Source organism: Geotrypetes seraphini, chromosome 3 (assembly GCF_902459505.1).
Source record: "Geotrypetes seraphini chromosome 3, aGeoSer1.1, whole genome shotgun sequence".
Lineage (NCBI taxonomy): Eukaryota > Metazoa > Chordata > Amphibia > Gymnophiona > Dermophiidae > Geotrypetes > Geotrypetes seraphini.
The window spans coordinates 318,092,149-318,164,237 of NC_047086.1; positions in this window are offsets into that span (position 1 = coordinate 318,092,149).

Consider the following 72,089-nt stretch of genomic DNA (forward strand, 5'->3'; position numbering starts at 1 on the left):
CCTCCTGTCTCTACTTTGTGAGAAAATTACGAGACTGATACTGTGCACAGCCTGAGGCTACTTCCCACTGCATCAATGTTGTGAACTATATAACACACTTGAGTCACATCCTGCACCTCCTTCATTATCTGTAAATGTTGTCCCTGGCTTTTATTTTGGTTTCATATGTACTTTATAACTTATGTTTGCATCATTAGTTTTGTTTAGGATAGTGTAACTTTGGAAGGCAATAATAAAGCACTATCAGAATCGAGTTGCCCAATATTTATTGTAGATTTAAGATTTTCTACCCCTAAGTCATTCTCTTCACCAGCATATGCAAAGTCTACAGATTATACATAGTAATATAGTAGATGATGGCAGATAAAAACCCGAATGAGCCATCTAGTCTGCCCAACCTGATTCAATCTAAAAATTTGTTGGGGGAGTGGGGTTCGTCTTCTTAGCTATTTCTGGGCAAGAATCCAAAGCTCTGCCCGGTACTGCAGTCAAACTTCTCTTTAATGCCAAAAAATATGATCTCGTCACTCCCCTACTGTACAAGGTACACTGGTTGCCCATCAAACACAGAGTGACTTTTAAAATTCTACTTTTCACATTTTAAAGTTAGACAAAATTATTCCTCAGGATTTATAGATCGACTACTTATCCCATACATTCCGATGAGGACACTTTGTTCCAGTCAACAAAATCTATTAACTGTTCCATCTTCAAGGCATATAATTTATGACACTACACATAGGACCATCTTTCCGGTCACTGCTCCCACCCTTTAGAATGTTCTTCCATCATAACTCTGTCACGAATCCTCCTTAATTAAATTTAAATCTAATCTTAATTTCTTTTTTTTAATTTAATGATGACGCCTATAAAATGGCATACTAAGGTGTATCATACTTAAACGAAGATATACTTATAAAATAAATCAAAGCAGTATTTATAAAAATCTTTTACCCTTTTTCCTATAACTTCCCATCACTTTCTTTCCTATTAAGATATTGCAGTTCCTCCCTGACCCTTTTACCCTTTTATCCTACTGTATCTTTGTTTTTGTTTTGTTAACCCTTAAATTTATGTAATTTTTATGTAATGTAAATTTTTCTTCTTTTATTTGGTTTTTCTCCCTACTTTTTGTTTTATAAACCGCTTAGTTTTATAATATGCGGTATATCAAAACCTTAATAAACTTGAAACTTCTTGTGAAATTCTTATAGCTATTTAACATTTGCATCAGACATGTCCACTTGCTCTGAACCACAGCCATTGTGAGTAGAGATTCTCTTCTTATTTTCTTAGCCTTTTGGGAAAGAGGTTTAGTATGCTATATATATTTTATTTGCTCTGCTTGAGTAATGCATTATTAAACATCTTATTCTATTATTATCAAAGACGAGTCCTCTTTACCCCCCAAAATAGAAGGTTTAGTATTCAATATATTATATATATATATTTTTCTCATGTGCTTTGCTTAAGTAATGCATTATTAAACATCTTTTGACCTTAATATCAAATTGGAGTTCTTTATACCCCAAAAAACAGAAGCCCCATTCACCTATATGCGGACACCTCCAGCACGCCTAAGTGACACCCAAGTCGCGTCCACTTAACTCGCACCTACCAAGCACCCAACTCATACTCAAAAGTAGACCTGTTTTTGCAACGCCTACATTTTAGGCATTAAGTAGACACATTAGGATGCTGAGCAGCATGCAATTCTGTAAATGGATGTCTATATCAAAGCCACGCCCATGCCACACCTATTCGTATCCCATTAGGTGCAACTTTTTCCAATGGGTATCCATGAAATTGAGGATGCCTATTTTGCAAATCGCATCCAGCCTTTGAATGTCTAATTTTCAATTATTGCTTGTTAAAGTCATTAATTGGACTTATTATCCACTTTATTTGGATGCCTAAGTCAATGGACATCCACATTGTGGACACCTAAAGTTAGACATCCTTTACAGAATCTGCCCCTCTGTGTCCAGTATATGGAAAGACAAATTGGGACATGCTGGAGTTAGCTTTGACCGTGACTCCAGCAGAGGGATAGGATCAGTATTTAAACTGAAGCCCCAACAGTGAAGCTGATGCTGGCCAGACTTATGCAGTCTGCATCCAGTATATGGCAAGATGGATCGGGACAAACTGGAGTTAGCTTTGATGGCCACTCCAGCAGTGGGATAGTGTAGCTTATTTACAATTACTATGTACGATACAAGCAGAATATCTTCAAAATTAATAGCCACACCAAATGATATTCATATACTAATGCTATCAGAAACCAAGTGCTACAAACTATTTAATTCGTGAAAACGGTAAAGACCTCAGTGTTTCCCAGGGTAAAACCTGTGAAACTAACTATGCCGATAATAATATTGACATAGAGAAATACATCCTTGGTCTTATATTCTACCGTTACACTTTTCTCTTATTTTCAACTTTTTAACTTTTATACTTTTTACTAGCTTTTATATTTTTATAGAGAAGTAAGCACTTATCTTGTTTCCTTCTGATAGCTCTTTTATCAATCCTTATGATAAGAGGGAATATCTATTGACTTCAATGACATCCTGTGATACTAGTGGGATTGTTTATACCATTAGTTGCCCTTGTAACCTATTATATATAGGTCAAACCTCTAGACAGTTTAGAACCAGAATTATTGAGCACAGGTCTTGTTTGACCTGTTGCAAAACAGAGGCACCGATCATGCAGCACTGCTTAGAGACCAATCATAAATTTTCTGAAATGTGTTGCTGGGTTATAGAAAAGCTGTATCCCTCAAATAAAGGGGGTGATTTCAAATTATACCTGAGACAAAAAGAACAAAAATGGGTATTTAGATTAAAGACTTATACTCCATATGGCTTAAATGTCAGGATTGAATGGCGCGCGTTTTTTTAAGAGAAACCCGGAAGTCATGGTGATTGGCTGTGATTCCGTGTTTCTCAGTTGCTGATTGGTGCGGTGCTGTCCCTCCTTTTTCTTTATAAACCCGGTAGTACGCCGAGCCACCATTTCGCTGGGAGAAAATCATTGAAGCAGTAGCTCATAATGAAAAGTAGGTAGTCTTGAAATTAAGGCAGTTTTTATGAGAAATATATATGTTTGTAAACTAACAGTACATTTTGTTTTATAGATAATCCCCTGATGCAGCCATAGGGCGAAACAGGGCCTGTTGGGATATTTTTGAATTGATCAAATTTGAAACTGTTCAAGAGCGGCATATTGATACCGCTAAAACTGCAGCTGCGGTGATTTTGAGCTATCAGAAGGAAACAAGATAAGTGCTTACTTCTCTATAAAAATATAAAAGCTAGTAAAAAGTATAAAAGTTAAAAAGTTGAAAATAAGAGAAAAGTGTAACGGTAGAATATAAGACCAAGGATGTATTTCTCTATGTCAATATTATTATCGGCATAGTTAGTTTCACAGGTTTTACCCTGGGAAACACTGAGGTCTTTACCGTTTTCACGAATTAAATAGTTTGTAGCACTTGGTTTCTGATAGCATTAGTATATGAATATCATTTGGTGTGGCTATTAGTAGTGTAGCTTATGCCAGATGAGCTTCTATGGTCTGTATCTATATGCGGCACGACAGATCAGGAGCAAGTATGTGTATCTTATACCACATTCATATCAGCTGAGTACAGGGCTTGCCTATCTCAGAGGGCGGGGAAGTCATCTTATAGGGGAACTTAGCAAGTACAATGAATAATTGAAAGTTGGTTCAAATGAACGTGACTGTTGGACAGACTGGATGGACCATGCATATCTTTATCTGCCATCATTTACTATGTTCCTATATTTAGAGGTGATTGTTCCAGTGTTTCTTGTTCCGCACAAAAATCAAAGATGTCTGACTTTGTAACAGCATCAGAAAACAAAGATTTGCATGTTTCTAAAATGGCTAACGTATGTGTTAGCACATAAATGCGTGTTTTTAGCATACTAGCACATACGTGTTTATGTTGTATTGTGCTCATTGGTATTTTCGATTAGAATCTAAAATGGATTCTCTTCGCCCACATAACTGGATCCTAACCACCTATTTCATCATATATTTTGGAACAGATTCTATGTCGGTACACCCTGTGCTAAAATACTAATGGATCTTGAGACATCACAACCTGATCATTAAGGGGCCCTTTTACCAAATCTTAGCATATGCTAACAGAATAAGAGCACACTAACCCTCTCTTTTACAAAGGTGTGCTATGCTTTTTAGCACGCGGTAAATATCGCACGCTAAACACGCACGCGTGCATGTTATCCTATGGATGCATTGGTGGTTAGCGGACACATTGATTCAGCGTGCACTAAATCCACGCTAAAACGCTTAGCGCGCCTTTGTAAAAGAGGCCCTGAATGCTAAGAAGCTCATAGATATAAAAATAGGCTTTTTAGCATTTAGTGTGCTAAGCTTCAGTTAAAGGGCCCCTAAAATGAGGGGCGCTAGTGAGCACCACTGTGAATGGCAGCGTAGCGTTTCAGCTCCGTAGCCCAGCGCACTAAAAAGCATTTTTTGATATAGCCATAGGGCTTTAAAATTTCGGCGAACCAGCGGATCGTACAGATAAATATGTCTGCTACAAAAACCGGCAAAAGGAAAAATGTAGAGCCCATCTCGCCGCAGAAATCAGCGGCTACGAAGGATGAGGAAGACACGTTGCAAAGTGTCATGGCGGAACTTCGAGCCATGCGGGAAATTCTGGCCTCTACCAACAAAAACACTGAGGATATAAAAACTGATCTTGCCTCTCTCACGGTCGAGATGGCGGTGTGCAGATCACGATTGGACGTGGCTGAACAGAAGATCGAGGTAACTGAGACTAATGTAAAAACTTTACAACGTCAATTTAAAAAAATTAATATACTTGAGCAGGAGCTCGAAGACGCCCAGAACCGCTCACGAAGGAACAATCTGCGTGTTCTGGGCATCCCGGAGTCGAGAGAAGGAAAGGATGTTATTGAATTTGTGCAGTTGCTCATACCTAAACTCCTTGGAATCGAGTTTAAACATGATTTGGAAATTGACCGCGCTCACAGAGTGCCGACGCACAAGATAGATGTGGGGGCCAAATATCCACGGCCTATAGTGATTCGACTGCTGCGTTACGCCCAAGTGATGGAAATCATGAGACAGGCGAAGTTACAACGGCCATTGAAGTTTGAGGGAAATAATGTTCTTATAGTTCCTGATCTTGCTAAACAAACAGCCAAAAGAAGAAAACAACTTTTGGAATACAGGCCCAAGTTGAAGATTATTGGAGCCAAATTTGGCATGTTCTACCCTGCCACCCTCAGAGTCACATTCAACAATAACACCAGAAATTTTACTCACCCTCACGAGTTGGCAGACTATTTGGAGACTCTAGCTCCAAGTTCTATAGATTCCACTTAATCCTACCGGTGCACTGTTCATCACAGTACATGCTTTGGTATGCTGGATTTGCCACTTCCTATGGGCCTATATGACTGCCCTAGTATGTCTATATCACTGCTGTTTGAACTATTACTTACTGGCCTGTAACTAGCACTGTTGATATTGTTCTACTGCTTTCTTTGCTAATCAGGCATTTATACAAAGGTTAATTTGTCTTTATATAGTTCTTATGCTTACATTACAGATTGTTGGGATACGTTGAGTGACTCGCTATCTGCCTCTGTGATCTCACTATCCCTTTTTCTCTGCTCTGATTCTGACTCTGCTGATTCTTTTCTTTCCTCTTATGACAGATCTTTCTGTTCTTTTGCTTTTGATCAATATTATAGATTCATTTGTGTTTCTTTTTGTGCTCAAGCGTAACTGTAAGTGTGCACACTTGGTGTATTACCTGGTCATTCTAGTCTCTAACTTAATATATATTGGAATATTAAGCACAACTTTATTAGGTCCCCAGGAGATCTTATTATATGGCTATTATAATGCAATACTTATAACACATGTCTTTTATGTTTCTGAAATGCTTTCAAAGGTTATAACTGAGTACATGTTCTCAATATATTCACCATGATTGCTCCTATAGTATCACTACAGATTATATCTTTAACTCGATATGACACTTACATTTTGCTCTCTTAATGTGAAGGGACTCAATAATCCCGTTAAACAACAAAAAATATGTGATTATGTCTCACGACTACAACCAGACATTACGTTACTCCAAGAAACTCATCTCTCTGATAGGGATTCTGCCAAATTCTGTTTACCCTGGGCTCTCCCGTCTCTATACTCTCCTGCCATAGATAAAAAAAATGGTGTCATGGTTATTATTAAACGTAGGAAGGATATTAGATTAGTTACCCACTCCACTGATCTAATGGGGAGATGGATCAAATTTCATATAGACATTAATGGTACACCTATTACATGTTTTAATGTATACGCCCCAAATGCTGATAACCCTGACTTTTTTGAGGAATTGTTCATGCAGATCTCTGCTTCTCCTGACAATAAATATATTCTAGGAGGGGATTTTAATCTTATTATAGATCCTGATCTGGATCGCAAATCACATGCTTCATATAAAAAATCCCGTTCTTGGTATAAATTGCAGGAGATTATAGAACATTTTAATTTAACAGATCCTTGGAGACTCACCCACCCTACAGATTCTGCTTTTACATTTTACTCTCCACCGCATAATACCTACTCCCGCATTGATTATTTTTTAATTAGTGCAAATCTTTCCACATACCTCTCATCAACCACAATTAAAGAAATTGCTATCTCAGATCATGCGACTATCATCCTAAGCTTTAATGGGATTGTTAACAATATTCCCTATAAACAGTGGAGATTTAATAACTCTTTACTTTTGGAAACCGAGTTTAAGGAACATATCTCTGCTGCTATAACTGAATTTTTTGAAATTAATAGCCCTACTTCCACAAACTGGATCAACCTATGGGATTCTTTTAAGGCAGTCATTAGGGGTGAAATTATATCTAGAGCGGCACATTTAAAACATGAACGTCTGCGTGCCACTACAGAGTTAGAGACTAAAATTAGAGCAGCTGAAAAATTTCATATAGACCATCCTGCTGATTTTGATGCCCTGATGCACCTTAGGTCACTTCGAGTAGAATATAATATACTTTTGAGCAAATCTGCTTCACATACCTTATTGCTCAAGAATGCTTCCTATTATATGGAGAATAATCGCTGTGGACATCAGTTGGCTCAATATCTTAAGGGACGGACGACTAAGACTCACATAGCCGCTATACATTGCGATAATAATAGTGTACTTACTGACTCTGCGGATATAGTCACTCAATTTCATACCTACTATTCACAACTATATTCCTCCGAAATTAGTGATTCTGCTTCCACGGATCAATTTTTACATTCCCTTCCTCATGTAACAATATCTAATTCACAACAACGAGATCTATCCAATGTTTTAAGTTGTGATGAAATAGATAAAGCTATTAGACACTTAGCTAATAATAAAACTCCTGGACCAGATGGTCTAACAGCAGAATTTTATCGAGCATTCCTACCCCAGATTTTACCTCATATATACAACTTCTTTATATATATCATCAACTCGGGTAAAATATCAGGGTCCTTTACAGAGGCGACTATAATTGTCTTACCTAAACCGGATAAATCACCCCTTTTGGTTTCTAACTACAGGCCTCTTTCTTTAATTAATACAGATGCTAAGATTTTTGCAAAGGTTATAGCGAATAGATTAATTCCTAGTATGCATAGTATTATTTCCTCAGATCAAACAGGATTCATCCCGGGACGCATGTCCAGTGATAATACTAGACTACTGGCAGACGTAATCCATTTAACTGATGTTAATTCGGAACCCTTGCTAATTATGGGATTGGATGCTGAAAAAGCTTTCGATCGTGTTGAGTGGGGGTACATTTTCCAAGTATTACGGTGGTATGGATATCCAACACCTTTTATATCAATGATTAAAATCCTATACACTGCACCTACAACTAAATTGTATATTAATGATTTCTTTTCTGCACCATTTCAGCCAAGCAGAGGTACCCGACAGGGTTGCCCGCTTTCTCCACTATTATTTGACATTGCCCTTGAGCCCTTGCTAACAGCGATTCGTAATTGCCCTACTATAACGGGATTTCACACACCTTCAGCTCATGTTAAACTATCAGTCACAACAGGGTTTGGATGGGGGACGCTCAGGAAAAGCTACTACTAGCCTAAAACAGCTCCACTCAAGAGGTAAAGGGTGCTCTCAGTGTGAACCATCAGCAATGGGAGCAGAAGCTCCGATGCTTCACTTCCGGGCTGAGGCGGGAAGCCTCCTCCACCACACCATCATTGAGCCCCCTATGTGTGAATAGTAATGAAAACCTACAATAAGGCCCTAAATAAATAATGCAATCAAACAACCCGTGAGCAATTAAAACTCAAACGGTGAAACTACAACCTGAGCGACCCCCACACAAACCCTGCCAGCCGAAACCCGCCAAGATAGCAACAAAGCAAAATCAAAATCAAAACATACTTAAATATAATCAAAAGAATATACTTATCTAAACCAAACTGCCACAATGAAAACGCCAGGAGCCGAAGTTCAACCAAGCTGGTTTCGGGGAGGAGCCCTTCTTCAGGAACCAGCCCCCGACCGCAAGCCAAAAACAAAAAAATGAAAAAATGCAAAATGCCGAAAAACGAGGCGGGACGGCCTCCCTCCAGCCGTCCCGCCTCGTTTTTCGGCATTTTGCATTTTTTCATTTTTTTGTTTTTGGCTTGCGGTCGGGGGCTGGTTCCTGAAGAAGGGCTCCTCCCCGAAACCAGCTTGGTTGAACTTCGGCTCCTGGCGTTTTCATTGTGGCAGTTTGGTTTAGATAAGTATATTCTTTTGATTATATTTAAGTATGTTTTGATTTTGATTTTGCTTTGTTGCTATCTTGGCGGGTTTCGGCTGGCAGGGTTTGTGTGGGGGTCGCTCAGGTTGTAGTTTCACCGTTTGAGTTTTAATTGCTCACGGGTTGTTTGATTGCATTATTTATTTAGGGCCTTATTGTAGGTTTTCATTACTATTCACACATAGGGGGCTCAATGATGGTGTGGTGGAGGAGGCTTCCCGCCTCAGCCCGGAAGTGAAGCATCGGAGCTTCTGCTCCCATTGCTGATGGTTCACACTGAGAGCACCCTTTACCTCTTGAGTGGAGCTGTTTTAGGCTAGTAGTAGCTTTTCCTGAGCGTCCCCCATCCAAACCCTGTTGTGACTGGTTGTGCCTCTTTGTTGTTACTATATTAGGATTTTTGGCATATTATTTGAGTGTAGTGTTGGTCATGTTAAACTATCAGCATATGCTGATGATGTCTTATTATATGCATCTCCCTCTTCTGTGCCCTCCATTTTAAATTTGATATCTACATACTCTTCTATATCCGGATACAAGCTTAATCTATCTAAAACCGAAATAATGCCCCTCCACTGTCCTGAGGTTAAAGTGGAGCTTGCTAAATACGGCTTCACATGGTCATCAACTAAAATAAAATACTTGGGAATTTATTTTGGGCCGTCAATAGAAGATACAATATCTTATAATCTGGACTTTCTGATTAATAAACTTAAAAGGCTTACATCCTGTTGGTCACCACTCAAGCTTACTTGGTGGGGCCGTCTAGACACTATAAAAATGATGTTAGTCCCGGTAATTAATTACACTCTCTCCATGCTGCCATGCCTGCTCCCATTGCCGGAATATAAGAAAATTGAGTGCATCTTAACTTCCTTTCTTTGGAATGCTAAAACTCCTCGAATTAGTTTACAAAAACTTAAGTGTAGTAAACGGAATGGAGGGGTTAACTTTCCTAGTGTATATGAGTATCATTTGGCATTTTTATTACGTCAAAGCATGATATGGAATGACCCATTACAACTCACATACACTCCACTATGGGCCACCTTAGAATCATTAGGCGACCCCCTATATCTGAAACATGCCGCTCTTATGGAGGGACTTGAAGAGCTAGACTCCCACCCAATAGTGAAATCCACTGTTACCGCTATTAGATCAATAGATTGCTTGATGGAGATCCCTTGGTCTTCCTCGATATTTGCCCCAATATGGAATAATCCTGCATTCAAAATACAGCACAAATTGATTTCCTGGAGATTGTGGCAGACACATGGTATTTGGAATATATCCAATCTCTTTGATGGTTATACTTGGTTTACGTATGAAGACATATGTAGGAAACATAAATTGCCTCCATCACAATTTTTTAGGTGGCTTCAGTTGACTCACTGTATTAAAAAGGCCCTGAAAATTAGTACTTACAAGGTGGACATACCTTCATATGTCACAGCGTGTATCACTATCTCTGCCTCTGGAAAGACTGCTTCTAAATGGTACAAACTCCTTCAAGGATATAAATATGCCTCTGTGAGATCCATTAGGGAAGTATGGCATAAGGAACTCTCCTTAGACTTAGATGAACATGATTGGAATCAATTATGGATCTCTGCTGGTAAAGCTCTCCATTCTTCCTCAATACTCCAAACAGCATTCTTTTTATTGCATAGAGCATACTGGACACCTTGTAGGCTAGGAAAGATAGACGCCTCTGCATCAAAACTATGTTGGTCTTGTAAAATGTATGATGGATCGTTGAGACACATGATATATGATTGTCCAATGCTGGCGTATTTCTGGAAATCAGTATGGTCAGACATATGTGATATACTCTGTATACATAGTACTTTTTCCTATGCTATTGTCATCACTGGCATGCATGCATTGTCAACACCTATTACGGGTGATGAAGGTATTCTACTTAGAGGCCTACTTCTCTTAGCATTACGTTGCATTACCTCCAACTGGAAATCTCTCGATAGGGTTGCACCTTCAATGTGGTGGTCGAATATTAACATTGTTGTTAAATATGAACTGTTGTATGCTCGTAAATCGGGATCTCTGCGACGATTCCATAACATATGGGATCCTGTACTGAATTACTGTTCCAATATATGTAACATAGCTGATGTATAAGGTTTTCTATTTGTCAATTGGCTTATATGCCTCTATATCATTCACGAGAAACATTATATACACATGGTTATGGATGCACACTCATGTAATGAATCTTATATATATGGATCTGTCCTCTCATTTTCATTTTCCTTTTTATCACAGATGAAGATTGTTATGATAGATATGCTTCTTGACTGATGTTCTTTTTATTTCGATTTGTTGTATCTTATATATAAAATCAATAAAAATGATTGAACTTTAAAGGGCCCCTAAAAGCTCTATAAAGTTAATTTGTTAACAAGGAATATGAACTGTAGCATGAAACAATGTTTTTCATGAGACGTGTGTGGCAAATCAGACTCCCGAACCTTTTTTTTATTTCTTTAGTCATGACACCAGGATTAACATCCTGACCTTACTAAAACTGTCTGCAATGTACCCAAAGTACGCAGGTCTCCATTTAACATCTTATCTGGCAAACGAAGCTCTTAGAAGTACAGTGCACTTAACAACATGTATTGGTTCAGCTCTAGTTTGACAGGAAGGATATCTTGTACCGAGCCACTCACACTACATCCTGCAGCACTCTGCATTCCTCAGAGGTTTCCCATCCAAGTACAGATCAGGCTAAATCCTGATTATCTTTCGAGCTGTCACACTGCAGAGCACAAGGAACTGTAGCTTTAGAAGAGGGTTTCCCAGACTGGTCCTGTGCTGATCTCACAGCCAGTTTTGGTTTCAGGATATCTGAGACAAAGGTCCTTCTTCTGTGGTTAATGCAGTTGCTTGAGAACCAGGGGAATAACCCCCCCCCCCAAAAAAAAAAGATGAAACTGATTTACTCATAAATTTCAAACACAGTCCCAAAATTGTAAATCAACTACTGAACACTTAATACCATGATCTTGAAAATATATAGAATTTATTCTTAAGTGGGAGGAAAAGGCTTCAGAAAGGTATCTGCTAATAAGCTACAGGAATCCAGCTAAAGTAGACCAAATATCATGACGTCAGAAAAAACCTCTACACAAAAATATTTCTTATTTTATTAAATTGTGTACTATCAGATATATATGAGTGTAGTTACAAAATATATTTCTGTATATACTATGGGACTCATTAAAAAAAAAAAAAAGAATGGAATCCAAAAAACAGCATAAATAAGCACTTGGACTGTCCTAGTGCCTATTTTCAAAACTGACTTCCTAGACGTCCTGCTAGGCTTTTTGTTCACACTGCATCCAGATTTCAAGGGGGAGTGTTAGAGGCATGTTATGGGTGGGATTTGGGTATGCTTAGCGCTTGGATGTCTTGCGGCAATAATCAAAAATTTCCCAAGATGTCCAGGATGCTATTTGGACGTCCCAAGCTAGACCAGTTTTAAAACATAAGAACTGCCATATTGGAACAGACCAAAGGTCCATCAAGCCCAGCATCCCGCCCCCAACAGCGGCCAAACCAGGTCCCAAGTGCCTAGCCAGATCCCAAGCAGCAAAACCGATTCCTTGCTGCCTAGGGTTACCAGAGGTCTGGATTTATCTGGACATGTCTTCTTTTTTAAGGACATGTCTGGGCGTCCGGATGGCTTTTCAAAACCCAGCACTTTGTCTGGGTTTTGAAAAGCTTCCTCTTCAGATCATATCGGGGGGGGGGGAGGCATCTGTGCATGTGCGGATGCTCGACCGACCGACAAGAACAGGCTGAGGGGGGCGGGGCTGGGGCGTAACAGGGTGGAACTGGGCAGGCCTGCATGCGGGTCTATGGGTCTGGATTTTATGCAAGTAAAATCTGGTAACCCTAACCCTGCCTATCTCAGGAACAAGCAGTGGATTTCTACAAGCCATGGAAACTTATACAAACATAACTCCAGCACGTTGGTCAGACATTTCTAAAACTTAGCTAGCCAATAGGTTGCAGGGACAAACAGAACTGAAGGTTACTAAGCAAAGGATGATGGTGTATCGTATTTCTATGTTTCTATAACCTATTGCTCTTGTCTCTACAGCTTCTTGGCTGCTTAAGGAAGAAAACTTACAGTATTAGCTAAGGGGTTCTGAAGGAAACAGAAGCTGAGGGAAGAGCTGTGAAAGGGAGAACTCAGCTGAAGCTAATACAGGCTGGGTGAAGCACGAAAACTGATACAAAGATAACTGCAACACATTGGTCAGACGTTCCTAAGGAAGCTCAGCCAGCCAATAGGCTACAGGAAAAAAAAAAAAACAAACAAGACAGAATTGCTAAGTGTGGAAAGTGAGCCCACCAAAAACCTACTATACTATAGGTGACACCAGCAGCCATATAGGCTATTGGGGTGGTAGACAGGTTGATATAGTAGGTTTTGGAGGAGTAATGGAGGTCTCACCATATATTTTAAGAGGGTTCTGGTGAAATGTACACCTGAAACCCTTTATGGGAAGTTCACAGCAGTGCCCTGTAAAGTGCCCCACAGCTCCGTTGGCTTGTGTAGTATAAATGGCTTGGTTTTGGACATTTTGAACTTGAACTTTTTTCTTTTCAAAAATGGCTGAAAAAGCTGAATGTCCTAAGAACATAAGAATTGCCGCTGCTTGGTCAGACCAGTGGTTCATCGTGCCAAGCAGTCCGCTCACGCGGCGGCCCCTAGGTCAGAGACCAGTGCCCTAACTGAGACCAGCCCTACCTGCGTATGTTGTGGTTCAGCAGGAACTTTTCTAACTTTGTCTTGAATCCCTGGAGGGTGTTTTCCCCTACAAGAGACTCCGGAAGAGCGTTCCAGCTCTCCACCACTCTCTGGGTGAAGAAGAACTTCCTTACGTTTGTACAGAATCTATCCTCTTTCAACTTTAGAGAGTGCCCTCTCGTTCTCCCTACCTTGGAGAGGGTGAACAATCTGTCTTTATCTGCTAAGTCTGTTCCCTTCAGTATCTTGAATGTTTCGATCATGTCCCCTCTCAGTCTCCTCTTTTCAAGGGAGAAGAGGCCCAGTTTCTCTAATCTCTCACTGTTTGGCAATTCCTCCAGTCCCTTAACCATTTCAGCCGCTCTTCTCTGGACCCTCTCGAGTAATGCCGTGTCCGTCTTCATGTACGGTGACCAGTGCTGGACGCAGTATTCCAGGTGAGGGCGTACCATGGCCCAGTAAAGTGGCATGATAACCTTCTCTGATCTGTTCATGATCCCCTTCTTTATCATTCCTAGCATTCTGTTCGCCCTTTTTGCCGCTGCATCGCATTGTACAGACAGCTTCATCGACTTGTCAATCAGAATTCCCGTCTCTTTCCTGGGACGTCTCTCCAAGTACCGCCCCAGACATCCTGTATTCGTGCATGAGATTTTTGTTACCAACATGCATCACTTTGCACGTATCCACGTTGAACCTCATTTGCCATGTCACTGCCCATTTCTCGAGCTTGATTATGTCACTTTGTAGATCTTCGCAATCCCCCTGTGTCTTCACTACTCTGAATAACTTCGTATCGCCGGCAAACTTAATCACCTCACTTGTCGTACCAATGTCCAGATCGTTTATAAAGATGTTGAAGAGCACGGGTCCATGCACCGAGCCCTACGGCACCCCGCTGGTGACACTCTTCCAGTCTGAGTATTGTCCATTTACCTCCACTCTCTATTTCCTATGCTCCAGCCAGTTTTTAATCCACGTGAGTATTTCAGCCAAGACATCTATGAGGAGGTCCTGAAACGTTCTCAGCCCAACCAACCAACTTCCTAAATTCTGAGCATTATTTTGCCACTGTAGCTGAAAAAAGTGTTACTCTATTTTGTTAACTACTAATTTGCAGAAACAAAATTTTATGTTTTTGACATTGTTTCAGATCATTGATAGAGTCATATCCACTTCATTCTCCTCTTGGTTGGGCTGAGAACTTTTCAGCACCCCCTTGTAGATGGGCGGTTAAAAAAAAAAAAAAAAGATGTCTAGGGGTTTCGAAAATGGACATTTTCACTTCCTGCATTTTGGACACATTTCTTAAGGCAGGGGTGTCCAATGTCGGTCCTCGAGGGCCGCAGTCCAGTCGGGTTTTCAGGATTTCCCCAATGAATATGCATTGAAAGCAGTGCATGCAAATAGATCTCATGCATATTCATTGGGGAAATCCTGAAAACCCAACTGGACTGCGGCCCTCGAGGACCGACATTGGACACCCCTGTCTTAAGACATCCAAATTGGACTTAGCTGCACTATTGAAAATGGCTCTCTAAGGCACAGTAAAAACAATTTAGTAACTTATAAGGGCAAAAGCCAGTGGCACTTAACTGAATCAGCAAAGGTGCTCAATGAAGCCCTCTGTTTCACTCCTCTCTTCATCAGCAGTTTCCATTCAAGTATCACTGTTAGTGTGGTATAAAGTTGATGTAACCTAGCAAAATTAGCAAAAACCAATGTGGTGGCATATTACTAAATGATATAAAAATCAGCTATACAAAAAAAGAGGTTTTAATATCACTATGATTTACAAAGCAATCGAAAGAGCCACTAAAAAATTTTTTAAGATGGCACCTGGATTTTAAACAGAAAGCTGGAGATCAACTACTAGTTTTACTAGACTAACTTAAAGGGAAAACATACTCCTCAAAGCATCACACAGAAAATATTAATCAAAACAAATAATTTATAAAGGTTGAGCCATGGAGGGGCATAATCAAAACATATGTCTAAGTCAGATTTGGATGTAGGGCGCTAGTCACCCAAAGGCAGCACCGGGAAAATGTCCATTTTCGAAAAGTACGTCTAAAATATTTTTTTTCCTAAAAATTGTTTATCTGGACGCCCAGGCTTTTGAATGTCCAGACCGCCACTACGTGTATGTTTATAGCACATTCTCAACCAAAAATTTGTCCAAGTCCCAAATGCCTAGAACAAGACCTTTTGAATGTGGAGGGGCCAGCATTGTGATGGACTGGCCCACCCAGACATGTGGGCCAGATATGTGATATGTGAAAACTCAATGATATTCCAAAATATAAAAAAATACAAGAAAAATACAAAAAATGTTATGTACAACGTAGATAGTGCTGCTTTGGTTTAAATGGGGTGTGTTTCAAAAAAAATGGAGGAAAAGCCTCAGACTGAAGCTCTCCCACCACCACAATGGTGGTCCAAGGTGGTTGGGTGATAACCTCACAGGCAAAAAACCTCCATTGCACTCCCAAAGTGTAAAAACCTTAAGCAGGGCTGTCTATGCAAATTGATAGAAGATAAGTTGAAAGTTTCTTTCTTCTATCAATTTGCATAGACAGCCCTGCTTAAGGTTTTTACACTTTGGGAGTGCAATGGAGGTTTTTTGCCAGTGAGGTTATCACCCAACCACCTTGGACCACCATTGTGGTGGTGGGAGGGCTTCAGTCTGAGGCTTTTCCTCCACCCAGACAGAGAAGCGGGGCACCTTACAAGGCACTGCTGTGAACTTCTCAAAAAGGGTGCCACATAAACATCTTACCTGAAATCCCATTCCTTTTCTCTTTCCCTTACTAATGCTCCCTTCCCAACCCTGCCTGCTTCACCACTTCAGTAAGAGGAGGAAGCAAGCTGGGAGCACAGCCCCTTGGTATGTCATTGAGGGTCTATGCAGTAAAGTATGGCATGCATAAAAAGCAGATCCCCTAATCCATTTCCAAGTAAATGCTAGAATTAGCACACACCCCTTCTTTAAATGAGGGAATACTATACATAAAATAGCCTTTATTGGCACCTACAATATAGAGAGGCATTGCTCTCTCTCACTGAACATCACTGATACCCAAATAACTTCAGGGACCATCTAGACTAGTGTATCGCAAACTGTGTGCCTCCTGAGATTTCAGGTGTGCTGCGGTATACTGGGGAAGAGGAGAGATGCCGGCGCCAGCTGACTGTCTACAAGACGTGCCTCTCGCGAAGAGAGGCACGTCCTGCAAGCAAACTCCCGACACTGGCACCTCTTCTCTCTGCTGGCCCTTCTCTCCAGCGCAGGTCCTTCTCTTGGCGCAAGGCCCGTTTGAAGGGCCTTTGCGCATTTGCTGACATTGGTGCGCTGATGTCATGCATGCGTGTGACGTCATCACGCCGACGCCAGTGCACTTCCAGGTTTCTCGAGCCGGGGACACTAGGTTTAGTGTGCCCCGGCTCAAAAAAGTTTGCGAGACACTGATCTCAACTGTCCCCAGACTGCCCTCGCATTAACTGTATAATGCCTTGGTGGTGTGTGTTGATATTCAGCAGCAGAGCGGCTCAGAAGGATTTAAACAGATAAATGAAAAGAAGAGAAAATTTGATATACTACCTTTCTGTGGTAACAATCAAAGCGGTACCTGGGCAATGGAGAGTTAATTGACTTATGCAGAGTCACAATGAGCTGCGATGGGATTCAAACCCAGTTCCTCTGGTTTTCAGGCCACTACTCTTCCACAGGTGTCATGGTTAAGAAAGGCTAAAGAGGTTAGAGGCCTTCAGCTTGGAAAAAAGAAAGCTAAAAAGGGATATTACAGAGGTCCATAAAATCATGCATGGGAAGAACAGATAAATAAGAATTGTGGTTTACCTTTCCCAAGTATGCCATGAAAGTAATGGAGGGCAGATTTTATAAAAATTTGTGAAAGTATTTTTATTGCTCATTAGATCAAATCTCGGACCTCCTTCTTCTGTTTCTCCTTCTCATATTCCCAATGATTCCTCTCATCTATCATTCAGCTCTTGTTCAACTTTTAAAATGCCTTCGCTAGCTAATTTACTTCCCATCTTGCAATCTCTTAATACCTCCAACACTCCTTTGGAGAGTATTCCTCCTTCTCTCCTTAAAAAATTCTTCTCCTTCTTCGGTCCATATCTTTGGGAAATGATATCTAAATCTCTTTCCGACTGCTTAGTTCCTTCTGCTTGGAAAACAGCCCTTGTCTTTCCAAAACTCAAACAATACAACTTAGATCCCTCCCTGCCAGCAAGTTACCGCCCCATTGCTAATCTTCCTTTAATATCTAAACTAACGGAAAAAATCATTCACACCCAACTCACAGAATTTATCGAAAAAACCTTTGCTTTACATCCTTGCCAAACTGGCTTTCGTTCTTCGCATTCAACAGAATTGTCACTGCTAGGCCTCATCTCAACCATACACTATTATCATGATCACCAAAAATCTGTCCTTCTTATCTCCCTCGACCTTTCCGCAGCCTTTGATACCATTGACCATTCTCTTCTCATAAACAGACTCAAAGATTGCGGTATCACAGGATCTGCACTTTCATGGTTCACGTCTTATTTTAAAGAATGTAGCTTTAAAGTCCATGTAAGGAATGAAACCTCTTCTTCTATATCACAAACCTATGACGTCCCGCAAGGTTCCATTCTATCCCCATTACTTTTTAATATCTTTCTATCTCCCCTCCTAACTTTAGCACAATCTATTGTATTTACAATCTTTGCCTATGCAGATGACATACAACTTCTTCATCCAATCAACACTTCAAATATTTCAGATATAAAAGATATAAACAATAAACTGGACACCATAAGTGATTGGCTTTATTCTAATAAACTTTCCCTCAATATAGACAAATCCCGTGGTCTCTTACTTTCAATTAAAAATACCGAATTCCTACCAGAAAAAATTTCTATTAAATCTGTTCCAAATCAAATGGAAACAAAAATAAAACTTCTAGGAGTCATCATTGATAAAGATCTATCATTCCACGACCATATTAGTTCAGTTGTAAAAACTTGTTTCTACAAACTTCGCATTATCCGCTCATTAACTTCAATTTTGGAGACCGAATCAATCAAAATTCTGGTTCATTCTTTAATTATTTCCCACTTAGATTACTGTAATTCCCTTCTCCTCCCTCTTATTCCATTCACAATATTTTCTTATTATTCTTTTTTTTATTTTATTTTATTTTATTTCTCTCTTAAAGAACCTACCCCACCCAATATGTTTTATTCCCAACTCCCCTTTCTTCCTTTTCTCTCAAAAATGTAACTCTACCCTCCCATTCCCTTTTATCCTCACTTTCAAGTTTGTCTGTTAATGTCTTTTATGTCCACTCTATGCACTTTTAAATATTTACCATTTCAATTTCTTTTTCTTTACTTTTTTTAAAATTTAATGTAAACCGGCCAGATATTTGTTTGATGGTCGGTATATTAAAATCTAATAAACTTGAAACTTGAAACTTCATTCAAGCTGTGTAATTTCTTACCAGAGGATATCATCAAGAAAACTTGCATAGCAAGATTCAAAGCAATTTAGATAAGTTCTGTTACAGATGTTGATTTACACTGATGCCACCTAGTGGCTCATAGTTATATCTCACGTCTTCATTGTTGCATATCACTTCCTAATTCTTTGTAGTCACCTTTTTCCTTTAATTGTAACACAGCTTTGTTCTTATGCACCAACTGCATTTAGTATGTCTGCATTCCTAACTTTGAAACATGGGTCTCCTTTTACTAAGCTGAGATAGCGGTTTTAGCATGCGCTTAGCGTGCACTAAATTGCCGTGTGCGCTAGACGCTAATGCCATCATTGAGCTGGCGTTAGTTCTAGCCGCATAGCGTGGGTTTAGCGCACGCTAAAATTCTGCGCTCGCTAAAAACGCTATCGCAGCTTAGTAAAAGGAGCCTTAGGTGTCAAAAGTTTCTGAACCTGTGCTGTTTTCCTGCCTATGACGGAGAACGTTTCCACAATGTGGTGAGTTGCAGAACTGTGAGTGTAAAGCAGGACTTACAGTGAGGCTGATCAGCCTAAGACTGCATATGCCTTTCCTTTATGCAGAAGCAAAAAAAAAAAAATATGACAGCATCATAGCAGCTGCTAATAGCATGAAGGTTAATGGTGACTTAAGTAGCAACCAGGAAAATTTCAGAGCAGAATTTGAGAAGACTGTTCTCTAGCAACAGGCTTATATTGTATTTACATCTCAGTGATCAATGCTAATTGGTAATTGCCTTTTAAGTTTCCTTTCAAAAGCTTTATATTCATTTTTTTTTTTAAACAAATCAACTGGCAAAACAGTACAAATAAAATTAGAAAACAAGTATGTGCTAGTGATCAGTAGTTTAAAAGGTGAGAACTGAAAAGATAATACATATTTCTTAATCTAAATCATTGACAGCAAGTCAATTAAATCCCACCTGCTGGATTTTACAGGGTTTTATTCTGATACAGAGCTATTCAGTCACGAGCTGCCCTTTTGGCTTTCTTCAAGTGACTGCCCATGGCATTTGACATGCACAAAAGGATAAGTGGATACAGCTATTAGCAAGGTCTTGAAAAAGATACTTGTCACCAAAGGTCAGCTATCTCTTAACTTTACCCTGTAAAATGTCACAGAGGTCTGCAGGCTTCTCTATTTCTAATCAATCTCTATTAGACACAGGGAGTTGTTTTAAAGTGCCAGTCTTGGCCCCTTCAGTGTTATCTAGTGGATAGCAAAGGTGAGAGAAGAGAAACACTAGCCATTAATTGCTTTTGTTGGAATCCAGAGATTTCATTAAATTAACATGTTGTTTTAAGTGCTTTACATCGAAATCTGAAAATGTATCTTTTTATAAATAATGTGGTCAATATTCAGCAATCCAGTGTCCAATTGAAATTAACTGGATGCTCAGTCAGGATATCAGATTAAGGGGGAAAGTTATCAACACGGGCTACCGTTAAGATTTAATCTAATCTAAGATTTATGAGTCGTTCTAGGCCTAATTAGGTTCAAGGCAACGTACAATTCAAGAGATATGCAATAGATGGGTTAGTTTACCATTAACAGGTTATTTTAGAGCAGGGGTGGGCAATTCCGGTCCTCGAGGGCCGGAATCCAGTCGGGTTTTCAGGATTTCCTCAATGAATAGGCATGAGATCTGGTATTTGCATGCACTGCTTTCAATGCATATTCATTGAGAAAATGCTGAAAACCCAACTGGATTCCGACCCTCAAGTACCGGAGTTGCCCACCCCTGTTTTAGAGCATGTCCCATTTTATGCAATGAGACCTAGTTACTAATGAACCGGGTTAGCAGTAAAATAACCTGTCTTAACAGTAGGACAAATTGATAACTTTCCCCCCGAGTCAAGACAATGAACATACTCAGTTAAAGTTAATGGGATAACCTATCTAATTAACTTTAGGACAAGTATTTCAACAGTCCCGACTTAGGGCTAGATTCACCAAGAGCACAGATCGGATCCGTGAGGGATCCAATCCGATTCATGTCCGGGGGTTGATTCACGAATTGCCCTCATGCAAATGAAGGCGATTGGAATCACGCCTCCAACCGAGTGCCCGGATCGCTCTGTAGCGATCCCGACAAATGCGCAGAGCATCTGTAGATGGTCTGCACATGCATCGAAGAGCAGCGACTTTTTTAAAAACTTTAGTCCAGCGAGCCCATGGTTTAAACCCGCTTTAAACCTGCGGGTTAAAACCATGGGCTCGCACTGCAGGGCAAGGCCAGGGCAGCGCTTGGGGCAGAGAGCAGGAGAGTCGGGGGCAGAGAGCGCGCAGGAGATTTGGGGCAGAGTAGGCTGGCAGGAGCAAATTGGAAGAGAGTCGGGGCAGGGAGCAGGGGAGGAGATTCGGGGGGCAGAGCAGGGAGGCAGGAGAAAATCGCGGTAGAGAGCTGGAAAGTCGGGGTAGACAGCAGGCAGAGAGCAGGAGATGGCAGTCGGAAAGCAGTGAACGACTGGTCCCCAGCAGTCGCTTTGTTTGTGATCGGCCAGCCCAGTCGATATTGCAGGGTTTTTGTTAGTGAATCGCTGCCTGCCTACATTTCAATGCCGTTCCCCCTCATTTGCATGCACGGATTGGAGGATGATCGGGAGAGAGGTTAGTGAATTGGGTCAGAGGGAAATCGGGTCGCAAAGGGGTCGCAAACTGATCAGTTTGCTTAATTTAGCTAGATAACACTGAATACTAGCACTAATCAGATTAAAGTACAGCCATCCTCTACATACCTTTTATTCCACAAATTGAGAGGAATTGGGGTAAAGCTATGCAGGTGCAGAGAAAGCATTCAACCATTAAATAGCTATGTTGATCTTGAGGCCCTGAAGTAGTGGTGCTGTTTGCCATGAAGCGATTGTCGGCTGTACAAAGTATACCTAGTGAGATTGACTTGCACATAGAATATCATATGATAATATCCTTGCTATATATATTTTTTTATTGCTGAATGTTTTTTCTGTCTGTGATGGGTTGGTAGAGGGTGGTTTCACCTCACCAATAATCTGAGGCATTTTCTTTTGCCCGTAGGTGCCTAGCTAGCTTTTGTTCTTCAATTAATGGGGTGATTCTGTAGTTGCATACCTTTAATTCCAGCTTAGTTAACCAGCCCCAATAGCACACAAATGCCATCTCAGAACGTTACTTCTGCCCTGAAGCTTGTGTAAATGAGTGTGCAATCTCTACTTGGACCTGCTTATTTACACACATCACAACGCTAACCTCCACTCTACCCAAATCATGCTCTTGGGAGCATCATGTATAATTTTCTAGACAAGCATACAAATATGCACATAAATGGTCAGGCCTCTTCCTATGTAAAACCTGCATTGCGTGCATTTTAAATGAACAAATAATCAACACAGAGGTGCCAGTACTCCCAGCACACACCCCTTCCCTAAACCCTGCCACTTAAATTTTAATAATCCTCTCTCTGCCAGAGCCCTCTCCAACCCTGATCCTCTCCCAGGACTTACATGAGGGATCAGCACAGGTAGTTGAGTGGTCGCAGGCAGCAGGGACACTTCTCTGCTGCCACATAGGTTGGAATTAAATCCAAAATGGCTTTGATGACCCCTAGTGGTAGTCTCACAGTACTATCTCAAGGGGCTCATCCTTTTATGTATGGAAAAAAATCTACATATTTGTAAGGATGACAAATAATAGTAGTACCCAAGACTACCACTAGAGTTCAGCAGCATCATTTTGGATTTGGGCATTGACCTGGGCAGCAATCGAGGAAGATCCCTGCCACTGCCAATGCTGACTCCCAAGTAAGTTCCAAGGCAGGGTCAAGGGTGAGGGAAGGTAGGGCTCTGGCAAGGGGTGGGTTGTTAAAGTCCAAAGAGAAGGGTTTGTGGAAGGGGACAGGCTGGGTGTGTTCCAGCACCCCAGTGTTAATTGGGGTGGGGTAGGGGCTGTCTTTGGGGGGTTCAGAAATTGTCATGACCTGTGTTGAGGGTCTGGATGTGCCACTGGGGGACTGGGATTGTAATGGGGGCTAGAATCGTACTTAGCACTGATATTTTTCTGGCGTCCATTTTAAATTTAGGCATAGTTTCAGCAAAATGTGTGCTTTATAACATAGACTCTAAAATATGCACCATCCTGCCCAATTAACCTAGGCACCTTGCTATAAATTTACCCTCAAAAAGGGAGTATATTGAAAGAGGAGTAAATAAGCTGAAGCATTACAAAATTAATAAAGAGTGGCTACCATTTTCCTACATTTTGCAATATATTGTACCTATTTTCTTTGGCTTTTTAAATGCACTTTTGCCCATACTGTATACACAGCACCTTAAGATAGGCACCGGTAGGCACCCTATTGGTGCCTAACACATTGAAAACACCAATTAAAAAAGAAAAAAGTATTTTAAAAGAAAAAAATGTAGGTGCCTGCATTGCGCCTATGGAGGCACTTTACAAAGCCTAACGCCAGAAGCAATGTTAAGCATCATAAAGCATCTCCGTCAGTGTGATTCATGTAAAAAGTAGGTGCCAGAAATGTAGAAACCCCGGCCTACATTTCTGGCGCCTACCTTTTCTGAAGCTACGATTCTATAAAATGGCGCTGTCACGTGATTAGCACATGATCAGCAGCCATTTTTAAGGCAACCGCCAAGGATGCCATTTATATAATCTGGGCCTTTGTGGCTTTGTTACAGTCTCTAGGGTTTTAATTCCTATTATCTCAATGATGTTGTTATATTTTGTAAATGTATTTTGTTTCTATCAGATATTGTTGTATTTATTGCGTATGTACTCCACCTAGAACCAAAGGATAGAGTGGATTTTAAATAATTTAAATAAAATATAAGACTATTAATTTACCACAGTGTGGGGGGAGGGGAAACCCCAAATGCCTTCAAATTAAAAGAAATTGAGCTACTTCTAGCATAGTTGTGGTATCCTTAGTAAAGAGACTTAAATGATCACAGGCTCGCCACAGGTTGACTTTCTTGGAAGGCACCAAGCAATTCATCACAGCACATTATGATACAGTTAAATCCTGGATCATTGTATAGCCACAAACTGATTTTTCTATTTGGCAGTATGAGGCATTTTTTTTGCCACTCATGATAGACAACTCACTGGGATCTTGCTTCCTACAGATTGCATGCCAGTATGAACGAACTCATCAGATGGGAGGGGGGGGAGTTTTCTGCTACTCAAATGTGGAGGTGGCAGATAAAAGACAAGACATTCAAGTAGCTGACAGAGTAACCTGTAAGAGCCCGTCCCCAGTAATCTGCTTGTCAGCTTTTCAAGCTTAGAGAGGACACATGCACCACAGGCTGTCAGCTTCGCGGCATCTTTCCCCTTTGCTTTTCATCATCTTTAGGCCCATGAAAGGAGGTTTTGTTTGATTTTCTACAAGAGCCTGAGGAAGAACATAATTTTTTTTTTTGTCTAACAAAGTATATCACATGTAAAAATAAAAGGCTTGCATAGATAATGTACATCTTAAATTTCTTGTAAAATGCTTCTGAAATATATAATTGCAATGCACAGAAGTACTTCAAAGGATGGCTTATGGGGCAATTCTAGAACTTGGGGCTAAGCTATAGGCGTCATCATGGTGCAAGTGTAGTGGCAATTCTATAACAGCTGCAGGGCATGCCTAAGCCATTATAGAATACTAGTGCAAAGCCACATTGGCATGCCAAAATATAGGTGCACCTAATTATGACAGGTCAATGGCTGCTGAAAATTGGCTTCAACAGTTTCTTAAATTGACACAAATCTTTCTGCTGTCGAAGATACACAGGAAGCTTATTCCACCCCATTGGCCCAGCACAAGAGAAAACACTTTCTTAATGTTCCATGCTGTAAAATTTTATACGATGGAATAGCCAGGTCAAAATGACCTGCAGAACGCAGTAACCTAGATGGAACATATGACACAATACAATCCTGCAGATATATAGGCAATAATTGATTCAAACTCAAATATACTATCAGTAACAGTTTGTATCTTACCCGATACTCAGTGGCGTAGTAAGGAATGGCAGGGGTGGTCTGCTCCGGGCGCTGTCTTGATGGGGTTGCTGGCACCTGTCCTCCTCTCTACCCCTTGCTTCTTCCCCACCCGCCCCCACTATTGCACGTGCACACCCTTCGCTTCCCATGTACCTCTTTAACGTTCCCGGGGCAAACAGCAACCGCAACCTGCTGCTTGCGCCAGTGTCGGCTCTTTCTCTGACATCACTTCCTGGACCCACGCCTAGGAAGTGGCATCAGAGGAAGAGCCGGTCACTCTTCTTTGAACCTTTTCTAATTCCGCTATATAAGAACTTATGAATAGCCTTACTGGGTCAGACCAATGGTCCATCACAGTGGCGTACCTAGCATATGTGACACCCGGGGCCCATCATTTTTTGACACCCCCTCCCCAACTGTATGAAAACATGATTTTTAGTAACAATCCACACGTCACACATGAGTACCTAGGAAAAGGCAGCATATTACATACTGCAATGAGCAGTACAACATCAATACACCCATTGTAAAACTAATCAAGCCAGACTAGTACAGATCAATCCTGCAGTCAATCCTAAAAAAAAACCATGTCTTTCGAACACACCTTCGCCTAGTATGGAATATGTAATCACAAACTAACCCCTCCCTCTTTTACAAAACTGTAGTGTGGATTTTAGCTACGGAGGTAACAGCTCTGATGCTCATAGAATTCTGAGCATCAGAGCTGCTACCACCATGGCTGGTGCTAAAAAACGCTTCATCGTTTTGTAAAAGGGGGGATAAAATAGAAATACATAGACAAAGGTTAAATTGAACCAGCAAGAAGCTGGACTCTGCATAAAATGCTTCACAGAAACAGTGGCACATGTCTCCTAAAGCAATAAATAAATAGAAAATTTTTTTTCTACCTTTGTCTTCTGTGGTTTCTGCTTTCTTCATCTTCTTGTAACTCTCTTCCTTCCATCCACTGTCTGCTGTCTCTCTTCCCCTATAAGGCATCTTCTCTCCTTCTATGCCCCTTCCAGAAACTGTATGCCTCCCCCTTCCATCTCTCCTTTCACCCCCATTGGTCTGGCATCTCTCTCCTCTCCTTCCCTCTCCCACTACTCTCCTCTGCAATCCCTTTCCCTTTTTTCCCTCATTTCCCTTTTCAATTTATTTTCTATATCTGTCTAGATTATGTTCTTACTACCCTCTCATCAATGTCCTTTTTTACTGTCTACCTAAAGCTTGCCACTTCTTTCCCTCACCCCTCCAGTGTTTCCCTAACTCAATCTTTTTCTCCCCATCATGTGTCCTCCTTTTATTTATCCCCTCCTTCCATCATGTACCCTCTTTCTCCAACCCTTCCATCTAGTACCTTCTTCTCTCTCTGTCCACTTCCATCCAGGATCTGCTCCCCTCTTTCTCTCCTCCCATTTCCTTCTGGCATTTGCTCCCTTATCTCTCCCATCTGCACTTCCATCCAGCATAGGCTCCCCACTACCATCCAATGTCTGCCCTTTCTCCCTCCATCCACCCCTCTTCAAACAGCATCTTCCCCCTTTCTTTCCCTCCAATATCCTTCCCCCTTATGTCTCTCCCCTTTCTCTGTACATCAGTTCCATCAGCACCACCCTTCCATACCACCCTGCCCCCTTTCTTTCCCTCCACCACTCTTCCATTCCAGCAGTCCTACTCCTTTCTCTCCCTTCATGCAGCAAGGTCCTGCGATGACTAGCTGCCTGCTGCCAGTCTACCCCACTCCGACGTACTTGCTCTAGAGCGGACTCAGCAGCCGCATGCTGAAAGGTCCCGTGATGACTAGTCGGCTGGCTTTGCTCTGGAAGAAGTAAGTTACGTTGGAGGGGGTGGACCCGGCAGACGCAGGGAGTTGCGGCAAAGTCCCGCAATGACTATGTCTGCCGGGTCCACCCCCTCCGACATAACTTACTTCTTCCGGAGCAGAGCCAGCAGATGAGTCATCGCGGGACCTTCCTGCACCTCAGCGCAGCTGACGACTCTGCTGAAGAGAAAGTAAGTCAGTGGTAACGTGACCATTTATTTTTTTCATCAAAAGGGGACATCTATTAATTGACTGTGTATCCTTTCTTTCTTTCTGCACTCAGGCCCAACAATTGTCCCTTTCTATTCCCTCCCTCCTTCCTTCCCATGTTCTTAGTGCCCCCAGTGCCTCCTTCCCGTGTCCATAGTGCCCCCAGTGCCTCCTTCCAGTGTCCTTAGTGCCCCCAGTGCCTCCTTCTTATGTCCCCCCACTGCCTTCCAGATTTTGCCCACCCCCAAAGCCAGCCAGCTCTGCCACCTCTCTATTTTTTTCTCTCTGTCACCACCCCATCCCCTATGCTCTGGCATCTCTCTCTTCTCCTTTCTTTCCTTCGCACCCCATAGGCTGGTATCTTCCCTTCCCTGATTCTCTGGCATCTCTCTCCTTTCCTTTTCTTCCATCTTTCCCTCCCCCTCCATGCTCTCACATCTCCCCCTTCCTTTTCCCTTAGTCTGGCATACCTTCCTCCTTCCCTCCAAGCCCTGGCATCTCCTTTCATTCCCTCCCTCATCTTCCTTCTCCCTCCAGCTGGGTACAGCAACACTCTCCCCTGCAGCTCTGGACTTCCCCACACCTGCTCCCCCAAAATTGCCATGTTTCATTTCCTCTTCTTCCTTCCTCCCTCCCCCCACGGGACCCTGCGGCACCATCAACTCTTACTCCCTCTAACACCGGCCCTGCAGCTCCAGACTTCCCCACACCTTCTACCCCCTTCCCCCCCCGGATGCTATTATTTTAAATGTTATAGCCGCGGCGCTGTATCCATCAGTGGAGACGTCTAACCTCGGCCTGCCCCGGAACTCTTACTGCAGCAGCCGCCCGTCTAGGCAGGAACAGGAAGTCACTGTTGCAGTAAGAGTTCCGGGGCAGGCCGAGGTTAGACGTCTCTACTGATGGATACAGTGCCGCGGCTATAACATTTAAAATAATAGCGATCCGGGGAGGGGGGCAGGTGTGGGGAAGTCCGGAGCTGCAGGGCCGGCGGTACACGCAATGAGAACAGGACAGCTAAGCGTCCGACGTCGTCTTCAAAACCGGGCCGGCTGTGCACTCCCCCAAGGCGTGCACCTGGGGCGGACCGCCCCCCCCCCCTTTAGTACGCCACTGGTCCATCATGCCCAGTAGTCCATTCTCATGGTGGCCAATCCAGGTCACTAGTCCCTGGCCAAAACCCAAACAGTAGCAACGTTCCATGCTATCGATCCAAGGCAAGCAGTGGCTTCCCCCATGTCTTTCTCAATAGCAGATTTTTTTGAGATATGGCAACCAGAATTGAATGCAATACTCAAGGTGAACTTTTGCTATTTTTCAAATTTATCAATACATATCGTAATAGATAAAGCAATTACATTTCCCCCTCCGTATTCGCTGTGATAGGGGATTAATAGAACTGCAAATAACTTTTTCACAGAAGGAGGAAAGCAAAGGAAGAATCTATTTATACTTATAAGTCACTCTCATTAACAGAACCTATAAGATAGGAGAGTAAACTCTGCTGGTAACTGAAGTGAACTATTTGACATCCGTTGCTTATATGTTTGGATATAGCTTCAAGTTATTGCTATTTGCTTCTACCGCATTGGAACTTGCATATTTGATATACAATTGACTTGTATATCTTTGTTCAGGGTTACTAAGTATAGTTTACTACAAGTCTAAACTGCTATTTAGTTTCCCACAGTAATCTAGGCCTGGCCTTGGTCCCAACAATAAATTTGTTTGTGCACCCAGTTCTCATTCTACAGAGTTATAGTATGTATTTTATAAAAAGTGTTTGTGTAACCCAGGGCCAGCCCTATCCATCCTGCAATAGCTTCTGTCCTGCAGAAGACAAGCTTTTTACACCGTCAAGCTTCTGGGTTTGTCCTTGAGTTGAGTCCTAATTGGAATCAGGACTTGAGCCTGCTAAAATGTGGATTGCTGATATCAAAAAATATAGTTGTTCCCTGTATCCTGTGAGCAATATCCCTTACACACCCAGAGATTGCATTATATACTTAGGCCTTGATTCTATAAAGTCTGCCTAAAGTTAGGCACCGACATCGGCACTGATTTTATAAAAGGCGCATTACTTAAGTGTGCTTAGGCAGCACAGCATCCTAACGTTTAGGCATCCCCAATTTGTGCTAGGGTTTTCTTCGCCTATAGTTAAGTGCCTATATCATAGCTTAACGGCACCTAATTCACAAAGTAGCACCCAACTCAAAAACATGCCATGATCCACCCCCTAACCATGCCCACTTTAAATGTATATGCTTTGGGCCAATGTGCGGTGGTGGCCAAAAAAGCAAGCAAGATGCTAGGAATTATTTCAAAAGGGATGGTTAACAAGACTAAGAATATCATAATGCCTCTGCATTGCTCCATAGTGCGACCTCACCTGGAATATTGTGTTCAGTTCTGGTCTCCTTAGAAAAGGTTCAAAGAAGAGCAACCAAGATGGTAAAGGAGATGGGATGCCTCTCGTATGAGGAAAGACTAAAAAGGTTAGGGCTCTTCAGCTTGGAAAAGAGATGGTTGAGGGGAGATATGATTGAAGTCTACAAAATCCTGAGTGGAGTAGAACGGGTACAAGTAGGTCGATTTTTCACTCCATCAAAAATTACAAAGACTAGGGGGACACTCGATGAAGTTACAGAAAAATACTTTTAAAACCAATAGGTGGAAATATCTTTTCACTCAGAGAATAGTTAAGCTCTGGAACGCATTGCCAGAGGTTGTGGTAAGAGTGGATAGAAATATAGAAACATAGAAAAAAGCAGCAGAAAAGGGCTATAGCCCACCAAGTCTGCCCATTCCAAGTATCCCCTCCCCTGAATTTACTCCCTTAAAGATCCCATGTGAGTATCCCATTTTCTCTTAAAATCCGTCACGCTGTTGGCCTTTATCACCTGGAGTGGGAGTCTGTTCCAATGATCCACTACTCTTTCGGTGAAGAAGTACTTCCTGGAGTCGCCATGAAAGTTCCCTCCCCTGATCTTCAGCGGATGCCCTCTGGTGGTCGAGGGTCCCATGAGCCAGAAGATATCATCTTCTGACTCGATGCATCCAGTGATGTACTTATGTTTCAATCATATCTCCCCGTTCTCTTCTTTCCTCAAGTGAGTACAGCCGCAAATTTTTTAATCTTTCTTCATACGTGAGATCCTTGAGCCCCAAGACCATCCTGGTGGCCGTTCGCTGAACCGACTCGATCCTCAGCACGTCCTTTCGGTAGTGTGGTCTCCAAAACTGAACACAGTACTCCAAGTGAGGCCTCACCATGGCTCTGTACAACGGCATCATAACTTCAGGTCTCCTGCTGACGAAACCTCTGCGGATACACCCCATCATTTGGCTTGCCCTGGAGGAAGCCTTCTCCACTTGATTGGCAACCTTCATGTCCTCACTAATGATCACCCCTAGGTCGCGTTCCGCCGTGGTCCTAACCAAGGTCTCACCATTTAGTACATAAGTTCTACGCAGGTTTCTCTTACCCAGGTGCATTATCTTGCATTTTTTAGCATTGAAGCCTAGCTGCCAAGTAGTTGACCATTGTTCCAGCAACAGTAGGTTATGTGTCATATTATCAGGTAATAAGCTTTTGCCTACTATGTTGCAAAGTTTGGCGGCGTCGGCAAACAGTGATACCCTTCCTCTAAGTCCTTGCGTCATATCTCTTATGAATAAGTTAAATAGAATTGGGCCCAGGACCGAGCCCTGCGGCACTCCACTGATCACGTCCGATGCTTCGGATGGGGTACCGTTCACCACCACCTTCTGAAGTCTACCACTCAGCCAATCCTCAACCCATGTAGTTAGAGTGTTTCCTAATCCTATCGATTTCAGCTTGTTCAGTAATCTTCGATAGAGTAGCTGGTTTTAAGAAGGGTTTAGACAATTTCCTAGAGGAAAAGTTCATAGTCTGATTGAGAATTGCCCTGGATCAGTAACAATGAATGTTGCTACATTTTGGATTTTGGCCAGGTATTAGTGACCTGGATTGGCCACCATGAGAATGGGCTACAGGCTATTCTTATGTTCTTATTCACTAAACAGAGCTGTTTTTTTAGGTGCCAGTAGGGGGCCAAACTCAGTAAACAACTGCTGTTTAAACAATGTTTTTTAGTACCTAAAAAACTGGCACCAGAATCGCGCCTCAGTAGGTGTTTTAAGTAGCCTAATGCCACTGTCAGAGTGGCTAACACCAGAAGTGGTGTTAGGCGGCCTAAAGCACCTACAGAGACGCAGTTCACATCAAAGGTAAGTGCCAGAAATGTAGGCCTGGAAACAGTGGCGTACCTAGGGTATGTGGCACCCGGGGCCCATAATTTTTTGACACCCCCCCCCCCATGTAAAAAAATATTTTTTGTAATAGCCATGAAACTGAATAAATGGTCATAATAGAAACAGGCAGTGAAAATTTTCTTTTATTGAACCTCATATATGTAACCATTAATCCAAACATAACATAAATTATGTCTGAATTGTCATGACATCAGAAGTACATATGGAGTAGTTGCAGGTGATGCTTGGGACAGTTCTGATTGTGTTAGTTCGGTTTTATGTGTTTTTTGAATAGAAGGGTTTTTATTTCTTTTTTGAAGGTTTTGTAGTTTGTGGTCAAGATCAATAGATTGTAGAGTTGGGGGTCGAGTGTTGCAGCTCGAATGGCTAGGAGGTTGTCAAACTGTTTTTTTCTTTTGACGTTTTTGGTTGGAGGGTGTGTGAATGGTGCATGAGTTCTCCTATGTCTGGTTGAAGTGGATTGAATTATTTAACTGAAGAAATTAGTTACCCCCCATTCCACACACATTAATTCTCTTCCATTTTTGTTCCCATTATAAAAAACACTGATAAGTTATCAGAAAAAAAATACATTAAAATAAGAAGTGAAAACAAAGGCCCCTACAGATAAGAACATAACATAAGAATAGCCTAACTGGATCAGACCAATGGTCCATCATGCCCAGTAAACCATTCTCATGGAAGCCAATCCAGGTCACTAGTACCTGGTCAAAACCCAAAGAGTAGCAACATTCCATGCTACCGATCCAGGGCAAGAAGATGTTTCCCCCATGTCTTAATAACAGACTATGGACTTTTCCTCCAGGAATTTGTCCAAACCTTTCTTAAAACCAGCTATGCTATCTGCTTTTACCATAACTTCTGGCCACTTCATTTTTAAGCTGAGATCTTTTCTTCCAAACAGAGACTTTGCTAGATGTCAAATACAGCACAAGGTAACTTCACACGGACTTAGCTGTGCAGGAAATGTGAATCTCCTCATACACCCACCATATAGTGCAAAAATGTGCAAAGGTCTGTTTTTTTCTTTCGATCACTACATAGACTAATGCCACACAAGCAGCGCTGTTACAAACATATTCTGTAGGTCAGTGCTAAGGTTAATAAAGTTTCCTTCCTTGGACCAGAAGGAGATGCTGACAAACCACTGGAAGAGATCCCAAAACAACTACCCAGGAACAACACCCAAAGACCCACTCAGTGTGTGAACCAGTTGAGTGGAGTGAACTAACTGGGGGGTGGAAATGGGCCCGGAGTTTACTCAGCAGAATTTCCCAGATCACCTCTTCCTCTCAACACATTGACACGCTGCCACCACCACCACTAGGAACACCTCACCGGGTAGGCCAGCAATGCTATAAACTTTATAAAACACATTATTATATTTTCTTATAAAGCACATATTTTAACTGAACTCTCTGACATTTTCAGCCTTTCCATTCACAAAAATAGAAGGAAGAAAAGTTCCCATTTCCTGCTGTCTCATGTCCCCGGCCTTTACAATATTTTTCTTCTGCAGAGTGCAGACCCTTCAAAAATCTGACCAAATCCTCATTTCACTTGCATTATAAAAGTACTGAGGATGCCATCTCTCCCCAATCCCAGGTCCTAAAGTCTAAGACAGTAGCACAAACTAGTGCTGCCAGATTCAGGAAAAAAAATTTCGATTCAATTCAGCCTATTGAATTGGTTTATCGATTCGATTTTCCTGCCCAATTGGGTGTTTTTTTCAAACATCCTGGTGGGTTTATTTTATAGCTTTTTCACCCTGCCTTTGGCTTCTCCTAACCACACTGGCGCTGTGGTGTAAATAAAATAAAGAAACAAAAAGGACTTTTCCTCTCTCTGTTAAATCCTAGCTCACATTTGTGGTCTAACATCAGCTCTGGCAGGATACACATTTCAAATCTGACATATTGTAATCACAAAACAGAAAATAAAATTAGTTTTTCTACCTTTTTGTTGTCTGGTTATTTTTCAAATCTTGTTGGTCCAAGGCTCTGGTTGTCTTCTGATAACTTGCTTGCCAGGGTCTCCTTCTTTCTTCTTTCTCCGTGCTAACCATCCATCTGCCATCTCTGTCCTCCCCTTCCGTTTCCCTTCTCTCCCCCGGATGTCTGGCATCTTTCCTTTTTTTGGCTCCCTCCACAGATCCACCTTTTCTTAACTATCCTTTCATCCAGCAGCTCTTCCTCCTTCCCCACCACCCCAGGGTCCACCATCTCTCCCTTTCTTTTCCCAACTACCCTTCTAACCACTATCTCTATCCCCCCCCTCCACACCGTCCCTTGTGTCCAACTTCTCTCCCTTTCTGTTCCTTCCCTCCCTAAAACCCATGTCCGTCATCTCTCTCTCTCTCCTCTATTTTCAGACCCATTATTTCTTCCCACCCAAAGTCCAGCATATGCACGTCTCTTTGAACCCCTCCCCTTCCCTCCGTGTACTTCTACATCAGGGCCCCCCCTCCCCTGAAGGCCTGTCCTCCCCTTAAAGGTCTGCATCCCACCCCTGAAGGCCTGTCCCCCCCTTGAAGGCCTGCCTGCCTGCTCCCCTTGAAGGCCTGCCCCCCCTGAAGGCCTGTCCCCCCCTTGAAGGCCTGCACCCCCACGAAGGCCTGTCCTCCCCCTTGAAGGCCTGCCTTCCTGTTCCCCTTGAAGGCCTGCCCCCCCTGAAGGCTTGTCCCCCCCTTGAAGGCCTGCACCCCCCCCGAAGGCCTGCACCCCCCCCAAAGGCCTGCACCCCCGAAGGCCTACACCCCCCTCGAAGGCCTGCCCCCTCCTCGAAGGCCTGCCCCCCCCTCGAAGGCCTGTCCCCCCCTTGAAGGCCTGTCCCCCCCTTGAAGGCCTGTCCCCCCCCCTTGAAGGTCTGTCCCCACCTTGAAGGCCTGACTGCCTGTTCCCCTTGAAGGCCTGCTCCCCCCTGAAGGCCTGTCCCCCCCCCTTGAAGGCCTGCACCCCCCCCCCAGAAGGCCTGCACCCCCGAAGGCCTACACCCCCCTCGAAGGCCTGCACCCCCCCTTGAAGGCCTGCACCACCCCCAAAGGCCTGCCCCCCCCCGAAGGCCTGCACCCCCCTCGAAGGCCTGCCCCCCCTTGAAGGCCTGCACCACCCCCGAAGGCCTGCACCACCCCGAAGGCCTGCACCCTCCTCGAAGGCCTACCCCCCCTTGAAGGCCTACCCCCCCCCTTGAAGGCCTGCACCACCCCCGAAGGCCTGTCCCCCCCTTTGAAGGTCTGTGCCCTCCCTTGAATGCCTGTCCCCACCCCGAAGGCCTGCACCCCCCCCCCGACGGCCTGTCACCCCCTCCGAAGGCCTGCCTGTCCCCCTTGAAGGCCTGTCTCCCCCCCCTCAACAAGGTCTGCCTGCCCGCCCCACCCTGAAGGCCTGCTGCCCCCCTCCCACTACCTCAAAGGACCACTCGGCCCCACCACCACCATTACAAAGCACTGCTCATTCCCCCGGCCTCTCCGCTTCATTTCCCTGGGGAAACAGCCTGCAGCAAGATCGCGCGATGCCAGTGATCTTTGCTTGCTTCGGCTGTTTCCTCCGCCGCGGTCCTGCCCCTCCTCTGACGTCAGGCAAAGATCGCTAGCATCGTGATCTTGCTGCAGGCTGTTTCCAAACGCGACACCCGGCGCAGGGGGGGGGGGGACCGGACTGGGAGCACCCCCTCAGGGCTTGGCACCCGGGGCGGACCACCCCCCACACCCCCCCTTTGGTACGCCACTGCCTGGAAAACCCTGGCCTACATTTCCAATGCGTACCTTTGTTGGCGGCACAATTCTGTAACAGGCGCTGGCGCATGATTGACACGTAATCAGTGGCTGCTTTTGAGGCAGTTGCAGACAACGACGCCGGTTAGAGAATCCAGCCTTACTTTTTCTAGAATTGAGTTTTTTTGAGTTAGGTGCCTCACTTTCAGTTAAGTCCAATTAAAGCTGATGGTGAAGTGTTGAGTGCCAATAAAGCTTATTGATCAATTAAGGTAGGCGCCGATATCGGCGCCTAACTTTGGCGGATTTCATAGTATCAGGGTCTTCTTGGGCATGTGACACGTGCATTTAGATCCTCCAAGTACAGAGATTTTTGTCTGTTGGACCTTCAGACATGCAGCTCTAATATAAAGTCTTAACTGAGTTATAGGCACTACAGTCATCATCAGTTTAGAATCTTTATCAGAAGTTAAATTTTTTTTTAAAGGCTTAATCCTTATCCAAAATGTTCTACTGTAATCATTAAAGTATCAGGGGGCTGATATTCAGCTGGTGCGATCGGTGTTTTCTACCTGTGTAATGCCGGAAAATGAATGCCAGGCCATGTCCAGGATTCACTATTAAATTTTTGGGCTTCCGGAGCAAGCTTCAACACAACCGGCTATGGAGCGCCGCATAACTTTTATGTGGGCCTATTTATGCAATGAGTTTCACCAATAAGTACCAAATATTGGCACTTAATCTGCCAAGTGCTGACTCCACCCTGGAATGTTCCCAAAATAGCTAGGTTCGCTCTAAATACTAACAGGTCATTTGAGTGACACTAACTGGTTAAGGGCCACTGAAAATGCCTGGGTAGTCCAAAGCATGCAATTTAACTGGCAAGGAGATATTTCTGGCCAATTAGATTGCTTTGAATATCAACCCCTTATAGATTACTCATCTTTCAAACAGCAAAGTTGGGGGGGGAGGCCAACATTTGACATAAGATTATGTTTCATCCAAAGACTTTCAAGGGAAAGTCCACAAAAAAGAAACAAAAAATATTTTGTTTATTGTATAAAAGTATAAACACAAATTAAGACTGTCAAACATAATTATTCTTCAAATTTGTCTGATATACCTTCTAACTCACACCATGCCACATCCTTAAGCTTCTATTAATGCCAACATGGTGGCAGCATTTCTCTAGCTACTAAGTAAGACCATATGACAACAGTCATGTGCTTCAAACAAACCTAACACGGTGTCCCACCAAGTCAAATTAATGATAACCATTCCAGCTCAGCATTTAAACCAGAAGAAGTGACAGAGTTTAAAGAATATATCCAAAGTTGTTCTTTATAATTTAGAAACTTTTCAGAATGATCATCCTCCCAGCCTACAAATACCTGAACAATAACTCTCCAAGCATATTTGTCAGAAAATTGAATCAAAACATGTAAACAGAAAAACCAGATTAGTGTATCAGGATATTAAGAAATTGTGGCAGAAATTCCAACCTCTATTGGGGATGCTTAAAAATGCCAATGGAATGATATTGAATGATCCAGAAAGCATTAAAAAGAGATGAAAAGAAAATATGGAAAATTTATACAAAAAAGGTAATGAGGATAACATTGGGGGAATTGAACTGGAAACTGATGCCAAAAAAGAACCAGATACAGTGGAACCTCGGTTTGCGAGTGTTTTGCAAGACGAGCAAAACACTCAGCAAACTTTTGACTCGCAAACCGAGCACTGCCCTGATAAATGAGCACTTACAGTCCAGGAAGCGTCGCTTCGGGGGATTCCTCTTCTGTCTTCTGGCCAGCCTTCCACATCGGGTGCCTTCCGCAGGTTGGAGGACCTCTGTCTGAGCCTGCGCAGCTGGGTGCCATCCCGCCAGTGCGTTGCATGTGACGCGCACAGCATCAATCATTGGCATTGTGTGTGTCGTGCGCGGCGTGCGGGTGAGGCAGCGCTCAGCTGCATGGGATCGGGTGGGGGCTCTCCAGCATGCGAGGGGCATCCGAAGTGGAGGGCTGGCCGGTGGATGGAGGAGGCATCCTTCTGTAGCGGCACTGCGGGGTTCTCCGGCGGCTGACAGACATTAGAGGCATCCCCCCGAAGCGGCACTGTGGGGTTCTTCTTGATGATGGATGGAGGAGGCAGCGCTGAAGCACCTGGCACCTGACAGGTACAGACCCCGGGTTCTGGAACAAATTGTTGCTCTTGCCACTATTTTCTATGGGGAACTTTGCTTTGATAAACGAGCATTTTGAATTATAAGCATTCTCCTGGAACGGATTATGCTCGTAATCCAAGGTACCACTCTATTTTAAAAGAAGAAATCATAGTAGAAATTAAAGATATATCAAAAAACAAGTTACCTGATATTGATGGCATTCCAATTGAATTAATCAAAGGCTCACTCAACTGTGTCAACAGATTTGGAAGGAAAGAACATGGCCAAACGACTGGAGAAGATCACTGTTCATACCTATACCGAAGAAAGGTGACACAAAGGACTATAACAACTACAAAACAATTCCATTAATTTCACGTCAGCAAAATATTGCTGAAAATAATACAATAAAGACAACAATCATACGTTGAACAAGAACTACCTGAAGTTCAGGCTGGTTTCAGAAAAGGTCGAGGAACAAGAGACATTATTGCCAATGTTAGATTGGTAGTGGAGAAGAGCAAAGAATAATAAAAGCCCCTATACTTGTGTTTCATTGACTACAGCAGGGGTGCCCAACGCGTCGATCGCGATCGACCGGTAGCTCAGGAAGGCAACATGAGTCGATCGCAGAGCCCATCCCGGGCTCTGTGATAGACTCGTGTTGCCGTCCTGATCTACCAGGCCTATCAGCTTTCCTCTCCCCGATGTCAAAGACGCCGGGCATTAGGCTGTTTTTGTCATTTCGGGGGGGGGGGGGGGCGTGGTGGCGTGGCGGCAGCAGCAGCAACAGCCTGAAAAAGAAATCATCCTGGCCCGGGTCGGTGTCATACTCCGGAACTTCTACCTCTTCCAGCAGCCCTCTCCCTTCTACCTGCTTCCGGCCACACCCCCTGCTCCGCGGCTCTCTTCGGCAACTCAGCAGCAGCGATCGACACAAGCTTCTGACGTCGGGGCCTACCCTCTGCGAGTCACGCTTGTTTCAACTTCCTTTTTCCACAAAGGCGGGACTCGTAGAGGGAAGGCCTCGATGTCGGCAGCTTGTCTTGATCACCACTGCTGACGAGTTGCTTATGAGAGCCGCGGAGCAGGGGGGTTTTGCCAGGTGCAGGTAGAAGGGAGAGGGCCAGATGCAGGACTCGTGGGTGAGGGAGCAGAAGAGAGAGAGAAAGAGAGAGGGGAGGGAAACAAAAGGAAATATTTCATACTGGGCTGGGCCGGAGTGGAGGGAGGGTGGAAAGATTCTGGCTACAGGGTACATTAACAAAGGAAAAGGGGGGAAAGCTGAAAATGGAGATAGTGACACAAAGAAGAGAAAGAGTAAGCAGGACCTACTGAATAAGGATAGAGATACAGAGGGGACATGAAGAGGAGGTGAAATAGAGACATAGAAGTAATGCTGAAAAAGTGTGGGGGGGGAGATAAAGACATTGAAAGGGCAAATGGTGAACATGGGGTAAAGACAAGGACAGAGACAAATGAAGATTTTGAAAAAGTGGCGAGATAGGGATATAGGTGAGATGGACACAAAGAAGGGTGATGCTGGAAAATAGGTGGAATGGTAATTCTGACAGACACAGAAGGGAAATGCTGGATCAAGGAGAGATCAGGGCTCAGGCTGGATGGAATGAGGAGAAATGCCTTGTTGGCCCGGAACTTCCTCTCCTACGTCAGAATTGACATCAGGGAGCGGAATGCTGGTCAGCGTGACACTTCTGCAGAGAAAGCTTGGGACGGCGGTGGCTTGGGGGCTGTTCCCCGATGGCAGTGGCAGCAAACCGAGTGGCTTGGGGGAGGGCACAGAGAAAGAAAGAAAGGGGGCAGACAGGGAGACAGAAAGAAGGGGGAACAGGGAGACAGAAAGAAAAAGTTGGGGGAGAGAATGAGGTCTGGAGGAGAGGAAACATACAGGAGGCTGAAAGAAAGGAAGAAAGATTGGATGCACAGTCAGAAGAAGAAAGTGCAACCAGAGACTCATGAAATCACCAAACAGCAAAGGTAGGAAAAATGATTTTATTTTCAATTTAGTGATCAAAATGTGTCAGTTTTGAGAATTTATATCTGCTGTCTATATTTTGCACTATGGCTCCCTTTTACTAAACCGCAATAGCGTTTTTTAGCGCAGGGAGCCTATGAGCATTGAGAGCAGCACGAGGCATTCAGCGTAACTCCCTGTGCTAAAACCTACTATTGTGGTTTAGTAAAAAGGGAGGGGGTGTATTTGTCTATTTTTGTATTTTGTTACTGAGGTGACATTGCATAGAGTCATCTGCCGTGACCTCTTTGAAAAAAACCCGGAATATGAATAATTAACATTTTCTCTGCCTTTCAGTGTGCTTTGTGTTTTTTTTTTTTTATTTTATTGTTGGTAGATCATTTTGACTTAGTCATTATAAAAGTAGCTCGCAAGCCCATAAAGTGTGGGCACCCCTGGACTACAGCAAAGCTTTTGACTGTGTGGATCATGATAAACTATGGAGAACTCTAGCACAAATGGGAATACCCAAATACATAATTCAGCTCATAAAAAGCCTCTACAAAAATCAAGAAGCTGCAATGAGAACTAAATATGACAATACTTATTGGTTTCCAATAAAATGTGGCATCGGACAAGGATATATCTTGTCATCTTACCTGTTCAACCTTTACAGTGAAGCCATCTTCAGAAAAGCAAATTTGGAAGAAGAGAAAATTGGTGGCCAAAATATAAACAACCTGTGCTATACAGATGATACAACGCTCATTACCAGCAGCAACGAAGACATAGTGTATCTACTGAGAAATTTAAAACTGAAAGCCATATCATGGGATTAGAACTGAACATAAACAAGATGAAGATCATGAACATGGAAAATGATGAAGATTTTGAGCTTGAAGGTGATAGAAGTTGAAAAGGATTTCAATCTTCTAGGTTCTTTTATAAACAAAGGAACAACAAGCAGGGAAAAATACTCCACAGAATAGTACTTGGTCACTCTTCAATGAAGGCGCTTGACAAAGTATTCAAAGGCAAGGAAATAACACTCCAAATGAAAATCAGACTTGTCTATGCACTCATTTTCCTAATGGTCAATTACAGATACAAAAGCTAGACACTACAGAAACAAGACAGAAAATAAGATTGACTCATTTGAGCTATGACATTGGAGAAGGATTTTATGCATTCTGTGGACCACCAGAAGAAATAACAAATCAATTCTGGAGGAGATCAAACCAGCTATGTCACTCAAAGCCCAAATGATAAAGTTATGACTGTCATATTTTGGTCACACCATCAGAAAAGAGAGCTCACTGGAGAAGGACATCATGTTTGGGAAGAAAAGGGCAACCTGGAATCAGATGGCTAGACACACTGAAAACAACCATAGGGATGATGCTGGACGATCTTACTGGTCTAACACAAAACCAATTTCTTTTAAGATCTGTAATTCATCAAGTTGCTAAGATTCAAACACAATTCAATGGCTCCTAACAACAACTCTCCGACTAATATCACTGATAGTATGTTGTTTATCCTATCATATCTCTTTGAAGATAAATATTCATCAAATCTTTTCCTTCATTGCTTTGCCAATGTAATAAATTCTGAGAAAATTGGATAAATTTGCAAGAAATTATAAGCAACAGGCAAAAACCAAGAATTGACCCCAAAATATCCACAGAGAAGAAAATCCAGAGAAAACCAAAAATACTCTTTGGCGTGACGATATTCCTAAATGGACTTTATCTGAAAGTGTCAAAGTTCCAAAGGTACACTGAAATCATCCACATAAAATAATTTAATCCACATAAAAATAAATTTATCCACATAAAAGCCTTAAAGGACCTAGTCCGCTAGGGATACAGGACCCAACACGGTCCACGTTTCGACAAAAAGTCTTCTTCAGGGGTCCATGGGGGCCCTTTCTATTGCAAACACAAGCAGTGTCTCACTTCCGGTTCACCACACAATTATTTCCCACGTATTCACCTTTATAGGACCCCCAGGGACCCCTGAAGAAGACTTTTTGTCGAAAAGCAGATCGTGTTGGGTCCTGCATCCCTAGTGGACTAGATCCTTTAAGGCTTTTATGTGGATAACCTATTTTTATGTGGATGAATTTATTATATGTGGATGATTTCAGTGTACCTTTGGAACTTTGACACTTTCAAATAAAGTCCATTTAGGAACATCGTCACTCCACAGAGTTTTTTTGGTTTTCGCAAGAAATTATAATGCATATAATTATATGGCAAACTGGATGGATTGTTTAGGTCTTTATCTGCTGTCATTTACTGTGTTACTATGTTTCAATGACATTGTAAAATGTATTGAACCTGTTCCTCAGAGTTCTTGATGTATTTGTGCCATTGTTTAATCTTATAAAGAATGTCAATTGGCACAGCAAAACTTATAAAAAGAGATTGCCACTAATATAGAAAGGATTTTTTTTATATTGGACTTTGAGAAATGCAGCTCCAGATGCCATGGATCCTATCATTTCTACTTTTAAAGATCTTAATGAAATGGTATGGTGGCTCTGTCAGTCCACTCTTCAAGGCAATATGTAGAAATAAAATAAAAACATAAAGGAAAACCCCCCAACTTTTTTATTGGACTAAATGTAGTTTATGATTGGCTTTCCAAAGTAACCCCTTCCTGCCAGATACTTAGCAACACAATTTTCCTAAATAAACCATGTCCTCTTTATTTGGCTATAATCAAAAACGTTTTGCAAGATTTGCATTTCAAATTGTTAATATCTTATTAAAACAGACAAAATATTCATCAGTAGCTATTCATAAATATTCTAGGATGTTGCCGAAACTGTATTTGCATAATTACAAAATGAATAAGCCTTTTCAATTATTTATCTAATACTTGTATCTCAACCCACTCTCCCACCCCCCACCCAAACACACATACACAAGTCTGGAATTGATATATATAATTTTGGGATGGCTTAGTCTGAGCTTCTGTATGGTGTGAAAAAGAGAAAGAACGTGATATATCTGTCTTCACACATTCTGGTTAATAGGTTTCTCACCATAATTAACAGTGTTTACATTCTTTTCTTTCACTCTCCCTGATAGTTTTTCTCCAAATGTTTTGACAGTTGAGTTTGATGATATGCCTTTGAGTGTTTCCCTACAAAAACCTTTTCAATGCCATCGAATGACAGTAGCAAATTTTATAGTTCATTATCCATTATTGCATAGAAAAATAAATTGTGAAATATGCATTAATCTAAGAAGTCAAAGAAAGTATGCATCATATGTTCTTAATTTTATATACCAAATCTTAAAAAATAAATTTAATGGATGCAAATATATCTCATTGTGGCAATTCAGAAAGCCCAATTGGTTTGGTAGGAGAGTAGCAGTGTAGCGAGGGAAGGAGGTGTCTAGGGGCAGTGGCTGCCAGCATCATCATGCCGTGTGCCTCCCCCTACTCTTCCCTGCCATGGTCACCCCCCTCCCCTGTATTCCTTCCCACCGCGCACCCCCCATCATACCTCTTCAGATGATCACCAGCAGTGAGAAGCATCTCTAAGCTGCTTCTCGCGCTGGCCTCAGCTCTCTTTCTGTCATCACTTCCTGGTCCCTTGGTCCAGAAGTGGGCATGTTTAGGGGCAGCGCCAGACTTTTGACATCACTAGGTGATGCTAGCTGCAATTCTGCAAGGACCCTAGGTGCTGGAAATAAGGGCTTTAAAACCCTTACTAGGAGCCAGCATCCCTGATCCTGAAAGCAGCGCCTGGCCGTGATTGACACATGATAAGTAGCTGTTTTCTAGGTGCCTGTCGTGGCAGGCGCTGCTTACAGAATCAGCCTCAGAGCGTGTGAGACTGTCTTCTGAATGCTGGTGCCTTCATTTTAAGAACTGATAAGAACATAAGAACATAAGAAATGCCTGCACCGGATCAGACCTGGGGTCCATCCAGTCCGGTGATCCGCACACGCGGAGGCTCAGCCAGGCGTACCCTGGTGCATACATTAGTCACTCGTATCCCTAAATGTGTACTGCAAGAAGATGTGCGTCCAATTTTCCCTTAAATCCTAGAATGGTGGTTTCCTCCATGATGATTTTATATTGTTCTGACTATTGTACACCAGGCAATGTATGGAGTGACGCCTTGGTATTTGATGTAGACGTTGAAAAACTATGTACCTCTTAGGCAGCGGTCTCAAACTCTCGGCCCCCCAGGTACTACTCTGCAGCCTGTGGTCTGGATATAATGATCGAGAGTCGGCTCCCTTACTGCGGTCTTTTTTCCATTCAAAGCCGCGGGTGGTGGCTCCTCGCGCAATGTGCGACTGCATCGGAAGTCTTCTCTCTGATGTCGTGACATCAGAGAGGCTTCCAGTCTTGAAACCCCTCAATTTTCACGCACAATTTTAAGCTTTATATAGTATATAAAGAATTAAGGGAATAGTGTTCAGAGCTTATAAGATACTAAACCCCCGCCCCGTTTTACAAAACTGTAGCGCTGTTTTTAGGAATGGCCGCAGCAGCTCCGACGCTTATAGGAATTCTGTGAGCGTCGGAACTCTTACCGTCGCAGCTGGTGCTAAAATCGAGCTACGGTTTTGTAAAAAGTGGGGGGGTAAATGTTAAGTATGATGTAGCAGCTAAAGTCCTGGATGAAATATGGGGAAGAATGGTGGTCAATAAGAGAACAACATTAAATGGGACTGATTGTGATCCAAAGTGAACTACCCATCACAGTCTGCTAGTCTGATGCAGTCCTTTTTTTATTCTGTAATTCATAGGGTTCTGTGTAAAGGAAAATCTGGAGAGAAGATCTGCAACTTACTAATAAATGCTAACATTGTGAAAAGAGCCACTCACAAAAAAAACCCACCACTGCAGCCAATACTGATGGACACTAAAATGTTTTAGAGCTGAAAAAATGCTCTTCAACTGAATTTAATACCTTGATGCAGTGGTAGCAAAATGGAGCTTTCAATTGAGCTTTGGGATATTTATGATAAGTACTTTCAAGTACTGTATGTTATTGTTGCAATGTAGTGTACATTAATTTCAATGAAAGATTATTTAAAAGGTTTAGTTTTTGAATAAGCATAAAACTATAAGTACATACCAATTGCCATACTGGAAGAGACCGAAGGTCCACCAAGCCCAGTATCCTGTCTCCAACATTGGCCAACTCAGGTCCCAAATACCTAGCTAGATCCCAAGTAGTAAAACAGATTTTATGCTGCTTATCCTAGGAATAAGCAGTGAATTTCCACAAGCCATCTCAATAATGGCCTATGGACTTCTCTTTTAGGAAATTAGCCAAGCCTTTTTTAAACCCTGCTAAGCTAACTGATTTCACCACATTCTCCGGCAACGAATTCCAGAGTTTATATGTTATGTGAAGATCTATTTTCTCTGATTTGTTTTAAATTTACTATTTAGCAGTGGCATACCTAGCATATGTGACACCCGGGGCCCATCATTTTTTTATACCCCCCCCCATCTATATGAAAAATATGATTTTTAGTAACAATCCACATATCGCACAAGGGTGTACCTAGGAAAAGGCAGCATCTTAAACACTGCAGTGAGCACTAGAATACCAACACATACATTGTAAAACTAAACAAGCCAGATCCCGCACAGTCAATTGATCCTGCAGTCAATGCCAACTGAAAACTATGTTCTCTTCATACACCCAGAACAGATATACACCCTCACCCAATATGGAATAATCACAAACTACAAATAGAAATATGTAGACAAAACTTAAACTGAACCGCCAAGAAACCAGACTCTGCAAACAATGCAACACCACAACACCACAAAAACAGTAACTCATGTCTTCTAATACTGTGCAAAATATAAAGACAGTAGATGTAAATTTGAAAAAAAATGATACATAACAATCACCACTTTACAAATTAACAAATAAAAATAAAACAAGTAATGAGAAATAAGAAAATACCATTTTATTGGACTAATCCATTTTTCAATTTGTTTTCAGAGGCCAAATCTTCCTTCAGAACAGTACTGTTATGGTATCCTGTCCTGACCTGAGGAAAATGGTTTAGTCCAAAAAATTGCCTTATTTCCATTTCCTATTTATAAAATTTTATCAATACAGTTACAATACTACTTGATTCTAAGTAAAGCAACAAAAAAAATCTTTCTATCTTTTGTCGCTTCTGCTTTAATCATCTTCTCTTTGCTCTCTTCTTTCTATACAGCATTTGTCCTCTCTCCCTTCCATGCAACATCTGCCCTCTCTTTGCCCCTTCCACCCAGCTTGTGCCCTCTCTCTCTCTCTACCCCTTCCATCTACTGTCCACCCTCCCTCTGTCCCTTGCATCCACTGTCCACTCTCTCTCTCTGTCCCTTGCATCCACTGTCCACTCTCTCTCTGTCCCTTGCATCCACTGTCTACCCTCTCTCTGTTCCATATGGCATCTTCCCTCTTTCTATGTCCCTTCAATAAACTGTATATCCTGTGCCCTTTCTCTCCTTTGTACATGATTCATTTTGGCTTCATCCCCTCCCCTATGCTCTGGCATCTCTCTCTTCTCCTTTCCTTCCTTCCTTCCAACTCCACCCCATGGTCTGGCATCTCTATCTCCTTCCCTTCTCTCCCCCAATGCCCTGACATCTCCCTCCTATCTCTCCCTCTGGCACCTCCTCTCCTTTCTTTCCCTCTGGTCTGGCATTGTGTCTCCTTTAGTTTCCCTTCCTTCCCCCATGACCCGGCATCTCTCTCCTCTCCTTCCGTCTCCCCCTCCCACTCCATTATCTAGCATCTCTTCTCCTTCCTTTCGCTCCTTCCTTCCACCTGGTCTAGCATCTGCCTCCTCCCCTTCCCCCCTGACATCTCCCCCGCCCCCCATGGTCTGGTAGCTCCTTTCCTTTCCTTTACTTCCATGGTCTTGGCATCTCTTTCCTCTCCCTTCCCTGGTGTTCCTTCTCCCCTCTCTGTCCCCAATTGGGTGCAGCAGCAGCACTTCTCTCTTGCCCCTCCCCAATTGGGTGCAGCAGCAGCAGCATCTCTCTTCCCCCTCCTCCCCTTGGGTGCAGCAACAGCATTTCTCTTCCCCCCTCCCCCCCCCTTGGGTGCAGCAGCAGCAGCATTTCTCTTCCCATCGGTGGAGTCACAAGCTTCCCTCCATCCAGGGCCGCCATCAGGGCAGTACTACCAGTCCTGCATTCAGGGGCCCGAAGCTGACAGGGGGCCCGGGCTCCCCCAGGGTCCTAGGCCACAGTTCTTCAACCGCCGGTCCCAGTGGCGTACCGCGGGGGGGAGGTCCGCCCCAGGTGCACAGGACAGAGCTGGACGGGGGACCCACGGAGTTAAATACATCTTGAGCTGCGAGGCTCGTCTTCTGTTCCTACCTGCCCTGCCGCTCACATATAGCTGATCGGAAGTGTTCCCCGATGTCAGTGCTGACGTCGGAGGGAGGGCTTATGCAAAGCCTGCCCTCCGACGTCAGCGCTGACGCCTGAGAATACTTCCGGTCGGCTATTTGTGCACGGCAGGGCAGGCAGAAAACAGGAGACAAGCCTCTCGGCCCAAGCTCCGTTTTGCTGAGAAAGTTTCAAAGATGGGCTGGGAGGCAAACGCGGAACACAAAAGGGGGGAGGGAGTGCATTTTGGACACAAGGCATGAACTTGGGAGAGAGGAAGGGAGGGAAAGAGATGCTGAGGTGGGGGAGGGAATGGGTTTTTGGACACAGAAGGCATGGACTTGGGAGAGAAGAAGGGAGGTAAAGAAATGCTGAGGTGGGGGAGGGAATGGGTTTTTGGACACAGAAGGCATGGACTTGGGAGAGAGTAAGGGAGGGAAAGAGATGCTGAGGTGGGGGAGGGAATGTGTTTTTGGACACAGAAGGCATGGACTTGGGAGAGAGGAAGGGAGGGAAAGAGATGGTTGTGTACACGGGGAATAGAAGAAAGGAGAATTTTTGGTTATAGGGAGGGAGTGAGGTACAGATAGTGGCATACCAAGGTGGGGGAGGGTGTGGGGGCGGTTTTATGTGCGTGCGCTGAAGGAAAGTGGAGAGAGAGTGGGCTGAGGACACTGAAGGGAAATGGGGAAGAGAGAGTGGGGAGAAGATGCTGATTTATAAATTGACAATTGTACAGAATATTGTTTCTTTTTTATATTCATCCATAGCTGCATGTTAATAATGTGCTCATATGCACTTATTTATCATCAAAACATATACATCATCATTAACATGCAGCTGTGGATGTGTAAGGACAGGCTGAGGAGGATGGATGGGAAGGTGCACATATCAACATATCGTACATTTTTAACATGCATGATGCAGCTATAGGCAAGCTGAGGAGGCTGGGATCATACAGATGTGTATGTTCAGATATGTAGTTTTTTCTGATATATTTATTAAGCTTACAGTATTTATAAAAACACATTTAATACTTGTTACAAAAAATATTGTGCAATTGTGATCTACTTCTGGCCTACAAAGGTCAAAAGAAATCCTTAACTGAGATTTTACATTCAAAAGTGAATTATAGCTACTAGCACTATTATTTATTAGTTATTTATTATGCAGATGTTTGTTAGTTTGTTATTAGTTCAGTATTAGACATATGTTAGTTTAGAATAGATAGGTATAGATTAGTTTAGGTTAGGTTAGGTTAGGACCCTGCTGAAAGAGTCTACCTTGACTTGGTTGCAGGCTTACAAATCTTTTGGTCAAAGAGTGCAGCGACAGAGAAAAGTATGTGTGTATTCGGCCCATGGAAGAAGGGGGGGGTCAGGGGAGAAGGGGTGCATGGGGGGCCCAATAGGATTGCTCAGTAAGGGGCCCAGAAATTTCTGATGGCGGCCCTGCCTCCATCGCTGACCTCTTGCTGCTCTTCCTTGCTTTGGGCCTTCCTCATTGCCGGGTCCTGCCTTCGCGGAACCAGAAAGGCAGGACCTGGCAGCCAGGAAGGCCCGAAGCACGGAAGAGCAGCAAGACAAGTTTTAACTTCCCTCCGTCGCTGACCTGTCTCCCTTAGCTTCCCTCCGTCGCTGACCTGTCTCCCTTAGCTTCCCTCCATCGCTGACCTTAGCCCTAGCGAACTCATGCTCTGGGGCTCAAACGTGTACGTGCCGACTTCTCTTCTCCTCCCTACCCCGGAACGTAACTTCCGGTTTCGGAGGGAAGAGAAGGGAAGCTGGCATGCACACCTTAAAGTCTCGAAGCATGAGTTCGCTACGGGCTAAGGTGGGAAATCGCCAAGCCGGTGAGAGGAGGGGGTTGTTGGTTTTTTTTTAATATTGAGCAGCAGCAGGATTCGCAATAGATGACAGCCGGGCAATCATCTAAATTAGCCGGGTGCAGCGCCCGGCTAAAAGGCCCTAGGGCAGTGGTAGGCAAACTCATTAGTCAAAAGAGCCAAAATCAGCAGTTCGATTAAGATTTTTTTTTGAGAGCCATACCCCGTGCCCGCTTGCGCTACAGTGGCTACGTCAACCTGACTGACACCCCACACGTCTGCACGTAGTCGAAATCGATTCATGGCAGAGCCTAGAGAATGACAGGGGGAAAAATTTGTCTCCGTCCCTCCATCACCGCAAACCACCTGATTCCATCCACACAAGCCTTGAATTGTTTTATATTGAACTTATATTAAAGTATAAAAAGAAACAATATTCTGTACAATTGTCAGTTTATAAATCAGCGTCTTCTCCCCATTCTCTCTTCCCAATTTCCCTTCAGCGTCAGCCCACTCTCTCTCCACTTTCCTTCAGTGCACACACATAAAAACAAGCAAATAATTTTATATCATTTTCATTCTATTCATTCATAGAAATTAAAGTCTAAATAATGCCAGTCACATAACAAAACATGATTTTCCAAAAATAATTCCCTGCACAGTCAAGCCTGCAAGGATTACTAGATGTCTTTCAGCAGCTTCCCTCCCTCCCTCTTACCTTCGTGGCCAAGTCAAAATGATCTACCAACAATAAAATTTAAAAAACACAAAGCACACTGTATGTAGAGAAAATGTTAATTATCATTTATATTCCCCAGGTTTTCAAAGAGGTCAAGGCAGATGACTTTATGCAATGTCACCTCAGTAACAACTATACAAAAATAGACAAATGTACCCCCTCCCTTTTTACTAAACCGCGATAGCAGTTTTTAGCGCAGGGAGCTGCGCTGAATGCCCTATGCTGCTCTCGACGTTCATGGCTTCCTGCGCTAAAAACCGCTATTGCGGTTAAGTAAAAGGGGGCCATAGTGCAAAATATAGACAGCATATATAATTTCTCAAAACAGACTCATTTTGATCACTAAATTGAAAATAAAATCATTTTTCCTACCTTTGTTTGGTAATTTCATCAGTCTCTGGTTGCACTTTATTCTTCTGACTGTGCATCCAATATTTCTTCCCTTCTTTCAGCTCCCTTTATGCTTCCTCTCCTCCAGACTTCATTCCCTCCCCAAACTTTTTCTTTGTTTCACCTTGCCCCCTTCTTTTTTCTCTCTCCATGCCCCATTTCTTTGTTTTACCCTGCCCCCTTCTTTCTTTCTCCATGCCCCCTTTCGTTCTGTATATCTTTCTCTCTCTCTCTCTCTCCGTGCCCCATTTCTTTCTTTGTTTGTTTCACCCTGTCCCTTCTTTCTTTCTCTCTCCATGCCCCCTTTCTTTCTGTATGTCTTTCTCTCTCTGTCCCATTTTTTTCTTTCTTTCACTCTGCCCCCTTCTTTCTTTCTCTCTCCATGCCCCCTTTCTTTCTGTCTGTCTTTCTCTCTCTCCGTGCCCCATTTTTTTCTTTTTCTTTGTTTCACCCTGCCACCTTTGTTTCTTTCTCCCTGCCCTCCCCTCCCCCATGCCACTGCCATTGGGAAAATACTGCCACCGCCGCTGGGGAATAGGCTGCCACTGCCACCATCGGGAACAGGCCGGTACCGAATTCACCCTGCTTCTCTTTCCTGCGGGCCGACCAACTCTCGCCGCCTGACGTCAATTCTAACATCAGAGAGGATGTTCCGGGCCAGCCAGGCAGCGATTGGCTGGCCCAGAACATCCTCTCCAACATCAGAACTGATGTCGGGTGGTGAGAGTTGGTCGGCCCCGCAGGGAAGAGCAGGGAGAACTCGGCACCGGCCTGTTCCCGATGGCGGTGGTGGCACTCAAGTGGCTAAAGAGCCGCAGTTTGCTGGCTTAGGGAGAACACTGGAGGGTGGCCAGCTGTGCAACCTTTGGGGCGTGCACCCGGGGCGGACCGCCACCCCCCTTGATACGCCACTGCTACTTAGTAGCTTCATCGCATGCCCCCTAGTCCTCGTACTTTTGGAAAAATGGCACACTCCTATCCTGCCAGTTCTGGTGGCAGACACCAGGGAATTACATTCAGGTAAGCCTATGGAAGCCTGGGGGAGGGCTTACTGCCTATGGGGGCCCAACTGAAGGAGACATAGGTAGGAAAGAGGTCATTCACTAGAAGGAGCCCATAAGATTGGTGTGATGATCTGGTTGGGGACAACATAAAAGGATCTAGATTAGGTGAGACCTCAAAGACAGACTTTCTGACCTGGTAGCACTGTCCAACCACTGCTTTTATCAACAGATGCCGGCCCCTTTAAGAGACAGCTTGAGAGTATTGGGCTGCAGCTTGGCAGGGAATGCCACAGTTATCAGAAGAGATATTTAGCAGCACTAATCAGGTACATGCCACTGATTATTCCCTCCTGACCTGCAAAGAGTGATTTAAGCAGGCAGAAACCTCTTCTGTCCACTTAAATTGTTTTGAATATCAGGCCCTTCATTTTCTGATTTCAGTTTTCATGAACTGCATAATTCAAAATGATAGCCTTAGATAGAGTATTGTACTAATTTAACTTAATTTAATGTCAACTACTTACAAAAGATATAACTAAGCAAAAGAGTAAGCAATTATTTACAGGAAGAAAGATGCATTGTAGATCTTAAATTCAACCAGAGTTCTTTGAACCTCAGGGCTTATGATTATTTTTAAACATTCTAAAGTGTTGAGAATGAACATTTTCAAATTTTGAGGGCTTGCAGTGGTGGTTTTATAATAGAAGAGATCAGTACAGCTGACTCACAAGCTCTGAAAATGTTTTCTTCTGGTGCTGGCACTGTGTAGATGGAAGGAGTGGTGGGCAATGCAGGATTGTGTTGGGGGAGCCCAAAATGTCTACCTCCACCACAACTTCCTCATTCTCATACCCCTTCCCTCTCTCTCTCTACCCTCCCTTCATTCACTCTAGAAGTGGCAAAAATATACAGGGACCTTCACTCCTCCAGACATATGATTTCATCAGGGAGCAGAATTTAAGCCTTGAGTAGAAGGTATTTTAGCTGAAGAGTTAAATAAATATTGTGATTATAGCATATTTGTCTAAAACAAGCATATTTTATTTGACCACTGAAAGTGAGTCTGACTCACATTTATTTATGTGGAAACTCAATACAAAAAATTTATAAGAAATGTGTATTAAAAGTTCCATATGGTCCCTGAACAATGTAACATTCCAATGCAGCATTTTTTTCTGTCATGTTTATTTAGATTTCCATGTTACTTTTATTACATTAATGATGAAAGTATGCCAGATATTTCATGTGACTCTAATAATAATGTGATTCAGAAAACAAACTTGTGGAATTTATTTAGCTATCATTTATTTTATAGAGTCACATTCAGTGTTATTATGACGTTACTCTGTATTGCATTACATATTTGTATCACATTATGGCGGTCAGCCACCCAGAGAATGCATGCTTTTACTGGAATATAAATAGTTTGGAGATGAGAACTTTGATTCAATTCAACAAATTATAACTTTCAAATCCCAAACTGCATCCAACAACTTCTAACCAAAAATAAACAGGACATCAAAAATATTTGCAAACTTGATCTAGTGTCATTTATCACTGAAACTTATCACACTGCTGAAGTGGATAAATCCCTAGATTTGGAATGGATTGCAGAATGATAATTCTTAGTATTAAAGTTGCATAACCCTGATGGGGAATCTAAACAAGCTGGATTAAAGAAGCAAGCACAAATTAATCCTATGATATCAAGCTGTGGGAATATTGTAAAAATCATGGTATATCACATGCCTTTTGGATTCCACTGGAATCTGAGTTGTTTACAGGAAAAAGTTGGTGGGGATCATTTTTATTTCCAGAAATGGGCAAATATTTTAAACCCTCCCTTCAATGTTATACCTTTATTGATGCCTTCATATTAATATTAATGTCATTATTAATTTTGCTGTTGGAGTATCAGAGATGAAGAATGGTGTTAAGGACTTCTACATGGACAAATATGTGGATAAACTGCAGGATATGAAAAATATAAATTTCACATGTGAAGTATGTGACATTTGCTAGGAGTATAAGAAGACCGCAAAGCAAATTGGTGTGGAAAGGAGAGCCAACTGCATGCTATGAGACTGGGCCAGGACACTTTCTGAAAGGATGTTTCAGAGGCTCAGATGGGCAAGTTGGGGTGATGGACTAGAGCAGTGTTCTTCAACCGCCGGTCCGCAGACATTTCCTGCCAATCCACAGGGCTGGCACGTGCATCGGGCCCCAGCCAGTGCTTTTCAGCCGCCGGTCCACGGTGCGATCGATGCGGCGTTGTCTTCGGGCCAGCTTCTTCTTCCTCAGTGATGCAGTGCACAAAGCCGTGGGCAGAGACTCCTATGCGCATCCTGCACCTGAACTTGAAGCCTTCTCTCTGACGTCAAAGGGAAGGCTTCCAGATGAGGCGCAGAACACATGAGGAGCCGCTGCCCACACTGCAGCACTGAGGAAGAGGGAGCCGGCCTGAAGATAACACCGGGGGGGGGGGGGGCAGGCCAGAAGGCAAGGCACAGCATGGAGGGAGGGAGACAACAACGGTGGGGGAATGATTTTATTTTTTAATTTAGTGATTGATTTACATCTGCTGTCTATTCAGGAAGAAATGCATTTGTTTCTTTTCCTCTAGGGTTGTACTGCATGCAGAGTTTTGCATCTTAGGGTTTGTTTGTATATATTAGTACTTTTAGTTTTTGGTCCCATATTTGCATAAGGGTTATCTGTGTTCTGGTAGGAATGAATAGAGAAACATACAGTGTGCTTTGTATAGTTTAATTCTGTGGTTACTATTATGTGTTGTTACCATTATGTGTTGTTAATACAGTTATATTGTGTATACATGACAAATGAATGGAAAAAATGGTGTTACAATTAGTACTATTATCGGGGCGGGGTCTGGGGCGGAGATTGAGTGGAGATGGGCGGGGTCTGACCCATGACTTAGCCCAGTGTTCTTCAACTGCCGGTCCACAAAATAATTATTTTATTTCCACCAGTCCATAGGGGTCAAAAGGTTGAAGAACACTGGACTAGAGTATAAATTCCATAGAGTACTGTATACAAATGAGTGCTGAAAAGTTCTCAGCCCAGCCAATAAAGTTGGGGCAGTCTCCATCAAGCAGTGGTGTGGTAAGGGTGAGCAGTTCCCGAGTTGGGGCGCTCCTCCTCAGCCCTCTTCCCTGCCCCCCCCCCCACCACCACCATGCGCGCCCCCTTCCCTTTCCCCGTACCTTTTTAACTTCTCCAGCGTGAACAGCATGCCCATGTCGGTGTTGGCTGATCCTTTGATGTCACTTCCTAAGCGTGGGTCTCGGAGGTGACATCAGAGAGAGTGCCGATGCCAACATGGGCAGCAGCCTCGCGCTGGGGAAGTAAAAAAGTTACGGGGAAAGCAAGGAGCACAAGTGTGTGGCAAGGAGAGGAGCAGGGGAGGATAGGAGGGGTGCCACGCCTTAGGAATACCACACCTGGGTGGACCACACCTACCTTACTATACCACTGTCATCAAGGGCTATACACTTGGTCCAATTATTTTCCACTTTTTTTGTTCTGTCAGAAAATATGGAACAAATAAAGTGTAAAATCGCAGGACTAAGGGCTAGATTCACAAAGGGCACGGATCCGATCCGATCCATGAGGGATCCTATCTGTGTCTGGAGGGCTGATCCATGAATCGCCCTCATGCAAATTAGGGCGATCGGAATCACACCCCATCCGACTGTCGGGATCGATGCATGCGCAGACCATCTGTAGATGGTCTGTGCATGCTTAAGAGTAGCGACCTTTTTTAAACTTTATTTTTAATCTAGCTGTTTTTACTTTTTCTTCGCGAGCCCATGGTTTTAACCCACTTTAAACCCGCGGGTTAAAACCATGGGCTCATAGTGCGGGAGAAGGGCAGGAGAGTCGGGACAGGCAGGAGAGGATAGGAGATTCGGGGCAGGCAGGAGAGAGCAGGAGATCGGGGCTGAGAGTAGAGAAGCAGGGCAGAGAGCTGGGCGGCAGAAGGCAGGGCAGTCGGAAAGGACCTCAGCGACTGGTTCTCAGCAGTTGCTTATTTTTGGAACGGCCAGCCCAGTCGGTGTTGCTTTTTTATTTTAGTGAATCGCTTCCTGCCTACATTTGAATGCCGTTCCCCCTCATTTGCATGCACGGATCGGAAGACGATCGGGACAGGGGTTAGTGAATCGGGTCGGAGGGAAATTGGGTTGGAGGGAAATCGGGTCGTAAAGGGGTCGTTAAGTGGTCGGAAGTTGATCGGTGGGCTTAGTGAATCTATCCCTAAGTGTATAGCCCTCAGTGGAGACTGCCCCAACTTTGTTGATTGGGCTGAGAACTTTTCAGCATCCCCTCGTATTTCTGGTAGAACTATAGAAATGATATGAAATAGTGGTAGTACTAGTAGACCAGATTGTAGCTATTTGCTAATAGTTTTAGTATACAGTGGTTAACAGCTGGTAAACAGGCTCCTGCCTTCTCAGAGCATGGGTCAGACAAAGTTACCCTCTCACTTGAAATGATATGATAAAATCGGAGTTATCACGGTACCAAATAACCAAGGAAGACAAATGTTGTTCCTGCAAGAAAGAAGTCACCATTATTTGCACAGACTGGGCCCGGGTGAGAATGCTAGTGCAGTGTTTCTCAACTTGGTCCTGGAGTCTCCCCATGCCATTCAGGTTTCAGGATATCCACGATGAATATGCATGAAAGGATTATTCGCGATCCAGTCCCATCATTTACTACTCAGATTTCGTTTGTTATTAAATGTTCTGATTCATTCACTAGTTATTAGCAACATCGATTACTGCAACTCACTTTACAAGGGCATCACAATCTCTGATTTATAGGCCCTTGAACCAATTAGAAGGCTAAAATAGTAATTAGCTAATCTCTATTAGTTAGTAATTAACTCATAATAAATAGTCTAAGAAATCCTTGGAGGGTAACCTATCAATGACTACATTACAAAATAGTAATAAAAAGTAAACATTACCATAGCCTAACATATAACTGGCAATTTTAAGAGACCTTAGTGTACATAGAAAGGGACAGATTCTTTAGCCTACTGGGAACCACTAGAACAAGGGGGCACTCAGAAAAATTGAAAGGGGACAGGTTTAGAACCAATGCTAGGAAATTCTTTTTCACTCAGAGGGTGGTGGACACCTGGAATGCGTTTCCGGAGGTTGTGATAGGACAGAATACACTACCGGGTTTCAAGGAAGGATTGGATAAGTTCCTGAAAGAAAAGGGGATTGAGGGATACAGATAGAGGTAGAGATAGGCTATGATAGGGCATAGACAGAAGGACAGGGGGGCTTAAATGATTTAAATAAAGATCACCTTACAGGTCATGGACCTGATGGGCCGCCGCGGGAGCGGACTGCTGGGCACGATGGACCTCTGGTCTGACCCAGCGGAGGCAACTTCTTATGTTCTTATATTCCAGCTCTCTTAACAAGAAATCATCAATATTAAGATGCAGGCAGCAGTCCAGCAGCAAGATGGGGGCTATCCAGTCTTTTGCACCGAGTATCACATGTTTGATTATCTCCCCTTCTCTTTCCTGTATTATTGGAGTTCTTCCCCCATTCCCACAGTAATTTGTCTTTATTAAGCGCTCTCCCCTTACTCTCTACCTATTTTTAAAAAGATTGTTAGCTGCTTAGAAGTATGTTTGATATGTGGGATAACAAACCCTAATAAATATCTGAAACCTGATCCATGCTCAACAGCGCCTAGGAGCTAGTTTATAGAATCAGGGCCTAAGTGCCTAGTGTAGATCACTCAACCTCCTACCCATCCATACCCACAATCCTTGATTTAAGCACTTGAAAATCATACTTGGCCATGGGTTTGGTTAGGTCAGTAGAACTGATTTGTCCAGCTACACCTAGGTGCAGCAACAGCAAAGTCTACTCTAAACCCTTTTCCTCCCTTATGGTTTATTAATCTTGTTATTCTGCTCATTCATTTTACTGGTCCAAGCGGTTTACAAAATACAATCAAATATTTAAAAGAAAATAAAAAATAAAAGAACTCCATTGTTAAATAGGATAGATCTAACCCACACAAACAGCAAGAGTACAAGAAAACATTCATTCACTCCTAAATAAAACAATAATATCATATTAAGATTTCACAGGACTGCTGACTGAAAATCCAAAACATTTAGAAGATATGAGTAATTTCAGATTGATTCAAATCTTCTCCGAGTGCTTCCTGATGAGCAATTAGCCCAAGGGGCTGAGCTCCCAGGGTATTTTGCTTACCCATCTGATGTACAATCAATTTACAAGGATAATTTATCCATGTAAAGGTATGCCTCTATATTCAGCATTTAGTAGATAACTGTATACCTTTATGCGCTCCTCGCCTTGCTGAATATTTACTACAGACAATTTAAGTCTACTTCAGTTTTGTGTTAGCAAAGACAAAAAATGCACATTGCCACAATTTAAGTAAAAAAATCTTATAAAAACACTGACCTTTAGTGAACTGAAGTAAAACATCAGGATTGTGTTTTCTGCATAAGTTTCCTGTCTGCAATGTTTATTTTTGAGCAATAAACCTACTTTTATTGTAAATATCTAGTCATAAAAGGAATATGGGAATATAAAAGACAGTTTTTATAAATCTTCTCAAAGCTCTTAATGTGAAATTGTAAACACTGTTGAACACAGAGAAGAGCACATATTCGTTCAAATGCTTTACTACGGCTGGGGCCAGCACCCTTTTGGCAAACAGATTTTGTCCCAGTGTCTGATACTTCCACTTACCCTATCCAAAATATTAAGACTTCTTATTTCAACCAAACAAGTTGATCCACGGTTATTTTAGCGGATGTCTTAGGGATTTCAGCTTTACATTAGCAAAATGCCACTGCAGGCCAGCTTAAAACTATTTTCTCTTTGACCCCCCAATTTCCAACTTCACTCATTTGCTTTATTTTGCTGTCATATGGGTTATAGCAATTAGTGTGAGGCAAAACAAGGCATTTTTCAAAGAATGTCCAAGTCAGAATCGGGATGTCTTGCTCATAACGTCCAAAACAACGTCCATCTCGTAGCCATTTTTGAACATTAAAAACATTTCCTGTTTGAAAATGTTAGTGGTGTTATCCAAGTTCCGACTTTACCTATTCGGTTCAAGGTCGGATTACATTACATGAGGTTTGGTCAGTTACTCAAGAAGTTACAATGGACAGTTTGACACGGATATTACATTACATTAGGGACTTCTATTCCTCCTATACTATTCAACAGAGTTGCTAGTGCAGTTATTAATAGTTAGGACATAGTTACAAGTTCAAGTCGGTCATCGCTGGCTCATCGTTATGAACTTGGAGTTGTGCTGGACAGTTTAGAAATGGGCTTTTACAATTGCCATTTCAGTTACTTCCGGGCTGGCTCCCTGCATTGGTACAGAAATGCTTTTTAAAAGTTTTCTGAACCTGAAGTGATGGTCACAAGATCATAGGGCAAGTGGTAGTTGGTTCCAGCATTTTGCTAATTGATATTGGATGGCTAAGGTAATTTGCCTGGTAGACTTTATATTGTTGCATGCTGGGAATTTTAAAAATTATGCAAGAACAGCCAAAATGAACAGCATTTTCCATAATAAAATGTCCAAATTGTGAATATAGATGTCTGTCTGGCAGTATTTGTACAAAAATGGCCACACAGATGGCCCTGTAGAGCAGAGGGACAACCTAGTAATCAGTAAAGTGGACTTTAATCCAGGGAACCCAAGTCCATAGTCCACTGCATCTCTGTTATTTTAAATGGTGAGCCTTCCAGAGCCTTCCAGGGAAATGCTTACTGTACTTGAATGTGCACCAGCTCAATAGCCCTCAGGCATAGTAGGTATATCTCTGTTTCTGGAAGGCTCACAATTAAAAAAAATAAAAAGTTGGCGTAGGATTTGAAACTTCAGACCTGCTTGTTGCTGTGCTCAGAATGTCCATAATAAACCTAGTTTCCCTTTCCAGTATCACTTTCAGGAGTGGGGGAGAGGTAGGGTTACCATATGGCTCCAGAAAAAAGGAGGACAGATTGAGACATCCGGGTTTTACTTCCATTGCTTTCAGTGGAAGTAAAAACTGGATGTCTCATTCTGTCCTCCTTTTTCTGGAGCCATATGGTAAACCTAGGGAGAGGGACAGTAATCTAATCTAATCAGGATTTCTTAATCACTCTTTTCCACTACAGATCAAGGCGATTTACAGGACAAGAGACCCATGAAACAGCATGGGGAAAAGTTACAATATAGAGATGAAGGAGGTTATACAATTTCAGGGAGAAAACACTGGGGGGTTAAGAAAAGGTCATGCTTCAGTCCCTCCAGTGGTCAGCTATTCAATCAGGGCACCTCTTTATACCCTGGATGTGATTGAAACAGATTTAACTTAGGATGCTCTTCTTTTTAGACAACAGATTATTACTGCTGGACGTCCAAAATGTGGGCCCTCCCCTACTCCAGCCCTAAAGACACCCACAACATAACCCTTTGCTATCTGGATGAACTGTAGATTGGGATGGCCAGATTCTACCTTTTGGAAAATCATGAGTTGGGCATCGCTGGAAGATAGGGACATCTCATCATGGCCCCCCAAAACCATCTATGCTTTGAACATGAGCATCACAGAGTCATATGGGATTATTTTGAATGGCCACTAGCAGTAAAGTAGCGAGGGCGAGAGGCGCTTGGGGTGGTGGTGGTGGTGCCCATCCCCCACCCTCTTCTGCACCCCTCACCCCACCCGCTCCTTCCCCAACCCCCTCCTGCCGCATGCACCTCTTCCCTCATATGGCGTGAGCAGCAACCCCAACCTGCTGCTCGTGCCACGTCGGTTCTTCCTCTGATGTCACTTCCTAGGCGCTCAGGGTGGATTCCCCCCCACCTTTACTACAACATTGGTCAATAGTGTTGCAGAGTAAGCACATACTTTGTACATCTGTACTATGTAGAACCAGCCTTTATGGGGCAAATAAGGGGATAGAATAAGATTGTGGGGGTAAATAGCCAGTGGCAGTCAGCATTTACTGGCTGTTGCTGACATTATACCTGGATGTTCAATACTGGGCCATGTCCAGGCACCAGCACTGACGATCTGGTTTTGTGCAGTGGGCTAGCTAAGTATGATATTCAGCATGTAACTGTCTGAGCGAAACCAAACAAAAACACGACTGAGGGCCAGATGCTCAAAAGCCGCCATTAAATATCAGATACGTTTAAAGCCATGGTTGAATTTACTGATTTTGAAACACCAGTCAATGCTGAAAGGAAATCGCATGAAAATGAGATGCACCGAAATTCAGTTTTATGCAGTCTGATTTGTCCAGTTAACTTAGGCAAGTAAATGCCTGAACATCGGCATTTAACCAACCAGTTAAATACCTCTGAATATCAGCAGTTGGCCCACACAAGCGATTTAACCAGACAGGAGCCTCTCACGCCCTGTTAAATCATTAAATATCATCCCCTACATGTGTTATGTAATTCCAACACACACACACACACACACCCGTTGCAATTACTTCAGCATGAGACTGAATCCACAGAGTACTGTGGATCACTATAAATTCCTGAAGGAGGACTTGGAATCATTTATTAACCATTTCCCTGCCATCCTGGGAACTATGAAGCTATTACAGTATTTATTTATTTAAAATATATATAGCCCATTTTATCCCACAGTTCTAAGCAACGTACAAATAATTAATACATACACAATAAAACAATACACAAGACAAGACATACCAAAAAAAAAAAAATCCAAAAATTACATGCTGCTTTGGATAGCTAATACTTAAATAGACCGTGCAGTCTTTAATCACATACAACCATAGGCATCGGAACAGGGGAGACCACAGGGGTCAGTTATGGCTCTACTCCCCCCACGTACCTCCTCCCAACCACTGTAATTTTAAATCTTTGGGCAACCACTGTGCAGCATCAATGAGTAGGCCTAACTTGGAACCCTTCATTCTGCAGTGTCCCGCCTATGCGGGAACAGGAAGTCGCTGTAGAATGAAGAGTTCCAGGGCAGGTCTGCTCTTTGACGCTGCACGGCGGCTGCCCAAAGATTTAAAATTACAGCGACCAGGCAAGATAGGCGCGGGAGTTGGGGAGTTGGAGAGAGAGGTTGTGCTACAGGATCCTGCTGGGGCTACAGTGGAGCTTTTGGGCCCCTCCTAACAGAAAAGCATTCCGTTGCCTATGCATACAACAGGAATATATCTAATGCTTAAGTGCAATAAACTAGTTTCTGTTTCCTTCCACAGTAAAGCAGCCACTGGGTGGGCCCTGAGGACTGGGTTGAAAATCACAGATTTAAACATCTTGGCCACCCTTTTAGACAGATTCTGGCAACAGTGTTAAAATACACTGCACAACAATTTTTTGGTTAAGTCTTGATTCCTGAAAAGTTTTTGGTGATTATGACAGGTACCAACTTGGTATGCTCAAATATGGTTTTGGTTTTACTGCATCACGTAAGAACTATGAGAAATAGACATTTTTATGTTTACTGACAATAAAATATATAGTCAAGTTTACGTTTCGCACAAGCGACTAAATGAAACAGAATTAAAAGTGTTTTGCTCCCGAGTTTCTTTTATATTCAGTGTCTGGTGCATCACGTTGTAGCATCCAACAATAGTCGGCAAGCATTGACGGATTCCAATTGCCCTGGTATCGTTTCTCCATCGTAGCTATGTCTTGATGAAACCTTTCACCGTGCTCGTCACTCACAGCACCGAGATTTGCGGGGAAGAAGTCCAAGTGTGAATGGAGGAAATGAATCTTGAGTGACATATTGCACTTCATTCTCTTGTATGCTTTGAGAAGTTTGTCTACCAGCTGAATGTAGTTTGGGGCTCTGTAATTGCCCAGAAAATTGTCAACAACGTCTTTCAAGGCTTTCCAGCCAATTTTTTCCGGCCCAACTAACAGATCTTCAAATCGCTTGTCCCTCATAACATGTCTGATCTGGGGGCCAACAAAAATACCCTCTTTGATCTTGGCATCAGTTATTCTTGGGAACATCTGTCTTAAATAACGAAAACCTTCCCCTTCCTTGTTCATTGCTTTCACAAAATTCTTCATGAGTCCCAGTTTAATGTGAAGAGGAGGCAAAAATATCTTTGTCGGGTCAACAAGCGATTCATGTGCTACATTTTTCTGTCCTGGAACTAACTTTTTACGGAGTGGCCAGTTCTTTCTAGAATAGTGCGACTCTCTGTCTCGGCTGTCCCATTTGCAGATGAAACAGCAGTACTTTGTATAGCCAAGCTGCAGTCCTAGTAACAGAGCAACGACTTTGAGGTCTCCACAGATATTCCAGTTATACCTGGTATACTGGACATACTTTAGTAACATTTCCATATTCTCATATGTTTCTTTCATATGTGCTGCATAGCCAACAGGTACTGAAGGATAAACGTTGCCATTGTGCAACAGAACAGCTTTCAGGCTTAACATTGACGAATCAATGAAAAGACGCCACTCTTCCGGGTTGTGATCACAACCAAAGACCGAGAACAATCCTTCAATGTCACAACAGAAACAGAGACTGTCGACTTGTGCAAAAAATTTGGTTATATCATGATGCCGGTCTCGAAACACAGAAATTTTCGTACCTGGTGATAGCAAACACCATTCCTGCAGTCTCGAACCTAGCAGCTCAGCTTTTGCTTTTGACAGACCCAAATCTCTGACCAAATCGTTCAATTCGGACTGTGTTATCAGATGTGGATCGCCTGATGAGGATGGTTCAAAATCCGGGTCAATGTCACTGTTAGAACCCTGCACTGCAGTTTCTTCATCTGGTTCGTCTAAGGTCCAATCCTCTGGTGGTTTCGGAACTGGAAGACTGTCATCATGTGGCATGGGTCTCATTGCTGAAGGCAGATTAGGATATTCAATTGACTTCTTGTTTTTGGCAGAGAAACCAGACACATTAGTCAAACAGAAATAACAGTCCGTCACATGGTCTTTCTGTTCTCGCCATATCATCGGAACAGCAAATGGCATCGTCTTTCGAGTACCTCTGAGCCAGGCTCTCAGACTAACAGCACATGTCGCACAGCAAATGTGAGGCGCCCATTGCTTGTCTTGATCACCTATTTTGCAGCCAAAATACAGATGATAGGCTTTCTTTACAAGGGCAGTCATCGAACGTCTCTGAGGCGTAAGTGTATATTCCCCACAGATATAGCAGAATGTGTCGCGGCTGTTACGACACCGACGAGACATATTGCCCGACACCAAAACGTCTATAGCATCAAGCTTACTTACTGTTATATTGCTACAGCTACTATACTACTATACTTTACTATACTGATACTATATACACACACGGACTATCTATATTAACCAAATGAGCAGGATCGGTGTATGGAAGCCACCATTATAGCATGGTGAGACAGCGCAAGCTCGTTCAGACCTGCCCAGACATGCCCAGGATGTCATCTTCCATAAAACAGCTTCCAACCTGGCTAGATTTTATGCATGGACATACCCAGGCGGCACAAACCGTTGTTGATAAGACACTTATGGGAGAAAAAATTGTTTGCATCCAAATATAAGAAAAAATCACGACAAAATTGAAGATTTCTCTGAAATGGTACGTGATGGGTAATTTTTGATGTAATATTCATGATCAGCACCCAAAATTCTATAAGAAACACCCAGCAGTGTTCAGGAAGCAAAAACTTTGTTGTGCAGTGATATTAACCTGAGAATGTTTTGCTTTTGTGCAAACTTTTCTCACATTGAATCATTTGTTGCTGGGGGACTGGGAATTAGTGATACAGTTAAATCATCATTTTGAAAGTTAAACTATGATTTCTTAACAGGAAGGGTAATTTTCAAAGCAATTTACCTTGGTAAAAAAAAAAACCTACCTTTTTGCCAATCACCCTTTTTAAAAAGTGCCCTTCCTGTTAAGAAATCATCATTTATATTTCAAAATAGCTCTAATTCTCGATCCCCTAAAAAATAACAAATGATTCCAAAGCAGTGCAAACTGGCTGACTGTATATTTCTTCCTTGGGATAGAGTGGAGGTGTTTTAGTTGGGGAAGGAGATCCTATGATAGCTTACATTTTCAAAACTGTGAAAATACAGTAGCACCCAATGAAAGAAGCTAGTGCAATGTATGTAAGAGCATTGTGCCCACAGCAAGGTTCAAATAGAAAGCAAGCCTGTACATTGGCTTTGAAAATTAGGGCACAGTTTACAATTAAAAAGAACCCCACTGAGTTTTGCCCAAAATGTATCATTTGAAAATTGACCCATATAGTCAGCAAATTCAGGATTATATTTTAGAAAATAGCCAAAATTTCCTTTGAGCAGTAGCCTTGCGCTCCTAATCATTTTTTGGTTCAGAGGTTGTCATGCTACAGAATGACCCCTCTTCTCTGAACTTGTCAGCACCAGAAACTACACTGCTTTTCTGCTTTGATATTCCAGGCTTCAGTGAAGGTCCAAGACCTAAACTGAGGGTTTCAAGAGCGCCCGGCTGCACTCTCTCCGGAGCAGAAGAGGTTGCTGGTGGTATCAGTCAACAGTATGTCCTGACACTTGACTTGCAAAGTGGCACAGGTCTTGGCCTACCTCCTGGTTAGAGATAAACATAAGCTTCAGTAGTAGTACCCAGTGGAAAGAGACAATGCAAATAAAACAGCCGAGTAAAGAGAACAAAAATATTTATCATTAGATTGGTAATAGGTTTTAATTGTTCTCACTATCAATGGGTTAGTTCAGACTCTGCCAGCTCCTCACCAGCACTAAAATCTGATTTAGGTGATACATAAGGTCCACTATCTTCACAATAGTTAGACACGTTGCCAAGCAATTCTATCCTGCAGCCTAAGCATTGTGATATTTGGTATGGATATGAGAAAAAAAAGTCAGATTTCAGCGAACAATAATAAATTATTATTAATAATGACAGGGGTTGCCATTCAACAAATCACATATAACTGGAAAGATTGGAAAAGACTAAATTATACATTTTGGTGGAATTCTTTATGCCATATATATAAAATGGAAAGGTTTACTGCGTTACAAAAGGGATATTTTAAAAAATTTCAGGATGTATGGAAACCATTAACACAATATTGTCAAGATTAAGTAGAAATATTTCCCTTATGTTTATTAATTTATGAAGAAAGGGGGGGATATTTTATTTTAACATATATCATACAAAAATGAAGTTTAGGGATGGGAGGGAGGGAAGAGGAATAGAGATATAAATAACACTTAATGTAATTTATGAATATGAATAAAGAATTTATATGATTATAGAACATATGATAGAGAGGGATGGGAAGGGGAGGGGGGGAAAAAAGGATGTACTGCACAAATAATAGAATGTTAAATGATATATTTATTGTTAATGTGATTAAATATATATATACATTTAATGTAATTATGAAAATGAATAAAGAATTATAAAAAAAAAAAAAAAAAAAAGAATTATTATAGTAACATAACATAGTAGATGACAGCAGATAAAGACCCGAATGGTCCATCCAGTCTGCCCAACCTGATTCAATCTAAAAAAAAATTGTTTTGTTTTGTTTTTTTTAGCTATTTCTGGGCAAGAATCCAAAGCTCTGCCCGGTACTATTCTTAGGTTCCAACTACTGAAGTCTCCGTTAAAGCTCACTCCTGCCCATCTACACCATCCCAGCCATTGAAGCCCTCCCCAGCCCATCCTCAATCAAATGGACATATACAGAAACAGACTGTGCAAGTCTGTCCAGTACTGGCCTTAGTTCTTCAATATTTACTGTTCTTTTCTGATTTTAGATCCTCTGTGTTCATCCCACGCTTTTTTGAACTCCGTCACCGTTTTCATCTCCACCACCTCTCTTGGGAGCGCATTCCAGGCATCCACCACCCTCTCCGTAAAGAAGAATTTCCTTACATTGCTCTTGAGTCTCCAAACCCTCAACCTCCAATTATGTCCTCTGGTCTTACCATTTTCCTTTCTCTGGAAAAGATTTTGTTCTAGGTTAATACCTTTCAAGTATTTGAATGTCTGAATCATGTCTCCTGTCCTTCCTTTCCTCTCTAAGGTATACATATTCAGGGCTTCCAGTCTCTCCCACAACAGCTTACCTGAGCATAGGACCCTGGAAACAAGTCCTAGGTGAAAGGATTATGTTATCAACTGGAGGGCAGATTCTATCCACAGGATTACTTCCTGCCACACCAAATGACTTTACTTCTTTAAGGCAGCACGGGAGGGGGGAGGGGCTCCTAAATTGGAAGTAGGACAATGCCAAACAAGGAACAAGTTCAAATATGTTCTCCAGATTATATGCAATCTTCTTGATATGTGATCCATGATTCTTCTGGGTTTTGGTTTGGTTTTGAAATTCTAGCAGGAATTTGGGTATTATGAATTTTGACACACCAGTTCTGAACAGAGAGAGGTCTCTGTTTAATGAAAGTGTTTTTCTCTATCTGTAAGAATTATTGGCATGTCTTTCTTGAACCAAAACAAAAGGGAATGTTAGCTTTTGCACATGCACAACAATCAGTCCAAAAAGAGCAGAACAGTCCAGGTCTTCAAATCAAAGGGAATTTAACAATTACCAAAATAAAACTGTATCCTGATGCAACACGACATGGGCCGTGTTTTGGCTAAAAAAGCCTTCTCGGTGTGATTCAAGTTTTATTTTTTCACTTTTCATAAGAGCAATGCTGCACAGGCTTTTCTTTAATGCTTTCCACTACACGTGAGTTGATTCATTTATGAAACTCTAGGACTCCTGAGGCAGGTCTTCTAGCCGAAACACGGCCCACATCGAGTTGAGTCAGGACACTGTCGTTGACCCCCTTTTTACAAAACTGCGATAGCGGTTTTTAGCACAGGCTGACGTGCTGAATGCTCTGCACTGCTCCCGACGCCACTAGAAATCTATGAGTGTCGGGAGCAGCGCAGAGCATTCAGTCCGCCAGCCTGCGCTACAAACCGCTATTGCAGTTTTGTAAAAAGGGGAGAAGTAAATGTCTTTCTTGAACACCATCTCACAATAGTTGTCTACCAAACTGAAAGAAGGAGTCTCTTAGGTTGCTCAGAGTGCATTTATTATTTAATTTATTCTAAAATTTACAGAGCATTCAGCTGGCCTGCGCTAAAAACTGCTTCCATGGTTTTGTAAAAGGGGAGGGGGGTTATATGGCTGGGTTACTTACTGACACCATGCCACTAGATTGTATTTTTAAAAAATGAGAGCTCTGTTGTATAGAATTTTCTGGACCCCAGTTCGTTTACATAAAGTAGATAGTTCCAAATCTAATAGATGCTGGCACTGTCATCTCGAACTTGGGACTTTAGATCATTTGTTATACTATTGTCCCTTGATACTGAAATTTTGAAGATCTGTTTGGGATCAAGTTAATAATTTATTGGAGAATCCAGTGGCACTATCATATGATACTATTTTATTTGGTACATTTATGAGAGCGAAGAGTAACAAACTTCTCTTTATAACGACAGGGGTTGCCATTCAGCTTATTTTGAAAAATTGGAAAAATTGGGATAGACTAAATTACGCATTCTGGTGGGAATCCCTTTGTTATACTTTTAAAATGTAGCGGTTTATGGCCATTCAGCAGGGAAATTACAAAAAATGTATGGATGTTTGGGAACCGTTAACTAAATACTGTAAGGATTGATCTCTTTAGATGTCCCTTTAAACATACACATCCAGGGTGGGGGAGGGAGTATGTTTTGGAATTGGTTTAAGAGGTATGTATTGATTGTTCTTGAAGGTATTTATTTATTGATTAATAGGTGGAAGGTTGGGGGGAAATAATTTTCCTTTTTATAAATTTTTGTAAGTTTAATGTGCTTTAATTTTAATATCATATGTAAGTGTATTAATTATTATGCACTTCTGTAGTTTAAAAATTGAATAAAGAATTAAAAAAAAAAAAGAAAATGAGAGCTCATATGGCAAAGTTCTAACTACTTATAAGCTCATAGTGAAACTCCTCGTGGAGTTTCCATTTGACCATTCAGACTGACAAAGCAAAGCAGTTGCTTTGTACCACAAATACTTTCCCTCCCCACAGTACGGATTCATGCTCTGTGAAGAGCTTATATACTCTTTACCCTTTTCTAAGCAGCTAAGCCCCTGTTTATCTACACCCTCCCAGTGAATGTGTCTAAGGCTCTTTACTGTAAATCTATAATATACTGGCTGCTTCCTACCCCACCTCCACCCTTCACATGTTGAAAGTATTCCTTCCATGACACTGCTAGCATAAAATCCCTAGAGGCACAGAGAAACAGAGATCACTCTTAATTTAGGTTTCCAGAAGTGAGCAATGATGTGCTAGCTTCCACGTTATCTGCACTTTCTGAAGTAACAGATGCCAGATTGCTTAGATGAGTCCTGACCCGTGCATCGGGGGGGAGATACTGTAAGTGTTACATGCCTTGGACTGAAACTGGAATGCTCAGGAGAGGAATAAGATAATAAGAATAGTGAGAAGAGAGATATTAAGCAGACTGAAGAGCTGCTCTGCAGCTTCTAAAAGAGCCAGGAGAACCAAGGTGTCTATATCCAAAATTTGACTCTTGTCAGTACAGTGTGATGTGACAATGCAGTTTTTAAATGTTACGCTTTTGTCAGTTTGAATTTGTGAAATAAAATGCAATGGTTTGCAGAAAGAAAGTTTTTTTTTTTAATTGTCTTTATTAGCAATTGCAAAGGGAACATACAACCAGGATCAAAACAAGCATAAAAAAAAACATAGCCAGCAGAGAAAACAGCACTGGAAAACTATGACAGCAAATAGACGTTGGATCAGAAAGGATCAACGATTGAGTCATTGTACATATCAGCCCTGTTTTAGAGAGAATGTAGAAATCAGAATTGAGACATCTGGATTGGGAAGTGTCAAACTCTGGCAGCATTTTCCAAGTTTCCAAGTTTATTATAAGATTTGATTAATCGCCTATTCCAAATTCTAAGCGATGTACAGCTAAAAATTACAAAGTTAGGGGAAACATACACGACTAACAAAATTGTTACTAAACATATTAAAATATCATAAAATACATAACATAAAATAACATAACATAACTAAACATAACTAACAAGACTATTTTTACATACAAGATCAAATAATGGGAAAGTTGCAGGAAGAAATACAATTGAATATAAAAGAAACAATTAAGGTTAATAATACATTGGGAAAAGGGGAAGAAATTTATTGTAATTTAAGGAGAGATTAGAAACATAAAGAATTCAGTTAATTACTGAAAGCGTCTTTAAAAAGGAAGCCCTTAAGTTTGCTCTTAAATTTGTCTAGATTTCTTTCTTCTCTTAGGTAAATTGGCAGGGCATTCCAAACTTGGGGAGCCGTAACTGAGAAAATAGAATGACGTCGTGTACTAGTAACTTTTAAAGAAGGAACAACCAATAGATCTTCTGAGCTAGAGCTTCTACCAGTGGCGTGCCTGGCATATTTGACATTGGGATGGATCATTAGCACACACACATCCTCCTCTATATAAGACAATGTTAAACAAATAATAATAATAGTCAGACCAGAAGTGCAAACAGCTAGACCAGCAAAAGATTTTTTTCAAGAGGAGTATTTTATCACTGACATTATTTAGAATTGCCGGCACATGGTGATAATAAAAAGCCAGTGGCAAGTGGTGACAGTTACAACAGGGGGACTCAGTAAATATGCCATACTGCCCCCAATACTGTGAGCCTGCCGGTGCCGGGTTTTGCAAATGGCCACCGACCAGGGCTCAGCAAAGACCGAACTTGTCGTGCCTTCAAAGAAAGTTGAAGGTCCTGATGGTTCTTATGAATATAAAAAAAAACAAATGTCAGGAACAATAAAGCTTTGCAAAAGAACTTGTGTCCAACTTTATTTCTTAGGTATCAAACGGCTACGGTTTAGGCTTTGCACACAAAACATAACATAAAATTTGGGCTTACAAAAATACAGCCCACACCTTTCTTGCAGGTAAGTCCAAAATTGGTTCTATTGTAGCCTTGCCCTACCAGTCTCACAATCAAAGAAGGCAAAATACGGCTACCGGAACACCCAGCCTTTTCCCTGGTTATTCCCAATGGTTTTAAACAGTCCAGAACATGCTGCCTAGGCCTGGTCTTTAACAGGCCTTCCCCAACCAACTTCACAAACAGCTGGTGGGGGAGGGGAGTAGCAGAATCCACTTAATTAAAGCTTGCCAAAAAATTGGCCCCACAATCCCGCCCTGAGGATCTTGCGTGGATTCTCCCCACTACTACCCCTTCAGCAATCAAGTCCCAAGCAAACAGCAACAGAAAAGGCAAAAAGTAAAAATGCCAAACAAAACCGCATTTCATTTAATGTCCTCAAAATAAGGCACAGCTGCAGCAGTGAGCCTAGCACTGCTCACACTTGTGCTTTCAGACAGCCCAAAAGAAAAACCAAAAAATTAAATCACCAACAGTCAAGAAATTCCACTTAACTCTCATCCATGTGGATTTCTTCAGGTTCCATGGAGGTATCCATCAGCTCTATGGCATCCTGGCTGGCTGGCTGGCTGGTTTGCCTCAGGGACAGTAGTAACATCTGCCATTTCAATGTCCTGATTTGGTGGGGTTTCAGGAGCCCAGTTCCTCGAGCCTCCTTCCTGGGCTGACCCAGGATAGACTGGCTTGTTCTTCCTAAGCACAGCCTCTAAAGCCCTGAGCTGGACACGCCCTAACCTGTGAGGGGGGAGGAACAACCTGCTGCTTCTGCTGAGTTTTCTGTTTAGCCTTAATTGGCCCCAGCAGTGGTTCATTAGCTGAGCTCTGAGCCTGACTCTTAGGCTGTCCTTTTGTGTAAGGCTGCTCCAGGCTGTTCTCCCTCTCATCTTCCCCTCCCCAGGGTTCTGTAACCTGGTGTTTCAATGGGAACTCAGACCCTATCTGTTTGTCTGAGCTTAGCCTATCACTCTTGTTAGCCCTTTTCAGGATAAGGCTTGGATTTGGAGGAGATTGACCTGGTACAACCCTAGTCTTAAGGCTGGGGTTGTGACAATACGTAGAGCATCAATATATCTATTGTGAAAACTGAACAAGCCAAATTACTTGATATCACTAAATAGAACATTTATGCAAACAGAATACCTGGTCCCAGTCACACAAGCAGAATAACTGACAAGACAGAAATAAAAATATGTAAGCACAAATAACTGAAACCTCAAGAAGCCAGTCTTGCATGTAGCACACCAGTGAAATAGAAAGAGATACCTTACCCCCTGTACTGTACAAAATATAAATACAGCAGATATCAGGAATGGCGTTGGGGGTAGGGCAGTGCAACCAGAGCAATTGCCCTTGAGGGCCCCAAGCCTGCATGAACCTGAAGAACGAACAGCTTGGTTGTGGACTTTGTGATCCCCTCCTATTCCCAAATTTCCTTTCTGGACCTCCGCCATGTCTAACACCAACTCTGACAGATGTACATTCCAAAAAAAAGTGATATATTCCAATCACTAAATAGAAAGTGATTTTACTTTTCTTCCTTTGTTGTCTGGCCATTTCATTTTAATTGTATTGTTCTCAGTGTCTTGTTTCTGCTTTTCTGGCTTCTCGTAACCCTTCCACACAATGAGGGAGTCGTGAGGGCAGGATGTCAAGAGATCAGCCAAGGGTGTATTGTTCAAGAAATCACTTTATTGATGGATATGCCACAATGGCTCAATAGACTCAACACTGGCAGTGTTTAGGCATCTGTGCCTTTATCAAGAGTCTGGCTTGAGTATGGCACAGTGCATACATACACTCCAGTAGATGCGCTGTGGAGATGTGAATGAAAACAAAATTAGAAACTAGTGTCCAAAGCGAAATTCAAGATCACTCCAATCTGCTCTTGAAAAGCTATGGATAATAAGGGCTCTTTAGTAGAATGTTCAAGATACTAAAATACTGATTTTTAAAGTACAGAGTGTTTGATCAGTTCATGGGAACTTTTTTTGAGCATTTTTCAAAAATTCACCAGGGTTTATCACCGCATTTAGCACCCTAGAGTGCATTGCAGGAATGACCCACAAACATCATATTATACACCTTGTAACTGATAAAATTTGTATTTCTAAATTTTTAAATTAGTGTTTAAAACATGCAGAGTTACCCAAAGTACCCAGTGCCAAAATAATCAAATTCAAGAAATCAAAAACACTAAATAGTGTGAAGTCACTTAGTAATTAATATCCTTGCTGTATCCAAAAAATATCAATAAATAGCATTCAAATATGGCTGCCACAACAAGAACTTATCTCAATCAAAACTGCCAGTATCCATCAGTAGGAAAATCTGTTTACAGGGAGTGCCAGTTGATCACTCTACAAAGCCCCGTTTCGTGTCCTTCGTCAGGGGCACCA